The sequence below is a fragment of the Salmo trutta genome, chromosome 6 (genome assembly GCF_901001165.1).
Source record: "Salmo trutta chromosome 6, fSalTru1.1, whole genome shotgun sequence".
Classification (NCBI taxonomy): domain Eukaryota; kingdom Metazoa; phylum Chordata; class Actinopteri; order Salmoniformes; family Salmonidae; genus Salmo; species Salmo trutta.
The window spans coordinates 50,302,297-50,374,189 of NC_042962.1; the positions used below are offsets into that span (position 1 = coordinate 50,302,297).

At 42.4% G+C, this 71,893-nt stretch overlaps 3 protein-coding genes and 1 long non-coding RNA gene across 5 annotated transcripts; 1 reads left to right on the forward strand and 3 right to left on the reverse strand.

The window, feature by feature from the left end:
* Positions 1-11,482: 11,482 nt before the first annotated feature.
* Positions 11,483-19,281, reverse strand: LOC115196147 (transcription factor Sp3). Of its 2 annotated transcripts, none has more exons than XM_029756765.1 (9): positions 19,097-19,281; positions 18,734-18,831; positions 17,036-17,269; positions 15,259-15,825; positions 14,836-15,030; positions 14,541-14,742; positions 14,175-14,364; positions 13,756-13,952; positions 11,483-13,650 (listed from the first exon to the last, which is right to left on the reverse strand). In XM_029756765.1, exons 2-9 carry the CDS (start codon positions 18,800-18,802, stop codon positions 13,394-13,396), a joined length of 1,911 nt encoding a protein of 636 aa, XP_029612625.1. In that variant the 5' UTR covers positions 18,803-18,831; positions 19,097-19,281; the 3' UTR covers positions 11,483-13,393. The 2 variants fall into 2 exon arrangements, with proteins under 2 accessions (XP_029612625.1, XP_029612626.1); XM_029756766.1 differs by having other exon boundaries at positions 14,836-14,997; positions 19,097-19,277.
* A 652-nt stretch (positions 19,282-19,933) lies between these two features.
* LOC115196148 (obg-like ATPase 1) lies at positions 19,934-30,029 on the reverse strand. The gene is made up of 11 exons (XM_029756767.1): positions 29,919-30,029; positions 29,059-29,156; positions 24,855-24,998; positions 24,579-24,706; positions 24,144-24,319; positions 23,812-23,892; positions 23,604-23,701; positions 23,147-23,287; positions 22,960-23,056; positions 22,747-22,869; positions 19,934-21,132 (listed from the first exon to the last, which is right to left on the reverse strand). Exons 2-11 carry the CDS (start codon positions 29,154-29,156, stop codon positions 21,025-21,027), a joined length of 1,194 nt encoding a protein of 397 aa, XP_029612627.1. The 5' UTR covers positions 29,919-30,029; the 3' UTR covers positions 19,934-21,024.
* Positions 30,030-36,016: 5,987 nt separating this feature from the next.
* Positions 36,017-40,296, forward strand: LOC115195226 (uncharacterized). The gene is made up of 2 exons (XR_003878620.1): positions 36,017-36,464; positions 40,144-40,296. It is a non-coding gene; the product is annotated as an uncharacterized LOC115195226 (long non-coding RNA).
* Positions 40,297-42,381: 2,085 nt separating this feature from the next.
* On the reverse strand, positions 42,382-49,409 carry LOC115196155 (zinc finger protein 708). The gene is made up of 5 exons (XM_029756772.1): positions 49,004-49,409; positions 46,673-46,907; positions 46,389-46,495; positions 46,204-46,291; positions 42,382-44,461 (listed from the first exon to the last, which is right to left on the reverse strand). Exons 1-5 carry the CDS (start codon positions 49,151-49,153, stop codon positions 42,879-42,881), a joined length of 2,163 nt encoding a protein of 720 aa, XP_029612632.1. The 5' UTR covers positions 49,154-49,409; the 3' UTR covers positions 42,382-42,878.
* Positions 49,410-71,893: the final 22,484 nt, after the last annotated feature.

A 71,893-nucleotide genomic window follows, 5' to 3' on the forward strand; every position in this document is an offset into this window, starting at 1 on the left:
CCACTGGAAGGGTGGATTTAGAAAGATGAAAGGCACTGCCGTATAGATATATGGTCAGTTGTTACATTGAGAAATGTCAAATAAATCCATGTACTCACTTAAAGGTTATATGCAGGCTCTATTTTATTTTACTTCGGGATTTTGGCAATGAGGCCCCTTATCTACTTCCCCAAAGTCAGATGAACTCATGGATACCATTTTTTTTGTCTCTGTCCAGTATGAAGGAAGTTAGAGGTAGTTTCGTGAGCCAATGCTAACTAGTGTTAGCGCAATGACTGAAAGTCTATGTTACTATTATCATGCTAGCAGTTACCATAGACTTCCAGTCATTGTGCTAGCTAGAAACGTATTTCAAACTGCACGCAGAGACATAAAATGGTATCCACGAGTTAATCTGACTCTGGGGAAGTAGATAAAGGGTTTCTGCCAAAAACCTGAAGTATCCCTTAAGGCACGGACAGACCATTAGGATTGTCTGGTTGCTGGCTGTTTGTAAATTTGTAAAGCCAGTGCAAACCAATTCTGATCTACACTGAACAAAAATATAAACACAACATATAAAGCATTGGTCCCATATTTCATGAGCTGAAATAAAATATCCCAGAAATGTTCCATATGCACAAAAAGCTTATTTCTCTAAAATGTTGGGCACAAATGTGTTTACATCCCTGCATTTCTCCTTTGCCAAGATAATCCACCAGGTGTGGCACGTCAAGACGTTGATTAAACAGCATGATCATTACACAGGTGCACCTTGTGCTGGGGACAATAAAAGGCCATTCTAAAATGTGCACACAAGACAATCCCACAGATTGAGGGATTGTGCAATTGGCATGCTGACTGCAGGAATGTACACCAGAGTTATTGCCAGAGAACTGAATGTTCATTTCTCTACCAACATTGTTCAACCGACCGCACAACCGCAGACCACGTGTAACCAGGCTAGCCCAAAACCCACACATCCGGCTTCTTCACCTGCAGAATCGTCTGATACCAGCCACCTGGACAGCTGATGAAACTGGGTTTGTATAACCAAATAATTTCTGCACAAACTGTCAGAAACCGTCTCAGGGAAGTTCATCTGATGCTCGTCGTCCTCACCAGGGTCTTTACCTGACTGCCGTTCGTCATCGTAACCGACTTCAGTGGACAAATGTACATATTACCTCAACTAACCGGTGCCCCCGCATATTTACCCTGTACCGGTAGCCCCCTGTATATAGTATCGCTTTTGTTATTTCACTGCTGCTCTTTAATTACTTGTTACTTTTATTTGTTATTCTTATCTGTATTTTGTTTTAACTGCATTGTTGGTTAGGGGCTAAGCATGTGACTAATAAAATTTGATTTGATTTGAAATGCCCACCTTCAATGGCCACTGGCACACTGGAGAAGTGTGCTCTTCACGGATTAATCGCAGTTTCAATTGTACCGGGCAGATGGCAGACAGCGTGTATGGCGGCGTATGGGTGTGCGATTTGCTGATGTCAACGTTATGAACAGAGTGCCCCATGGTGGGGTTATGGTATGGGCATAAGCTATGGACAACGAACACAATTGTATTTTATCGATGGTAATTTGAATGCAAAGAGAGATACCGTGAAGAGATCCTGAGGCCCATTGTCGTGGGATTCATCCACCGCCATCACCCCATGTTTCAGCATGATAATGCACAGTCCCATGTCACAAGGACCTGTACACAATTCCTGGAAGATGAAAATGTCCCAATTCTTCCATGGCCTGCATACTCACCAGACATTGTTTCAGTATGATATGTTGGATAAAGGAATAAAGACAGACACCATTGTCAAGTTCAACAACCTTGTTGAAGCATTGTACAAATCCCTACACGTGGAGTCCGGGGAACAGTCCGGCTAGTCGATTACCTATCAACTAGACTCCGTAACATCATCCTTTTCAATAGAAAGTGCAAACATAACGACATAATATTAAGTTCTTAACAGTCAAGTCATAACAATTGAAAAAGCATGACATTTAATTTTTTACCTCAGTTGTCATCTTCCTCTTTTTTAATTTAATTTCAAGTTAACAGTCTTTTGCTTACAGAGTAAGCCTGTCCGGTGGCTTGCACAGCCGACCCACCCGTGAGTAAGTATTGGCTCTGACAGGGGTAGGATTAGGGCCATGAGCTGAAGAGCTTGGTGGGGTAGAAGCCTCACCTTCAGTTGGCTCATGTCTCAATTCTGCGCCCCCTTACCGTTAGGCCTGGACTGTGATCCAGCTCATCTAGGTGAGTGTATGGTGTGTTCTGGTTTGTCTGCTCTGCCACGTGCAGATCCACCTGATTGCGATAGAGGGAGCCACCAACATCCACCAGGTAAGAACATGGTGCAACTCTGTAGGCACGTGCCCAGCCTCCAAAGTTCTGTGTGGTCTCCCGGCAGCGGTTTCATCCTTATCGTTTCACCCACCTCCTGCTCTGGTAGGTCTCAAGCAGTCTGGTCGTAGAAGCACTTAACGAGCTGCTTTCTGTGACGCAGTTTGTCCGTGACGCCAACCATGATGCAGGGCTCAAGTAGCCTGTTAGCTACGGGGATGGTAGTCTTCAGACGTCGAGACAGAAGGCGTTGTGCTGGGCTGCTGTCCATGTATTCGGTGGGTGTGTTCCACCACTGTAAGATCGCTTTCCATGGGTCGTTGCTGTCACGTAAGGCCCTGCTTAACAGTATTTTTGCAATCTAGACAGCTGACTCTGCCTTGCCATTTGCTTTTGGGTGTCTTGGAGAGGAGGTCTCGTGATCAAACTCCCATTCTGAGGCGAAACGCTTGAACTGTGCAGTGAATTGTGGGCCATTGTCCGTGATGACCTTGTCAGGCTGACCTTGCCTTGCAAACTGCGCCTTGGAGTGCTTTATGACCGTCTCTGCAGACAAGTCAGGGAGCAATTCAATTTCCCAAAAGTCAGAGTAGTGATCAACAATTAGAAGATTGTCCTTTTATTTGTGGTTGAATAAGTCCATGCTGATAATTTGCCAGGCCCTTGTGGGCAGTTCGTGTGACATCATGGTTTATTTTTGCTGTTCATGAGCGTACTAGTTGCATGTGGTACAGCTGCTGACAAAGTCTTTAATTTCTGCTTGCATGTTTGGCCAGTATAATGTTTCACGAGCCTGGTGGTAGCATGCGTCACCTCCAACGTGACTGGAGTGTAAGCATCTCTGGATGTAGTGATTTGGGAATAATGACCTTCTGACCTCTGAACAAGACACAATTCTGCACGCTGATCTCATCTCGAAAGGTCCAGTATTCTCTCACTGTGAAAGGTGTCTCCTCTTTCAGGTACAGCCAACCTGCGAGAGCCATGGACTTCAGTGACTGTAAGTGTTCGTCCTTGTCAGTGTGTTGCCTGATCTGGGCTAGGCAGTGATCTGTGGCGTTTAAGTAGTCTGCCTGATTGATCTGTTGAACAACTTGTTGTTCCTGCTGTAGCGAACAGATGGCATTCCGCTGATAGGCAGTGCCTCTGCCTGTACATTGTGCTGTTGCCCTGCTCAGTGTGTCGCTGATGTATATCTCTGGTCCTGGCTTGTAGATGACCTTCAGGCTGTAGATTTGCAGAGTCAGGAGCATGCTTTGAAGCCACAAGGGTGCGTTGAGGAGAGGTTTACTGAATATGGCAATGGGTGGTTTGTGGTCAGTTTCAGTGGTGACCAGCTCTCGACCATATAAGTAGTGATGGAAGCGCTGGCAGGAGAAGACGATGCTGAGGCACTCTTTCTCAATTTGTGCATAGTTTAGTTCGGTGGGGGTGAGCGCTCTCGAAGCAAACGCAATGGGCTACATAAGGCAGCATCCAAGTCCCCTTTGGCTGGAGTCGTTCTGGATTGTGACAGGCTTCGTGACGTCGTAGTAGCGCAACACTGGCATGGACGAAGCCAGAGATTTCATCTCCACTGCGGCCTCGTGTTTGGGTAGCCAGTGCCATGGAGTGTCTTTGTCCAGCAACCGGCGCAGAGGCTCACAGACTGCTGATAGGTGTGGCATGAACTTTGCAAAATAGTTTGCAAAGACGATGAGATGCTGTAGTCCTTTTGCATCAGACGGGGTTGGCATGTCGAGGATCGTTGTGACCGTGTCTGGTTCCGGGTTCAGACCTTTGGCTGAGAGAATGTGGCCATGGAAGTGGACGTCTTTCACCTTGAACTGCAGCTTCTTCAGGCCAAGACGAAGCTTAACTGATCGGCAGCGCTCCATCAGTGCCAGGAGCGTTCTGCTTCTTCGTCTGTGTCACCATAGCCTACGATCAGGACATCATTGGAGATGGGTTCAATGCCCTTGAGCCCAGCCAGTAACTCGAGCTGCTTGCGTTGGTATACCTCAGGCGCCACTGAGACACCAAACGGGAGCTTGAGCCAGCGTTTCCGACCCCATGGGGTCCAGAAGGTAGTCATGAAGCTGCTTTCTTCGTCCAGCTTGCATTGAAGGAATGCATCTCGGGCATCCACCAAGATGAAAATCCTGGCCTTGGGAAGCTTGTAGAGGACATCCTCTAGTGTCGGCATTATGTAGTGGGATCGTTTCAGTGATTGGTTCAGATGCTTTGGGTCGATGCAGACCCTCAGCTACTCAGTTTTCTTTCACTATGACCATATTGCTGATCCAGTCAGTTGGTTCAGTCACAGATGTCATGTGGCCATCGGCCTCATACTTGCCCAGCTGGGCCTTCACAGCCACTTCATTGCAATGGGCACATTGCAAGGAGCACACTGGACTGGAGTGACGCCCTCATCCAATTCAAAGTGTACCTCCCCAGGCACTGATTCAATGGGCCTGTTGAATACATCGTCATATCTGCTGAGTAGTTATTCTTTGGACAGAGGTCCATGCTGGACATGCTCCACAATGTGCAGGTCATTTGGTAAGATGAACTGCATCAGTCCCAGGCGTTCGCATGTAGAGCCTGAGAGGAGAGGATGTTGACTAGTTTTCACAATCTCAAACTCCAGCTTGTGTTTGCGTCCCTGAATAACACATTCGGTCTCAGGTCAACAACCTATCCCTCAATGTGAACAAGACAAAGGAGCTGATCTTGGACTATAGGAAAAGGAGGGCCGAATAGGCCCCCATTAACATCTACGTGACTGAAGTGGAGCGTGTCGAGAGTTTCAAGTTCCTTGGATTCCACATCACCAACGAACTATCATGGTCCAAACACACAAAGACAGTTGTGAAGAGGGCACGACAACACCTTTTCCCCCACAGGAGACTGAAAAGATCCTCAAAAAGTTCTATAGCTGCAACATCGAGACGCATCCTGAGCGGTTGTATCACCACCTGGTATGGCAACTGCTCGACATCTGACCGTAAGGCACTACAGAGGGTGGCCACTGTTTACATTGACCCCCCCTTTGTTTTTACACTGCTGCTACTCGCTCTTAGTCACTTTACAAATTACCTCGACTAACCATATTGACTCGGTACCGGTACCCCCTGTATATAGCCTCGTTAGTGTTATGTCATTTTATTGTGTTACTTTTACAAAAAAAATTCTCGCTTTAGTTTATTTAGCAAATATTGTCTTAGCTCTATTTCTTGAACTGCATTGTTGGTTAAGGGCTTGTAAGTAAGCATTTCACGGTTAGGTTTACACCTGTTGTATTCGGCACATGTGACAAACAAATTGATTTGAGTTGAACAGGGCTTGAACCTCTAGACCAGGGGTATTCAAATCTTACCCTATGATGTCCGGATTAGAGGGAAGCAGTGGAACTGGCTTTGAGGTCCAGATTCGAATTTGAGGACCCTACACTTTGTGACTGTCAGTGTCAGCCCAACACCCCTAGCTACTCCATGGGGTCACAACTTCTTAATATGAAATATAATATTTGTTCAAAAAGACACAGGGCATGGTTTGACAGAATAAATACTCTTTTCATGCTACACTCTGAAATGGTAGCCTAGGTAGTGGTGGGGAATCGACTCCAAAATAATAGATTCCTCGACTTCTTGCCCGTAGACTCCTGGTGTGAAGCTTTGACTCCAGCTGGAATCGACTCCTCAACTCCTAAAAATCATTATTTTTCCAATGGAGGAAGGTAGTTGTCACAGTCTACTTTTTGAACAGAAACTATCGCATCTTTCACAACAAATAAAGAGAGAGAGAGAGATGAGAGGGAGAGAGAGACGGAGAGCGAGAGAGAGAGAGAGAGAGAGAGAGAGAGATGGAGAGAGAGAGGAGAGAGAGAGAGAGAGAGAGAGAGAGGGAGAGAGGAGAGAGAGAGAGAGAGAGAGAGAGAGAGAGAGAGAGAGAGAGAGAGAGAGAGAGAGGAGAGAGAGAGAGAGAGAGAGAGAGAGAGAGAGAGAGAGAGAGAGAGAGAGAGAGAGAGAGAGAGAGAGAGAGAGAGAGAGAGAGAGAGACAGAAATGGGAGGGGCCCAGCCAGGCACTAGACATGTTGGCCACCAGGCAGAGTCAGAACCGTGCATCGGTAATCAAAACATGTAGGCAATGTCTTGCGTAAATTCACTAAAGTAGGGGCTATCAATGAGTAGGCTGAGCTATTCTACATGCAACAGACCGAGACCAAACACACTAGCGTTTTTCATAGTGAAGAGAAAGAGCTGGCGAGCCACCGGCGGACAGAGAGGATCGGGGCAGACAGACAGACAGTCGGAACCGTGCGCATAGGCTAAATCTTGGTTATCTGTACCTCACAATGCCTCGTTAATTTACCAAACGTATATATTATATATATATATCAATGAGTATGGTTAAGCTATTCTCCATAGTGCCAGTGAATTGAAGTTGAACATCACCAAATGTTTCAATTTAATTAGGCCTAAATGTGGAGAATGCCCAGCAAAACCAACAGTGAAGCCACCGTCAGTAGGCTGAGTAACTGTTGGCACTCTAACACCGACATGGCTCATCCAACCCGGAAATGGTTGAGGTATGATAGGATTTTGTTACTCTCACCAGAGGGAGACGTGACCTCATGCGAGTCGAGTCTATGGACATCCCGAGGTAGATCACCTTCCGTGAGGGGGTCAGGTGAATCTTCTCCTTGTTTAGGGTAATGCCCAGAACTCAAATGTGGTTCAAGAGGGTCCTCGTGTCCGTTGGATGGGGCAGACTATCCAATCGTCCAGGCAGTTACTCCTCCAGTAGAATGTGCCACCACAGCAAAAGGCAAAGGCTGGCGGGCCAGCTGAAATGCTGCAGGAACAGTGTCCACCATCCAATGTGAGAGTCCAGTCATATAGACCCCAACACAGAACTTTCACCATAGTAAACAAAAACTGATAAAGCTTTCTTATTGCCTGCGACTGTGAAAAGAGTCCATTGCCCTAGCCGGGCACAACACACTGGGGAAAGCCCCTAGTTCATCCGCAACAGCAAGAGGGGCGTATGTGGACAACTATAATGGCCGGTTAACGTGTCTGTCAGACAGAACCCTTGGCCAGAATGAGGGGTTAGGATGTAGGTTGATGCTCCTTCATCTGAACTCATTCGGAAACAATCAGTCAACCAGGGCGTCAACACTAGACCCTGAGACATTTGAGGCGCCAGAACAATAGCGGTGGCCAGCATCGGAATTGGGGTTCGTAGCCTTCCATCACTGTATTCAGTGCCCATGGGGACTCCACTTGCCTCTCTCAGTTTGGCCTTTGGGCCTGTGAGAAGCTGCAAATGCCAGCGGCAAGCACCTCAGGATGACTGCAGAGTGCCACCCTTCTTAGATGCAGTCCGCTGCCTGTGGGCAGGGACACCTTGCATTTCACAAGGCGAAAAGCCATACTGGAAATGATAGTTTCTCTCTGTGGGAAGAAGAGATGGGTAGAGTTTACCCCTGCAGTGTAACAATAGAATATGGCAACCCCAGCTACGCACTGCATAAGACCAGCAGTGTAATGTAGCTGTTATGGGAGTTTCTAAGGGAAACTAGGATAGGAACTATAGGAAACCCAGCTATATACTTAACCCTCAGTGTAATATAGGAAACCCAGTTATATACTGAAACCCTCAGTGTAATATAGGAAACCCAGTTATATACTGAAACCCTCAGTGTAATATAGGAAACCCAGCTATATACTGAAACCCTCAGTGTAATATAGGAAACCCAGTTATATACTGAAACCCTCAGTGTAATATAGGAAACCCAGCTATATACTGAAACCATCAGTGTAATATAGGAAACCCAGTTATATACTGAAACCCTCAGTGTAATATAGGAAACCCAGCTATATACTGAAATCATCAGTGTAATTGAGTTGTGTTTCCAAGTGAAACTAGCTAGGATAGTTACTGTATGTACTGTAAAGTAGAGTAACAGAAACTATCATGCACCAAACCAGCTACGCACTGTGTGAAAAAAGCAGTGTAATATAGCTGTAATGTGAGTTTCAAGGGGAGACTAGGATAGTTACTGTCTTAACTGTAAGTACAACAGAAAACGAGTAACCTCAGCTACACACTGTGCAATACCGCAGTGTAATAGCTGAAAAATAAGTTTCCAAGGGAAACTAGGATAGTCACTGGAAACTAGCATAGTTACTGTATGTAGCCTACTGTAAGTAGTGCAACATAAAAACATAGTAAACCCAGCTACACAGTAGTGTAATAGAGCTGTCAGTGTCAAATTAAGGGATAGTTACTGTATGTACTGTAAAGTAGTGCAACAGAACTATAGTAAACACAGCTACAAACTGAACCCCTCAGTGTAATAGAGCTGAGATGTGTTTCCATGGGAAATTACATTGGACAAAAATATAAACACAAGTGTTGGTCCCTTGTTTTATGAGCTGATATAAAAGATCCCAGAAGAAATGCTCACTAACAGGGACACAACATTTGAGAGAAATTAGCTTTTTGTGCATATGGAAAATTCCTGGGATATTTTATTTCAGCACATGAAACATGGGACCAACACTGTACATGTCGCGTTTATATATTTTTTTCAGTATTATTAAGCCAACAGTGTTAACTGCCTGACGGTGAAGGGTATTCTACCTCACACACGTATATAACTTATTTCTTGCTTTATACATGTGGGTCGAATCTAACTCACGTCATGTTTATAGCTTATCTCGTTATATGAGTGGGAGTTCAAATTGGCAGGATTTAAGGGAATGTGCTTTGTCATGCAATGGTCCCCTCTCGTTAAACTAGCTACTTTGCATAGCTCGGTCACCGTTGAACACACAAGAGTTTAGGCAAGAAGGCTGCGCCCTGTGAGAGATGAACCCACAGAACAATGAGATTTCAATTTCATTGTATAAATGTGAAGCATCCGCTTGATATGGTTGTGAGAGGAAGCCCATTGGCGTGCAGTGGGAGAATATGGATTTTTGCTAACATTCTGCAAAATTTCTCATCGATGAAACATTTGATCTCATTTGAAACTAGACAATGTTATGAACAGAGTGGACTAAGATTTGTACACTTTACCCTTTGCAAAAGTTTCTAAATATCGCGTTGTTTAGGAGTGTAAAGGCGAAATGAGTTATTACACACGCGCACTTCATAGTCGTTCCCTAACGGAATATATGCAAATTAGGGTAGAATGTGCCAATAGGATTTCGCTAGCTCGTGCTTGGATCTGCCCACCGTGGCTCATATGTTGCCATTTGAAACGACAGGCTGTGGTCCATCTTGGTTTAGTTATAAAAATCTTTGACGAAAGGTGGTGCGCCTCGCAACACCTAGCTCACTCTCAGGGGGAACTGCAACCCCACGGTAGTAAAACATACAGTCTCCCGATCTGGCGTGGTAGACGCGGTCTACGAACCCGAAGGCTAAAACCGTGAGGGTTCCGGTGGACAGATAAGTAACAAACAATTAAGACAAACCCTCAACGCCGCAATACTGGTAGACCAGAGTATCGCCCAGGTTGGTACATTGTCACAAGTAATAAAAACAAAAAAGAACCCCAAACGAGATGTCACAAACAAAACCGAATGGGGTGACAACAGAGCACCCTGATGGAGAGGCTAGTTTGGATAATGATGACAAAACCAACGGTTCTAGTAATATCCATGCAAATAGGGTTATAGCATGGCAAATAATAGGCGTGGGGCTCTCGAGTGTCGCAGCGGTCTAAGGCATTGCATCTCAGTGCTACAGACACCCTGGTTCGGATCCAGGCTGTATCACAACCGGCCGTGATTGAGAGTCCCATAGAGCTGCGCAACGTTGTCCTGGTTTGGCCGTCATTGTAAATAATAAATTGTTCTTATCTAACTTGCATAGTTAAAATAAACAAATGTAAAACATCTGTAGAGTGCGCCGCATCATCACATCACACAACCTTCTATTTTCAAACAAAATAAGCCTTTTATAGGTTTAGTTGATCAGCATCATACTCATGTCAGTCCTCTAGAACGCAAATGTAGTCTTCCTAGTAGGACTCTGTAATAATGAAGCGGTATGTACGTATCTGACAGTAGGCTGTCATTGTAAATAATAATTTGTTCTTAACTGACTTGCCTAGTTAAATAAAGGTTAAATAAAATAAATAAAATACAATCTGTTTCAGTGTTTTGAGAGTCGAGTCGGAGTCGAGAGTCCGAAAGTTCAGATATAGCACCCAGATATAGCACCCATGCACTATCGTCTACCTAGACTATCGAAATGCGAACTGAGCGATTTTCAGCCCAGTTTTCACCAACTCGGGTAAATAATATGACTACACTACTACTAGCTAGCAACTTTTTATTTTTTTTATTTTTTTTACTTTAGTCAAATATTATGATAACTAAACCCCTTCCATCTGTTGTTGAGTCACAGACAGAACAATGAGACAGATATTTCACCGGATGTATAAAAGTGAAGCCCAAATGCCAGCAGTGGGAGAAGATGGAGCAAGACGGATTTTGACCGACATTCTGCCAATTATGTAATTGATCTCCATACAGTTTTCTGTTTCCAAAACTATAATCTCTAACAGAGTGGAGTTTTTGTAGCCTTTGCCCTTTGCCTACTTAAAACAAATGGCGTTGTTTAGAACAAAGGCAAATTGAGTTATTGCACACGCGCACTTCAGAGTAGTCGTTCTCTAACGGAAATATGCAAATATATGCGACAACATTTAGCATACTAGCTCGTTCTTGGCTCTGCCCCCTTCTTGCTTGTTCTGCCCACTGATTTGCTACCATTGGAAACGACAGGCTCTGGTCTATCTTGAGTTAGTTATAAAAAATGTTGTTTAGTCGTAAACATGGCTAGGATTCTTACTATTGCAATGAAGTGAGTCAGATGTTTCAGTTTTCTAAATTTACCGTCTTTGCCTCTTATTTCAATTTCCTATCAAGAACATAATGCAACCAACAGCTAAAGACACCAGAACATAATAATTACAACAAACCGTTCTTCTTCGTGGATGTCAATTGACGTAATCCTGCCACGCATATGGCTCTTTGCTGCCACCTACTGTTTTCAGAAGTACTGCAACCAAAGATTGCTGTAACCAGAGGAATGATCTTTGCTGTTATCATACAATAACTAGTATGACACACACAGGCACGCACGTTGGAAGGATTCAGACTTTAATTATGATCCATTTGAAAAAAGGTTTTACAAAAAGTAACATTCAAATTTGACACTTAAAAAAAAAAGCTTTTGATACAACAAAATGATTTATCTAAAGAAAATGGCTTCTATAAACAATGTGAATAGAAGATAATATACAGGTAAGTGGACGCTAAGACATGCACATACTGACAGGAAAGATTACAATAACATTTAGAAATAATAATGGCATGATTGTTTCCTTTACAATGAGTAGCAACTAGCAAGAGAGCAGTGGGAACATTACAGAATTAGAATGAGTAGAACTGAATATTGCAATTCAGATTCAACCCTTCACCCAGATGTGTGCATTGGATTGGTAGAAAAATGTCTGGAGGAAGATTCCACCATAATCCACTCCCAATAAATTCCATTTAAATCCATGAGGGTGAGTGAACGAGTACACACTTTGGGAGAAAGGTAGAAAATTGGACTCCACTAAATGTCTTGCAGTGGGTGCGTGCTCCGGCGGCCATATTTGATGTACCATTTGAAATGTTCAATGCACTGGTCAGTGAACCTCAACTGTTCCAGAAATGCAAAAATGGCAATTCAAAATGTTGCCACCATTTTGGGTGGGTAATTGAGAAATCAAGTTGATTTTCAGACCTGTGTCCTTTAACTCATTTTAATTCCATGAGTAAAAAACAATCTGAGATGCTTCCTTCTGACAAGTCCCAGACTAAGCTAGTCATAGAAAAAGAATATAAAATGTGACTATACAACACAAAAGTGAGAAAAAAATAACTTAAAAAAAAACGAGTTAACTGAAGACACATTTGACTTGAGCAAGCACTGCAAGTGTGCTCGTGTTGGCTAGACTGATGACTCAAACATTCTGTTGTGGGTCAAAGTTTCCTTCAGGCACAGATCTAGGATCAGCTTACCCTCTCCAAATCCTAACCTCAAACATTAAGGGGGGGGAATGCTAAACTGACCCTAGATCAGCATGTAAGGCCAACTTTTATCATCAAATCAATCCAACCACTAATAACACTTCACCTGAAACTACAGGGCATGTCACAAGCTTTAATAGCATGAGGTCACATCACTTTCATGGGGTACAGGGCTGGGGGAAAAAATCTACATGGAGAAGAAAAAAACAGTGTCCACACACAGACATAACTTTATCGGTTAGCAAAGTTTCAATCAATCCAAACATGAATTGATCAGAACATTGTTAACAAATAAAAGGTGTGTTGGAGAATCAGTGTGCAAGCCCAACTCTACCACTACATTACAAAGGTCTGACATTATGCAGATATTGGTTGTTATAAACTCTGTCATAGTGTTTTATAATAAAAAAAAGAAGAAAGTGTTAGATCATGGCTATGACAACGTTCACAAGGTCTTAAAAGGGTGTTATTCTTGTCGCTTCAGGTGAAGAGTTAATTAAGCCACATGTAGTCTCTCAATACACAGACACCCACACTCTAGAGAAAGCGATTGATGATTCAATATAGTCAATTAATCAATCAATCGCTCTAGAGAGAGGGCTACTACACCTTTCCTATTCCTTGCATCCTAACACAATTACATGATCTGCAAAAGCTTAAAAAACACATGCATCTCCAGCATTTTATACAACAGTATGATACAAAATAAGGCATTTCGTAGTGAGTATTCATGTTTGCGAGTGTGTGTGCGTCATTGTTTGTGTGTACATAGTGACAACATTGAATGTCATTGGTTTGCCTGCCTATAAAAAGACTGCAAATAAAAAACAAAGTCATGATAACTCTTACTTAAAATATATATATATATTTGTCATATATATTTACGTATATATATATTCATATATAAAAAAAAAAGGGGGGGAGAAAAGCCCATACGGTCCCTGTTTATTGGCCAGTCTATAAGCCACGCCCTCATTCCATGACCTCACCGGGCGCCACGGTGACCAGCTGCAGTGGGATCTCCTGATTGCCTAGGAGGTCATGGGCACCAGCAGCTGATTGAAGGATGAGGGTGGTTCCGTCTGCGGTGATGATGGTGTCGCTGGAGGGTGGAGACAATGAGGAGGAAGCCACACCTTTTTTGTTCTGGTGAGTCTTTATATGTTTGGCCAGATGGTCGCTACGCATGAACCTCTTTGAACACTGTGCGCACACAAATTTCTTCTCTCCTGGAAAGAAAGGGAGAAAAAGAGGTAGAGAGTGATGAAAGAATAAGTGTGGTGAGGGTTAAGGTTGTGTTATGTAGTGAAGATGGCGTTAGTGTGTATTCCTACCCGTGTGTGTCCGTCTGTGTCTCTGTAGCTCGTCACTCCTGGTAAACCGCTTGCCACAGAACATCCAGTTGCAGACGAAGGGCCGTTCTCCGCTGTGCCATCTGAGGTGAGCCCTGAGGTGAGAAGTCTTACCGTACACCTTCCCACAGCCCACGATGTGACAGATATGCTGCTTCTTCTTACCAAGACTCGACCCTCTGGGAGGAAGGGGTGACAAGAGAGAGGGTTGGGGTCACACACAAAGTCAACTTCTTGCAGTCATTTGAATTTCAATTGTCGTGGTAGAAACTGACCCTACTGAGTATAGAATGCGGTTCGACCACATTAACCCACAGCTAAAAGCTAGGATCCACCCTTTTTTATATACATTTGTGTTAATATATTGTGTGTGTGTGTGTGTGTGTGTCTTTCCAACCCACCTCCCTCCAGCCTCTTTACAGTTGGGACAGGTGCAGGCGACTCTCCTCAACCTCTTGCCGTCCCCGGTGGACATGTCCATGTCTTCGTCATCCATCTGGACACGCAGGTTGCTGAGGTCACTGGGGTTGAGGGTGGAGTCACCACTCAGCTGCCACTCTTCAGAGTCTGGCTCCTCCTTTATCTGGATGTCTGTGTGGAGAGATAGTTGTGTGTGTGTGTGTGTGAGAGAGAGAGACAAAGTAAGAAAGAAATAGAAAGATGGAGAGTTTGTTTGTGTGTGTGTGTGTGTGTGTGTGTGTGTGTGTGTGTGTGTGTGTGTGTGTGTGTGTGTGTGTGTGTGTGTGTATACATATGCATGTTCCTACCGGCAGGACTGCCAGCCTCCTCTCCCTGTGTGTATTGAATCCCTGGCTGTCCTATAGAGTTGACTGTAACAGTCTGGAGGTTAGGCAGGGTGATGGATCCTCCCTGACCCATAGAGAGGCCCTGGACTGGGGCTAGAGTCAGTTGCTGGCCCCCCTGGGCCTGAGGGAGCTGGAGGCCCTGCAGAGACTGGACCCCTTGGACCTGAGAGAGAGCGTTAGAAAGAGTTACACACATGTATGATCCCACACACCTACGTACGGTAGTCAAACAGATAAACACACTCACACAACCTACCTGGAAGGTCTGCCACTGTATCTGTCCTGAAGCAGTGACTGTCTGGGCCTGGATGAGGAAGGTTCCTGGGTTGACTAGCTGGACACTCTGGAGCGTCTGCCCAGACTGGGATAGATCCTGTCCCTGGGCCCCCTGGTTGTCTCCCGACAGCTGTAGGATGGGCTGGGAGAGGGACGAGGCATTAGAGGTGGACACCTGGATGAAAGACTTAATTCAGTCATGGTATTTTTCTTCAGCCATGCTCTTAGAACAGTGTCCCGAGGAGGACCTACAGCAACGTACATAGTAATATGATCTGCTGAAGACAAGTTAAACAAAACTAGTAACTTTTTTCCTGGATCATGGCTCACTGTAATATGACTGTTATATGTGGTATGGGGGGCTGGGAATAAAGCCTAGGGAATTCTATGTCATATGACTGACCTGTATTTGCTGCAGGTGGTTGTGGGAGTTGTAGTTCTCTGAGGATGGGTCTGAAACCCCGGCAGACACCGCAGTAGCTTGGGTCAGAACCCCCGTCCCGTCGATGGTCTCGGGCAGCTGGGATGATGAGGTTGTTGGCACATAGAGGTCTGGGTTACCGTTAGCTTCACTAACTAGGGTCGCTAGCTGTTTGGCTGCACCTTCCTGCCCCTCCAGCGCTTGGGAGCCCATGATCAGCTGACCGTCGGTTGTTGTTGCTATGGGAACCGTCTGAGCGCCAGCAAGCCCTAGTGATTCGAGGTCTATGCTGTTGATAGGGAGGAAAGTTATGTTACCCCCCGACAGCCCCATGGGAACCGCGCCGCTATAGGTTGTGCCCCCGGCCAATGACACGCCTTGAATCTGCTGCATATGCCCAGCCTGCGTTAGGAGGTCAGAGGTTGTCGTCGTGGCGATGCTGATTCCGATATTGCCGTGGCTACCGTCCTGGATGAGCTGGATTTGGCCCGAGCCATCGTCCAATCCCTGCGCAGAGAAGCCTGCCAGAGTTCCATCTGAGTTGTGGATCTGAGGGATGACATGGAAGAGAGAGTTCAGCATTTGTGTGTAGAGAAAAGTGTGTGTAAGGGCTAACATGATAATCGACCTGGTACTGGACATTCCGCTAACAGAGGTGCGTGTGTGCAAGTGCGTGTGTGTATACACACACTATATGGCCAAAGGTATGTGGATACCTGCTCGTCAAACATCTCATTCCAAAATCATGGGCATTAATATGGAGTGGGTTCCCCCTTGCTGCTACAACAGCCTCCACTCTTCTGGAAAGGCTTTCTACTAGATGTTGTAACTTTGCTGCAGTTTCAGCCATAAGAGCATTAGTGAGTTCGGGCACTGATGTTAGGCGATTAGGCCTGGCTTGCAGTCGCCGTTCCAATTCATCCCAAAGGTTTTCGTGGGCGGTTGAGGTCAGAGCTCTGTGCAGGCCAGTCAAGGTCTTCCACACCAATCTCGACAAACCATTTCTGTATGGACCTCGCTTTGTGCACGGGGGCTTTGTCATGCTGAAACAGGAAAGGGCCTTCCCCAAACTAACCACAAAGCTGGAAGCACAGAATCGTCTAGAATGTCATCATATGCTGCAGCGTTGATTTCCCTTCACTGGAACTAAGGGGCCTAGTCCAAACCATGAAAAACAGCCCCAGACCATTATTCCTCCTCCAAACTTTACAGTTGGCACTATGTATTCGGCAGGTAGCGCTCTCCTGGCATCAGTCAAACCCCGATTCGTCCGTCGGACTGCCAGATGGTGAAGCGTGATTCATCACTCCAGAGAACCCGTTTCCATTGTTCCAAGGTCCAACGGCGGCGAGCTTTACACCACTCCAGCAGACGCTTGGCATTGCGCATGGTGATCTTAGGCATGTGTGCGGCTGCTTTGCTTCCAAAGGTCGTTTGGAACTCGTTAGTGAGTGTTGCAACCGAGGACAGACGATTTTTACAGTTGACTGGGGCAACTCTAGCAGGGCAGAAATTTGACGAACTGACTTGTTGGAAAGATAGGATGCTATGACGGTGCCACGTTGAAAGTCACTGAGCTCATCAGTTCGGGCCATTCTACTGCCAATGTTTGTCTATGGAGATTACATGGCTGTGTGCTCGATTTTATACACCTGTCAGCAACAGGTGTGGCTGAAATAGCCAAATTCACTGATTTGAAGGTATGTCCACATACTTTTGGCCATGTAGTGTATATGCATGTGTGTGTACAGTACACTACCTGGTATTGTATGCTGGACACTCCGTTGGCTGAGCCGTCGTTGCCAGATGCTGTGACGTAGATGGGCTGACTGTCCATGTTCCCGATAGGGAGAACATACTGACCATTAGAGGTCATCATGCCAGAGTTAGGAATGTGGACGACTCCCTGCTGCGCATCCTTCCCGGTAGAGACCGGGGTTAACAACTCCCAACGGTCTGAACCTGTTAGCTGGATGGCGGTCATGTCTGTGGTCTGATAGAGAGAAGACACACATTCAGAAATTATTACTCAGAGTCACTGTTGTGGAATGCAAAAAGTTGATCTAGTTACAGACGGCATTGGTCATAAGTCTTACGCTGTTGCATTGTAGTTCACAAAGAACATGAAGCAAAAATGTTGATTTGGAAATGACATTTCTGTACTATCTGAGAGGAGAGCTAGAGGTACCGAGACAGATATCAGGGTGTAGGCTCCATGCTGTGAATAGGGCAAAATGACATGCAGTATGGTTTGATATCACAATACAGTGTCAGCAGACAAGACAATTATTCTGGATCTTGTTAAAATAGATATCCAATCCTATATTATAGGTATCTGCAACACTGGACTAGTAATAATACAGTAGTATCAAGACATTTCACTTAATAAGGGAAAAATGAGAAATCAACCATGAACCTAAATATTTCTGAATCCGCTGTACAGTCTATTGCTTAGCTAAGTGGTTTGATAAGAAAGGATCCAAACTTCCTCAAGCATGTAACGCACCTACCCAATTCAGCGCCTATTGACGAGTACAGTATATTCTGACAGGAGAGTTTTGTTAATAAGAGCTCCGACGATAGTCTAAACATTAACACGCATCGCTAGCGGTACGTTTTTTCATATCAGGAATACTTTTTTATTTATTTTTTTAAAACAAAAGGTTAAATTACTACACACCTTTTATAGGATTTGTGTTCTCACACGGCCATATCTCCATGTTACATCGCTTGTTTACAAAGACAGAAGAGACATTGGCGGCCACGAACACGTGTGTATGCATGACTGGAGATGAAGTGTAGTTCATCAACTGGAGGCACACAGCTTGTCGATCTGTGCAAAACTGCTACAGTTACTATATTTTTTATTTGAAAGACAATTTCCCGCTGATATTAAAGATAAGGCGGATATTAGCATATTTTTTGAAAACCACTTTGAAAGCAATGATTGGCGTTTCTAAATGTTAAAACACAGCTTCGGAATTGTAATTCACATGGAGCCAAACAGTCTACATAGGGATACGTTTTCGAGAGCTAGTCACCACAACTAGACAAAAAACATCTAAGAGTCCCTTCTACCATCCAACGAATAGAGCGGCTAGACAAAATACGTAATCGCTACAACATGGGCGTGGGGGAGATATTTTGTAGTCCGGTGCACAGATTCCCACGTTCTCTGTTCGGTTTCCCCACTCACCCCTCCTTTCCCCACTGTACCCCTTTAGCCCCAGGTAGACGAGCTAAATATCGGCGACCTGACGGGCTGTGTCCTACCCACTATGGGCGGGTTCTAGAGGGGTAAAGTGGGTGGCCGTTATAGCGGGGAACACAGCGGCGGAAGTATACTAGCTTTACACCCCCTGCAACATTTAAAACGTGTGAACTTCTAGCTAGCTAATAACATCACACAGTAGTAGCTCGGAGGAGTCGAAATACGAGATAGAAAATGTTGGGGTACCTGGTTTTCCGAGGCTCCGCCGTGCTGTAGGAATTCGCTTTGACTGCCTTCCACGTCCGCGGTAGCCATTTCCTCTTGTTTCAAACGTTGCTCTGGCGCTAGCATGGAGAGATAGGAAAATTGAGCAAAACAATACATTTCTCACAGCTTGCCGCTCCTAAAATGCTGCAAAGAGACAACAAACTTCAGTCGATGAAGAATAAACGGCAAACCCTAACTTTGCGACAATGTTTCAAGGCGGATTTCGACACAGATTGAATGTTTACTTTTGTTAACTAGCTAACTACCTAGCATAGGTCTCCTGCAAAAGATTAAAAGCCGTAGCTAGCCTGCTTTGCTATCGGTTGTAACGTACAAACTCACCGGTTGGTTGTATGCTTCGATGGGTTAAATGTTATGTACCAGTCATGTCGTGAATGGTAATAATCGAAAGATTATCTGATCAACTAAACTCCGAACATGATTATCTTTTATCAAAGGCGGGCTTGTGTTGATCGGTGAATTCGGGTCGATTTTTTTCTATTTTGATTGACAGTGAGGGAAACACAAAAAGGGGGGCGCTAACATGAACGTAACAGGAAGTCCCGCCGTTCTTCTCAAAATTGATTGGTTAGCGCTGGGGTTTGGTGAGACTTCTATGGCCAAGCGATATGTCCGTGAATTTCATGGGATATCGGTTTCCTGTTTGTTTTTAAAGAACCTCAAATATCTGGAATCTATGGTTGAAATTAGAGCAGGAAGTGTTGGGAAAATGGCCAAAATGTAATTGCAACACCGTTTAAGTTACAATATTTTTCGTATTAATGTATCCGCATATTCACCTTGGTACACTACTAGGTTAGCTGGCTAACATTGCAACTAAGTTCCGTTATCTTTAAGTGCAGTGATCGTGAACATCTTGGCTACATTCTGTGAGGCTGCCAGTCAGATGTTGCTCATTGCCTCTGCCTTTTGTAAGGAACTGCTTCAGTTTTGCTGAAAATGTTCCAAGAGTATGTGCTGGGAAATAGTCATTGCAACAAGGAATATTTTTTTGCATGAACCAAGACGCAGACTCGTATGCACAGAACCTGTCACTGTGCATGTCATCTATTTTGCAGTATCAACATGTTCCCCCAGCCTGTTACAAGCATCCCCATCCACTTCAAAATACAACACGCACCTGAACACCCATCAATTAAGACACATTTGAACACAAACTGAATCTGTTGTCTTGTTTTATTGTTGACCCATATTGTGGTTGCAGTACATGCGTTTCCATGAAAATGCTTGTGTCAGGCCCGGGCCCAGTTGCACAAAACATCTTATAATTTCCCCTTACCTAAGGGAATTGGAGTGTTGCATAGTCCCTCAAACGTTTTCCTTAGGTAAGGGCATACTTAAAAGGGGTTTTATGGTAGCTTGAAGGCATGTACTGTATGGCAGAAAGAGTGTCTGGTTACCATGGAGACAACCTGATTCACTGACAAAGTCTGAGATAGCTTTTTTGGGAGGGAGATCACAAACTAGAACTTCTACATTCAAGACAGGATAAACAAATTGATTCAGAAGATAAAACATTTATTTTAGTAACTTGTTTCTATTCATTTCTAGCACGTCAAGCTAACTTACAGAGTAGGTAGCTAGTTAGCCAGCTAGCTTTGTAGCCATGGATTGTGCACCTTCCATTGTTTAGCTTAGTAGCTAGCTAGCTTGTTGATGTTTTCCTTTCGGAACCAGAACAAATGAAAGCAAAATTCACCTCCACAAATATGAACATGGCCAGGGGTGTCAGAAGACTGATTTATATCTTCCTCTTATTCACAATGTTGCAGCAATGTCTTGTGAAGTGGGCAAAGATATATATTTCATATAATAGTGTATGGGTAGGTGTGATAATCAGGGTCCCAAGCAACAAAAAAAAAGGCACCAGGGCAGATTTTGTATGGTGGGGCAAATACGGAAGTCACGTCAGTGGTTTCTGGTCAGGCACGGTCAGCGATGCCTACTTTACTTAAAATAATAATAATGGTCCCTCCTTGTTCCAATCAGTCCTGACTAGGGCCAGGAGTTTTTCCTGACCAAATAAACTGACCAGGAAACACTTCAGGACCTGGTACTGACCTCAATGGTTGCAGTGTGCACATGATTTTCATCCTACCATACATAGAATTAGGATGATTGATTAATTCTATCCTCACATTCATAATATCAGGGAGAGGGGAGAAAATCAGCAGACACTGCTGCCCTCGAGGACAAAGTGAGACAGGACACAAGAACCCTGTGTTATTGTACTGGTCGCGTTGGTCCCATCACTTCTTCGCTGCCTTGGGTGCATTGGGTGTGTTGAATTTGAAAAATATAATGTCTCCATCCTCCACGATGTAGTTCCTGCCCAGCTGCCTGTACTTCCCAGCAGCCTATGGGACAAATCAAACCAGAAAAACTTTGACTATACAAAGTCATTTAGCAAGTTTCAAGTTAATGTCACGTGCACAAGTGCAGTGAAATGCCTTTCTTGCAAACTCTAAACCCAACAATGCAGTGATCAATATCAATGTAGTACTAAAAAATAACAAGGTAGAACAAACACACAAATAAAAATAAGAAGAACACAAGAAAGTAAGAAGCTATATACAGGATCAGTTCCAATACCATATTTACAATGTGCAGGGATACTGGAGCGATAGAGGTAGATATGTATATGGGTAAGGTGACTAGGCATCAGGATGTATGATAGAGTAGCAGCAGCATAAATTAAGATTGTATGTGAGTGTGTGTGTGGGTAGTCAGTATAAATGTTGTGTGTGTTTGAGTGTCAGTGTGCGTGAGTGTGTATAGAAAAAAATACAAGGGTCAACTCAGTCTGTGTAGCCATTTTGTTAGCTATTTAGCAGTCTTATGGCTTGGGGATAGAAGCTGTTCAGGAGCCTGTAGGTGTCAGACTTGATGCACCGGTACCACTTGCCATGCGGAAGCAGAGAGAACAGTCTATGGCTTGGGTGGTTAGAGTCAAACGATTTACCGGGCCTTCCTTTCACACCGTCTGATATAGAGGGCCTGGATGGCAGGGAGCTCAGCCCCAGTGATGTACTGGGCTGTCCGCACCCCCCCTCTGTAGAGCCATAGGATCGAGGGTGGTGTTGTTGCCATACCTACCAGTGATACAGCCAGTTAAGATGCTCTCAATGGTGCAGCTGTAGATCTTTGAGGATTTGAGGGCCCATGCCAAACTTTTCCAACCTCCTGGGGGGGCTTCTTCATGACTGCGCGTGTGTGTGGACCATTAAGTCCTTAGTAATTTGGAACTTGAAGCTCGACCCGCTACACTGCAGCCCTGTCGATGTGGATGGGGGCGTGCTTGCGCTCGAGTCAGAATACCATGTTGTTGTTGATATAGAGGCACACCCCTCACCCTCTCAATTTCCATGAATCTACTGTCCTATCTACTCGGTGAATGGAGAATTCATTGAGTTGGATAGCCATGTCCAAAAGCAATGTTTTAGAAAAGTAGACAATATTGCAGTTACAAGAGACTCGTTGGTAGCAAATCCACAATCAAAATCTCATTCATTTTATTATCAAGTGACTGGCAAAGAGAATGGAGGGAAATGGTGGCCGGTTTTCCCTTCGCCTTAATCTCACCAGGATTCCCCCTCTGTAAAGCCAACATTTCCCCTTGGGTACCCGGAAAATTGGGGTGGAATTACAGAAAGAGCCCACGGCAGATGAGTCAAAGTTGACGCTGGAATTAGGATAAGTAACTGCTGATATGATGTTATTGTTGGTTATAAGAAATGATAATGGATACACTTTGTGAAAATAAAGGAAAAATAAACGCCAATAGTCACAAAGTAGCAAAGTTGGGTCAGAGCTCGCAAAACAGAGATCATCCAGTACAGAGCCATCTTTATCAGATGGTCTTATCCAGATAAGATCAGACAAAATACTTTTGACAAGTACTTATGGCATGCCATCTACACCTATGACACAGTAAATCTTTCTCTCAGCCTCACACAAGTACACACACACACCTTGACAGCATTCTCAGTGCCCTCTTCTTTGAAGTCCTGGAACTTCATGACCTCTGCCATGATGAATCCTTTCTCAAAGTCAGTGTGGATCTTCCCTGCCGCCTGGGGCGCCTTGCTGCCTTTCTGTAGTACAGAGGAGTAATACATAACACTTTGATAGTCACACCCACACCTCATTATGGGAGAGAGGTAACCAAACGGTGTGTCTCTTACCCTGACAGTCCACGCTCTAACCTCGTCTGGTCCTGCTGTGAAGAAATATTCCAACTGCAGAGCTGCATAACCCGTCTTAATGATCTTAGTTAGTACACTGCAATACACACACGCACAGTTATTAAGTTAACTGTTTGCAATATCATAAAATGTGTTCATTGTGTGTTTGATCTGTCCGTGTGTGTACCTCTGAGTCTTCGCCTCCTCACAGTATTTGTCCTTCTCCTCGTCGGTCATGTCCTGTAGTTTGGCCTCAAGACCTCCACTCACTGGTATGACCATAGCTCCTGGGTCATGGGCATCGACCCACTCCTTAATCTTAATCAGCCTGGGAGAGAATGTATATTTAAGAGAAAACAATCCTATGTATATACATAGAGAAAAAAATCCTCTATATTAGAAAAACAAAGTTGATTTTTGATTGAAGTTGCTCTTTAATAAACCAAACATTATCAAGGTTTTTGGAGCATACAAAACTGTCAGTGTTTATTTTGCACAAAATAAACCCCTACTGCAAGCAAAGTTCAGACCCTCAACAAGTAGCATTTCAGCTCCTCAGATAATGGTTGCCAGGCATCACAACCCAAATAACGTAAGATTCAGAAAGACAGGAAATAAGGAATTAAGAAAGAGAACCCACTGACCACTTGTTCTTTTTCCTGATGTAGTCCTTCTCTGAGAGGTTGACCAGGTAGATCATGGGCTTGGACGTGAGGAACAGGTATTTGTTCAGCACATCGATCTGCATACACACACAACACACTGGGTTATATGTGTGTGCTGGTATACAGGCCCCTGCAACTAATGGTACTCTGCTCCCTCTCTTTTGTGAGCACACACACATAGTCATACCTCCTTCTCGTTCCAGTCATTGTAGAAGCGGACATGTTTCTTCTCCTCCGAAATCCAGTTCTTTACCTTCAACATGATGTCCTGAGTAAGGGATGAGGGAAGAAGGGAACGAGAGAAGGGAATGAAAGGAGAGAACATGAGTAAACAAATGCTGAGTTCTGATTTTATCCGTGGCCCCTTCTCCCTAGGCACGCCTGTGGGTCTCAAACAATCTATGAGAGGACATGGAAAAGTGTTTCAAGCGCTTGAATCAAGCACACACACACAGCTTCGGACCTCAGTCTCAGACCCAATAGGGCACTCATCAACCACCCCACACACACACTACTCACGTATTCAGGTTTGAGTTTCTTGTCTCCTCCTCTGACGGCGGTCTTCTCCAACTTATCTATGATTGGTCCAAGAGACTCCTCATCCTTCAGTCGTAGCTCCTCATGGATTATCTCAATGTCCCTCACTGGGTCCACATTACCCTCCACATGGATGATGTCCTCATCCTCAAACGCACCTACACACACAGAAACACACAATTATGTCCAGGTTACGCAATGGTGCTAGATGTCACAAAGCTGCTAAAATAGGAATTGAGTATATTGTTCATGCACATCTGAACTGTGCTTTCATCAAGTAGGTGTGAGTGCCCCATTGATTAGAATGGAAACTCCACATGCTTGCGGTTTTAATGCGGATTTGGCATTACAAATGTACACCAGGATTACAGTGAGCGTTTAAGTGTATGTGTTTCTGCAAGTGTGTGTTAAACTCACGTGTCATGTGGAAGATGCCGTCGCAGGCACTAATGTGAGAAAGGAAGGCGTTGCCCAGTCCTTGTCCAGCGTGAGCTCCTTTCACCAGCCCAGCTATGTCCACCACATTCAGAAATGCTGGGACTTTACTGTCCAATGAGAAAGAGAAGTTACACACACACAAACTTCATGTACAGAGCGTTTACTCATACACACATTGCCAAGGCTTGTGGAAGGTGCAGAAGTAGTTGTAACGTTCTACATGAATGTGCACTTTGCTCACAAACACAACCCTACCTGAGGGGCTTGTGGAAGGTACAGAGGTAGTCATAGCGTTCGTCAGGGATGGGTACTCTGCTCTCGTTGGGGTCGATAGTGCAGAAGGGAAAATTCTCTGCTGCGGCCTGGCTCTTGGTCAGCACATTGAAGAATGTTGACTTCCTGTAGACAAAAATGACAAGAAAGTTTGTCACTATTCTACAGCCCAAGACATCTGCATGGTAAGGTCTTCTGAACAACCGAAGCAGATACTGTTGTCTGATTCGCACTGTACTGACATGCAGCCAGCACAGTACAGGTTGGGTTGGCCCTAGGGTTGCAAAGGGTCAGAAACTTTCCATTGGAAGTTAAGCCCGGGAATTTTGCTTAAATTCATCAAAAAAAGTTAGCTTATAACAGTGAACCTTTTTTGTGGGATAAACTATCCCAAATTCAATGGATTTCCAACCCTCTGCATGCACAGTGCATTCTTCCATCACATGTACAGCTGATTCTCAAGATCTTGCACACTTATGAGATGCTATTGAGCCCACACTACTACACTGTCAGAGCCAAGGACTACATGCTTTTTGGTAAGTTTTGATTACAATACTGGGTGGGCTGAATATAATTTTATATGACATACATGATTTTTTGTTAACTAGTAAATAGTAGCCTACAGCAAAGTGTGTTTAAATCATTTCTTACAATTTATGCTAGTTATTTTTTGCTACCATGTGGGTTTTAGCTTGTTTGAGCCTGCTAACTGAGGAGTGTTAATTCACCGGTTTCCATACATGTTTAACTTTAAAACATTTATCTTAAAAAGGAGTTGCTTAATCTAACTGCTTAACTATTTATCTGTACATGGAACTGTATGTTTTTTTTAACAATTTATTTTATAATCTTTACAGGAAAATGCCACGGACACTATCTGATGTGTGGAGACATTTCACTGCAGCTAACGTAGAAGGAAAAGCTGTGTACATTTGCAAACACTGTGCTAAATCATATGTTAAGAAGAATGCAACAAAGATGCCAAGTGCATAAAGTTCCCTCAGCGCTCACAACAAGCAACCTCTGACAAAAGTCCCTCTACTTCTATTCGAGGTGAAAATGATGAATCAGACACCTTATTAATAGCAACAGCTCATGGTCCTCCGAATCAGAAGTGTTTTTGACTCAATGGAGGTAAGCAGTCAGAGAAATGCTGATGAACGTCTTGCTCGAGCTGTGTATGCAACTGGTACACATCTGAGAGATTTCTGAATGTTCTTCGCCCAGCATACACCCCTCCAACCAGACATGCTTTATCTACTCATTTGCTAGATGCAGAGTTCAACAGAGTTCAAGTGAAGGTCAAGCAAATCATAGAGAAAGCAGACTGTATTGCAATCATCTCTGATGGGTGGTCGAATGTTCGTGGGAAAGGAATAATTAACATAATTTCCATCCCTCAACCAGTATTCTACAAGAGTACAGACACAAGGGACAACAGACACACCGGTCTCTACATTGCAGATGAGATGAAGGCAGTCATCAATGACCTTGGACCACAGAAGGTATTTGCACTGGTGACAGACTATGCTACGAACATGAAGGCTGCTTGGTCTAAAGTGGAGGAGTCCTACCCTCACATCACACCCTTTGGCTGTGCTGCTCATGCATTGAATCTGCTCCTCAAGAACATCATGGCACTGAAAACAATGGATACACTCTACAAGAGAGCCAAGGAAATGGTTAGGTATGTGAAGGGTCATCAAGTTATAGCAGCAATCTACCTCACCAAGCAAAGTGAGAAGAATAAGAGCACCACATTGAAGCTGCCCAGCAACACCCGTTGAGGTGGTGTCGTCATCATGTTTGACAGTCTCCTAGAGGGGAAGGAGTCTCTCCAAGAAATGTCAATATCACAGTCTGCCGATATGGACAGCCCCATCAAGAGGATCTTCCTGGATGATGTATTTTGGGAGAGAGTGGTAAGCAGTCTGAAACCTATAGCAGTAGCCATTGCACAGATTGAGGGAGACAATGCCATCCTGTCTGATGTTCAGACTCTGCATGCTGAAATACATCAAAAAGTGTGAAGACTTCTGCCAAGTATGCTGGCAAGAGCATCCTGTCTGGTGCAGAGATAAACGAGGCCTATGGTGTCATCACTACCGTGCCTTGCCACCTTGGTCTGGATGAGAGCAAGGTTCTTGGCAGTCTGGCGAAGTACACTTCCAAGCAAGGGCTTTGGGATGAAAATGTAATATGGCAGTCGTACCAACATATCTCATCACCCACCTGGTGGAAGGGACTTTGTAGAGGCTCTTTCCCCTGTTGTCATCATCATCCTCAATCCCACCAACATCAGCCACCTCAGAGTGCAACTGGTCCTTGTTTGGGAACACACACACCAAAGCACGCAACAGGCTGACCGATACAAGGGTTGAAAAATTGGTGGCCATCCAGGCAAATTTGAGGCTTTTTGAGCCTGACAACAAACCATCCTCAACAAGGTTGGAAAGTGACAGTGAAGATGAGGCCTCAGAGTCTAATGTTCAAGAGGTGGACATTGAGGAGGTCCAGGGAAGCCTGGGAGGAAGACAACCAAAGCTTTAGTTTCTAGACTATCACTTTACAGATGTATGTTGAAAATGTTTTTGGGAGATGCGACGAACCATTGGGGATCATTCAATATTCCCTTCCTTTTGTTGTTTAGCGAAATCGTCCCATGTGAAGAGTCACCTCATTTAATTAAAGTTCAATTCGTAACTAAATTGTTTTTTTGTTTTTATTTCTATTGGAAGGATTTAATCATTTGCAATTAAGTATTTTTTTTTATTTTACCTTTATTTAACCATGTAGGCCGGTTGAGAACAAGTTCTCATTTACAACTGCGACCTGGCCAAGATAAAGCAAAGCAGTGCGACAAAAACCACAAAAAAACAAACATACAGTCAATAACACAATAGAAAAATATATGTACAGTGTGTGCAAATGTAGACGATTATGGCCTATTTATTGCCCCAGAGGCGACATAATTACAATTTAGCATTAACAATGGAGTGATAGATGTGCAGATGATGATGTGCAAGTAGACCCCCTTCAGCCCCCAGCTGTGCCCTGGACACCATATGATAGATGTGGTCAGATGTGGAAGTTGGTCAGGATGATATCTATGAGGGTGCCCATGGTTACGGATTTAGGGTTGTACCTGGTAGGTTCCTTGATAATTTGTGTGAGATTGAGGGCATCTAACTTAGATTGTAGGATGGCCAGGGTGTTAAGCATATCCCAGTTTAGGTCACCTAACAGTATGAACTCTGAAGATAGATGTGGGGCAATCAATTCACATTTGGTGTCCAGGGCACAGCTGGGGGCTGAGGGGGGTCTATAACAAGCGACAACGGTGAGAAACTTATTTCTGGAAAGGTGGATTTTTAAAAGTAGAAGCTCGAATTGTTTGGGCACAGACCTGGATAGTATGACAGAACTCTGCCGGCTAACTCCGCCCCCTTTGGCAGGTCTATCTTGTCGGAAAATGTTGTAGTTGGGGATGGAAATGTCAGAATTTTTGGTAGCCTTCCTAAACCAGGATTCAGACACGGCTAGGACATCATGGTTGGCGGAGTGTGCTAAAGCAGTGAATAAAACAAACTTATGGAGGTGGCTTCTGATGTTAACATGCATGAAACCAAGGCTTTTACGGTTACACAAGTCAACAAATGAGAGTGCCTGGGGAATGGGATTGGTGCTGGGAGCTGCAGGGACTGAATTAACCTCTACATCAAAAGGGGAACAGAGGAGGAGTAGGATAAGGGTACGGCTAAAGGCTATAAGAACTGGTCGTCTAGTGTGTTCGGAACAGAGAGTAAAAGGAGCAGATTTCTGGGCGTGGAAGAATAGATTCAAGGCATAATGTACAGACAAAGGTATGGTAGGATGTGAGTACAGTGGAGGTAAACCTAGGCATTGAGTGACGATATCTACTTATGAGAAGGTAAAATATTTATGTTTCTGTCTCCATATGATATGGTAAATATATCCAATGCAAAAAACATCTACATTTAAATGGTATTAATATTAATTTGCATATATTTCCATTAATTCCCATATGTTCCCACGTAGTTTCCTCCTCTGAATATTCCCCAAAATATGCAACCCTAGTTGGCCCTATAGTGTCAATCATGCTAATGATTCTGCAAACCCTAGTTTACAACCATGGGCAACTACTAAATTGTTGTCATGTCCATACCCAACATTCGGCAATCCCACAATCCCAATCTTCAAAGAAGTCCCGAAACGTCCAATCAGTGGTGGTTGTTTTGGTCCTTCTCCCTTCTTTGGAGGCATCTGCAACAGCAACAAAACATTTAGCAACAGAAATTAAACAAGTCACAGCTCTTGAACCAAACAACAAAATTATGGGGCATGCTTAATATTAACATTATATTTTTACATGGCAGACAATTTTACCAGGCTTAGCTCTTACACGCCATGGGTCAATTTCGGAAACCGTGTGCATACTGTTCTCTTTTACTCTGACATCGACCTGTCACTAGTTGTTGTACTTATTACAATGGCTTAGTACATTAGCAAGGCTGGGTTCGCATAACATTCAAGGCTGGGTTGGCAATGCCACACATTGCCTTGAATTAGACCCCAACCTGTGTAGTTGCGTCTGGAATACTGCTGGCAAATAATACAGACAGCAATCTATACCCTGCGATGACATGTCACATCGCTACCTAGCTAATAGTCATTTATCTTGGATAACTTCCCGGTTTCATATCGCTGGCTCAACACCTAGCTACTCAAGTTGACACAAACGTCAACCTAATTTGAAAAGACAGACGTGCCAGTTGGCGCAGCTCTGCATAGATAGCTGACAGCTAACTAGCAAACAGGCTAAAACACATGTGGAGAAGCTAGCTTGCTAGTACGGAATGGTCCTAAGTCCCATTCATTCTGCTTGTCAGCATGCTAACTTACCTAGCCAACTAGCTAGCTATGTCAAGTAACGTTGCTGTTTATTAAAATACAACGAACCATTTTCGCAAGGTCGAATATATAACCAAACAAGCATGTATTTAAGGAGCTATATGTTTATATTACCTTGATTTCGGTCTCTTTTTGGGCGGCTATCTACGAAAATAGATTTGTTCGGAATTTGTTCGCACTGCTCCACAGCTAGCGAAACTAGAAAGGGGTCATCACTAGTTAAAACAGCCACAAAGTTAAAAACCCATTAATTTAACTTAATTAAAATGTGATTTTCAAACTAACCTCAGCAGTGTGGTTAACCTTATGCATAAACTTAAATTAAAACCCAAAATATTTTTTTTTGTTTTGACAATTTTTTTACGATATGGTCAATTTTGACTTTGTGGCTGTGCTATATAGTGGAAACCCTAGAAAATAGACAGCATATCGGAAGTGTTTTGCGTCTCCGCATTCTCAATGGACGAAACCCTATAACACGTCAAGCGAAAAACGGAGAGAAACGTTTGCAGTATGACGTAATTGATTCAACATCGATCAGCCCGCGCGGTGGCGGTAATGCAATATAATATTGGATGCCAACAGCCGTTAAACCCCAACGAAGAAGATCAGCCCGAGCGGTTTCCTTCATTGACACCTAAACGAGGCCAGATATACCTAACCTGTTACACTTGCTTTGGCATCGTAAACATGTTTCCCATGCCAATAAAGCCCGTTGAATTGAGTTGATCCCTTTGAGGAGATGGGGAAATGGTAGTGAATGACGCTAGCTCAGAAACCCAACATTGGGTGACGTAGCGTGACAACGTGAACGCGATTGGTCAACAGTCTGCTGGGTGGGGCGTTACACGTTCCCTCATGCATTGACCAATGGCATTCCTATATCTTCCTTTCTCTAATATCATTTTCAATTAAATTCTAATGGCTTATTGGCATAGGAAACATATGTTTACATTGCCAAAGCAAGTGAAATAGATAAACAAAAGTGAAATAAACAATACAAAATGAACAGTAAAAACAGTCACAAAAGTTTAAAAGGAATATAGACCTTTCAAATGTCATATTATGGCTGTGTACAGTGTTCTAACGATGTGCAAATAGTTACATTACAAAAGGGAAAATAAATAAACTTATCTCTGACAAGGCTTTCTGAAGGTTTCGGCGCCTAAAAACGGTTCATTCATCGGAGCTTCATTATCTGTTCACAATGAACATAAGGGACATCTGCAACGATAAAAAGCAGCGTGTGACTATCAGATTTACATTTTCGATCTCCACTGCTTTATCAAAACTCCGTTGCGCACGGTAAATTTTGGGCTTTAGTAGCCTAAAAACAGTTGGAATACCAGGTTCGCATTTTACATCATGCTTCCCTTTTTGTCTTCAAGTTTACTATACTGAACAAAAATATAAATACAACATGCAACAATTTCAAATATTCTACTGAGTTACAGTTCATATAAGAAAATCAGTCAATTGAAATAAATGAATTGTGCCCTAATCTATGGATTTCACGACTGGGAATACAGATATGCATATGTTGGTCACAGATACCTTAAAAAAAAGGCAGGGGTGGGGGATCAGAAAACCAGTCTGGTGTGACCTCATGCAGCGTGACACATTTCCTTTGCATAGATTTGATCAGGCTGTTGACTGTGGCCTGTGGAATGTTGTCCCACTCCACTTCAATTTCTTTGCGAAGTTGCTGGATATTGGCGGGAACTTGAACATGCTGTTGTACCCGTAGATCCAGAGCATCCCAAACATGCACACTTGGTGACATGTCTGCTGAGTATGCAGGCCAGGAATTGTGTACAGATAGATCCTTGGGAAATGGGGCCGTGTATTATCATGCTGAAACATGAGGTGATGGTGATGAATGGCACGACAATGGGCCTCAGAATCCCATCAGGATATCTCTGTGCATGCAAATTGCCATTGATAAAGTGAAATTGTGTTTGTTGTCCATAGCTTATGCCTGCTCATACCATAACCCCACCGCCACCATGGTGCACTCTATTCACAACTTTCACATACACATGGTCTACGTTTGTGAGGCCTGTTGGAGGTTCTGCCAAATTCTCTAAAACAACATTGGAGGCAGCTTAGGATAGATAAATTAACATTCAATTATCTGGCAACAGCTCTGGTGGACATTTCTGCAGTCAGCATGACAATTACATGTTCCCTCAAAACTTGAGACATCTGTGGCATTGTGTTGTGTGACAAAACTGCACATTTTAGAGTGGCCTTTTATTGCCCCCAGCAGAAGGTGCACCTGTGTAATGATCATGCTGATTAAAATCAGCTTATTGATATGCCACACATGTCAGGTGGATGGATTATTTTGGCAAAGGAGAAATGCTCACTAACAGGGATGTAAACAAATTCGTGAACAAAATGAGAGAAACCCTTTTTTTTCATATGGAACATTTCTGGGATCTTTTATTTCAGCTCATGAAGCATGGGACCAACACTTTACATGTTGCGTTTATATTTTTGTTCAGTATAATTAAAATGAGTAAAACAGACATTCCCATTCGAAACAGTGTTGGTTTGGGTGAACAGCAAGTATTCTCTTTTCACAACGCCTGTTATCCTTGCATGTGCATTCTGAGATGAAGACCCCCGAAAAATGGCTCAATGATTTTCTTCGAACTTGGAGACAAAATTATATTGAGCCTGAGAAATCTCTCCCCTCACCCCCTAAGCTGTGCCCCTTTTATAGCCATAGTTAAGGGCCTAGGTCCCTTCCAGTAATTGTAATTCAACGGTCTATGCAATATCTGTACATACCTTTCACATTGTTAAAAAGCAACAATTCTTGAAAAGCAACAATGAGTCAACATCAAAAGCACCCAACCGCAGCACTCTTGCAATCGCAGAGAAACTGTTTGCCTGATTGCATGGCCGCCTTCCAGACGTTCTTTGGGACCATAACATTTGAGCCTGGGTGAATTTAAAATCTTCAAAACCTGAAAAATACAGCCAGAAAAGACCAGAAAGTACTCAAAATACATCCTCTGTATTTCAAATATTCATACTAGCTAATACAATACCTTGTATTTAAACCTTCTCAGTATTTTATCTTAACCTCAGATGAGATAGAAGTTAACATCCATGCACTGTTTAAATAAAAATAAACACAAATATAAGGAAGCTTGTTTTAAACTTTAAAATGGCAAAATTAGCCAGTACAGCTGAATCAGTATCTGAGATGTTGACCGAGTATGACTTGTCTCCTATCCAAGGCCCAGGAAGCTCCGATTCAAACTCACATTTGGGATGGATCGAAATGTACATAATTGGTATCTGGAGGAAAATGGGAAGGGTCATGCTTTTTCAATTTCAGTCAAGGGGAGGGTTTAGCATATATTTACTTTTTAAATCTAGTCCAGGGGATGGTCATGTAATTTGTAATGGATGACATTTTCATATTTCTCAGTGTTTTGGAATGAGTTGCTTATTAGGCTATGTATTGATGGTGTAAATAAAACTAGGCTGCATTACACACTGGAATGGATATTCCAACCCTGAGCCCCAGCCTGCTCAGCTCTGCTGATCAAAAACTTTTTTGTGTGCTGCCGAGACAATAGCTGTGTTGTGTAGGCCTACGGTGGCAGTTTAGGAGGGGAGTCAAAGGCTTCTTCCCGAAAATAAGCCTATGTTCTGTTCAGTTTGAGAAGGAGAGAGCAAAGATCAGGAGGACCAGAGGTTGATAGCATGATATTACTATAATTTATTTTATTAAAAACTGTTTTCTTGCTCATCTTGTAGTTCAGAGTTATTGACCTCACAATAAGCCAGATTTTAGTAACTTGCATTGTGGTGCTGAAATTTGAAGCAGCAGCCGCAGCACAATCAATTGGAAATGGACAGATCATGGTGCTGAAAGTAGGCAAATTCAAATGGGCATAATTAATTTAACCTCTACAGGATCCCCGCGGGACGGTTGAGCTAACGCAGGCTAATGTGATTAGCATGAGGTTGTTAGTAACAAGAAAATTTCCCAGGAGATATACATATCTGATATTGGCAGAAAGATTAACAATAATTTAAGCTAACTGCATTGTCCAATTTACAGTAGCTATTACAGTTAAAGAATACCATGCTATTGTTTGAGAGCGCACAATTATGAACATGAAAATGTATTAATAAAACAATTATGCACATTTGGGCAGTCTTGATACAACATTTTGAATAGATATGCAATAGTTCATTGGATCAGACTAAAACTTTGCACATACCCTGCTGCCATCTAGTGGCCAAAATCGAAATTGCGCTTGGGCTGGAATAATACATTATGGCCTTTCTCTTGCATTTCAAAGATGATGGTACAAACAAAAAAAAAAGGCATGTTTTTTTTCCTTTGTATTATCTTTTACCTGATCTAATGTGTTATTCTACTACATTAATTTCACATTTCCACAAACTTCAGTGTTTCCTTTCAAATGGTGTCAAGAATATATCCTTGTGTAACCGATGTGAAATGGCTAGTTAGTTAGCGGTGGTGCGCGCTAATAGCATTTCAATCAGTGACGTCACTCGCTCTGAGACTTGAAGTAGGGTTTCCCCTTGCGTTGCAAGGGCCGCGGCTTTTGTGGCGCGATGGGTAACGATGCTTCGGTGGGTGTCAGTTGTTGATGTGTGCAAGGGTCCCGGGTTGCGTTGCAAGGGCCGCGGCTTTTGTGGCGCGATGGGTAACGATGCTTCGTGGGGTGTCAGTTGTTGATGTGTGCAAGGGTCCCTGGTTCGAGCCCGGGTTGGGGCGAAGAGAGGGACGGAACCTACACTGTTACACTTGCTTCAGGTCCCGAGCTACAGGCAGTTAGATTTGGGTGTCATTTCAGGCGAAAATTGAAAGGAAAAAAAAGGGGGAGGATCCTTAAGTCTTAATTTTAATTAGACTTTACTAATATCAAGAGAGCTTTGTGTTGAAGCTTATTTCTTCCTATTTAAGAAATAAGAGGTAGGCTTACCTGTTTGACAGACGAAATTAGGCTATAGGCTGCTATATCCATAGACTTGTAGGTCAATTCCTCCACCCACCATGCTCCCTTTAAAAACAGTCCACTGACACAGAGGTAGGCTAAATTAAAACCAAGACTCGAATTGAGGGGGTATACCGTTGGCCTACCTTGTATTAATAAAAATATCATAAAGCACAGGCCTACCCCTTGTTCGCTTAAGATTTAAGAAAATACAACGGATCCGATTATATACAGTGATCTGTAAGAGCACTTTGGTCCTCAATGCTTTATGCTAGAATCAAGCTTACACAGGAAAGACGTGACTCGATGCATATGTTGTGTATCAGAGACATTCAGAGGCTGAGTTACAGCCTTCTATAGTCACAAAAAATACTTTGCTTTGGGAGTAATCAATTGATTAAGCTATTCGCTTTCTGTACAATAGAAGATGTTTGAACCCAGAGAGCTTTAATGAAACACTTGTGACCTTTCTCGTTGGGTTAAGCCACGGAAGAAGAGTAGCCAGCAGTCAAAGTTTACATTTTTCTGCGTAGATAGGACTACCTTTCCACCCTGGACAGAGTAGACCTAACTTTTGAAAGTACCATGCTCAGATTCCTAATGACGTCACAGATTGATTTGCAAACAGGGACAGTTTAATTGCAAACAACACATACTGATTCGGCATTGGAAAAACATGATACGATGAATACATATGTCCATCTTTCTGTCCATTCTTACCTTGACATTTCTGCAATTTGTGTGGTATTAAAATAGGATTCTGCTAATATGTAAAATGAAGTACAATTGCATGAAATGTTTATAAAAGGCTATTTTTTTTACTCGGCCCAGCAAATACGACGATAGATTAATTCCACACCTACTCTTGTCCACGTTAGTCTGCAAACACACAACCTTCAGTATTCCTGCGTTGCCATATAATGTTTACAGGATGAAGAACAGTTTTTAAAACTGCATATCTAAGGCTCTGGTCTGTCCAAGAAGTGAGGGTAAACGGTAGACATGTTCTCTGCTATCCACTTCGTTTTTAATTATTATTTGGGGTATGGGGAGGGTTTAGGTAAAATATATTTTTCCGAAGGGAGAGCCAGCATTTTCCATGAAATTCTAATTCTAAATAACGTTCACTCCCTTAGACAGCTCTGAAAGCGTTATCAAAATACATTTGTTACTGACAAAATTTGGATTTGCTCAGCGAAACTCTTACTTTTACTCCCGTTACGGCCATAACTATGAGTTTACACAAATATTAGCCTCTTATCTTTTATTGCAAAGCTTTGACTGTGGGGTAATCACTGAGTTGGCTGATAACCCATTTCATGGGTGCACATTACATACCTTAGGGTGCACAGTGCATATATGTATGCCCCCAAAGCAATTCTGAATTCAAATACATCGAATACAGCAATTTCACCTCATTCTAATTAACCAATTAAATGTGTTTTGAGAATTTATATAACATTTCAAACTTGTTTAGCATTATGTAGTCCAATTGTGGCATGTTTTCAAAATGTTTATCAGTTTGCATCGGTTTCAATGAAGGACTGATATTTTGACAGCGAACCGCAGATGACACTATCGTTGCTCACGCAAATGTTGTTCACGACACACACGTGGAGAAAGGATTAGCTAACACGACAGCGGATACACGTGCAGCAGCAATGAACTTGTGAGATATGCTTTTTATTTTATTTCACTTTGAATACAAATCTAACCAAAAGCTTAAATTACTACCAGCAAAAACTATTTTGTATAGATTAGCATAGCAGACTTCGGTGGTTTGCAGCCTCTGGTTTTACCCGAACCCCTTCTGTTGTCATTCAAAATACGTCAGAGAAAATGGCGGAACTTGAAAAAGACACAGGACTACCCCAATCAATGCAGGAGAACCGAGATGAAGAGTAGTCTGGCAATTCTATGGTAACAGACTGACGCGGAGATCCTATTTTTCACTTTAAAAGTATACCAAACAATAACTGTTGACTGCAAAGTTAAACAAACCACACAGCTCTATGCACAAGGCCTGCTTTAAATAATTTCAACAACAAAAAAATGTACAAAAGCACATTTACTCGAAGAACAGTGCAGATGTAAATGTTGGTAACAAAATGGTAAAATCTCCCAGCGTTTTTTTTATGTAACAACATTTTCCAAAAACTGAAATATCTACTCCAAAGATGTCTGCAGAAAGAATACGTGTCAGCAATGATATAACACCTTGAGTTTGAAAAAAATCTATTTTGGTATTTGAACAACAGTAAGTGAAGTGGATTAACACCCAGTAACATAATGATATCATGGCTCCCTGTCCCTGATCTGTACTATACAGAAATGCTGAATAGACACAAAGGTAGACAAATGTAATATCCTCCTTTGCATGTTTGGGTATTATTTTACAGACTGGCTATTATTCTAATGAGCTCGCAAACAAAAGGACATTTGGTAGGTCCAAACCAAATCAATCAATTGTATTTTATAAAGTGCTTTAAAAAACATCTGTACCAATCATAGACATCTATGTTTCACAAGTTTGGACATCAAAGTATAGCACAGAAGAGTAAAATACAGTACATTTTAAATGTACTCTACTCTAGTGTACGCTACTGTACATAATTATTGTAGAGCACCATACTGTACTATACTCTACTTTTATTTACTGTACTGTGCTGTCCAAACTTCTGAAACAGAAGTCTATGATTGGTTCAGATTTGGACTGACCAAATTTCAACTACTTTTCAAATGTCCATGGACGTCCGGTGTTGGTAGGTGCTCAGTGGGTGAGAGGGCTGGTTACAGTCAATTGAAAGAGGGGGCTCATGGGTAGGTGTCATTAAGAACCGGGAGCGGTGACATTAACTGGAGAGAGAAGAGAGAGGTCCAGATTCTGACACTCTTGCTTTGACCACCAGGTGACAGAAAGAGAAAGTAAACAGTTATGAGCTGAACATAACAGTATGCCAGCAGAAGAGAGGACAGTTTGTGACTACTATGAATTCCCATTGTAGCTATTTCAGTTGCAGTCATTCTGTTACAGATTTTTTTTGGTCATTCTTTTACCAATTTGGCAACAGAATGATGCACTTTAAATCACTTAATAAATTGTAAAAAAAATTTTTTTTAAAAGGTGGGTTTTTGGTAACAGAATGCCAAGACACTAGGCAATATTTCTTAAACTTACAGAAGGGAAATAGTTTCTGCAAGTCTAAATGTTGATATTAGTTGGCAGGGGTCTTTACTTTAACATTATTGTTTGGATGTACAGTACCACACCTACTCATTCAAGGTTTTTATTTATTTGTACTATTTTCTACATTGTAGAATAATAGCGAAGACATCAAAACTATGAAATAACACATATGGAATCATGTAGTAACCAAAAAAAGTGTTAAACAAATATATATTTTAGATTCTTCAAAGTAGCCACCCTTTGCCTTGATGACAGCATTGCACACTCTTGGCATTCTCTTAACCAGCTTAATGAGGTAGTCACCTGGAATGCATTTCAATTAACAGGTGTGCCTTGTTAAAAGTTAATTTGTGTAATTTCTTTCCTTCTTAATGCATTGAGTCAATCAGTTGTGTTGTGACAAGGTAGGGGTCGTATACAGAAGATAGCCCTATTTGTTAAAAGACCATGTCCATATTATGGCAAGAACAGCTCAAATAAGAAAAGAGAAACGATAGTCCATCATTACTTAAAAAATATGACGGTCAGTATATCCGGAAAATGTAAAAAACTTTGAAAGCTTCTTCAGGGGCAGTCGCAAAAACCATCAAGCATTATGATGAAACTGGCTCTCATGAGGACCACCACAGGAAAGGAAGATCCACATTTACCTCTGCTGCAGAGGATAAGTTCATTAGAGTTAACAGCCTCAGAAATTGCAGCCCAAATAAATGCTTCACAGAGTTCAAGTAACAGACACATCTCACCAACTTTTCATAGGAGACTGCATGAAATCAGGCCTTCATGGTTGAATTGCTGCAAAGAAACCACTACTAAAAGGACACCAATAAGAAGACACTTGCTTGGGCCAAGAAACACAAGCAATGGACATTAGATTGGTGGAAATCTGTCCTTTGGTCTGATGAGTCCAAATTGGAAAGTTTTGGTTCCAACTGCCGTGTCTTTGTGAGACGCAGAGTAGGTGAACTGATGATCTCCGCATGTGTGGTTCCAACCGTAAAGCATGGAGGAGGAGGTGTGATGGTACTTTGCTAGTTACACTGTGTGATTTATTTAGAATTCAAGGCACACTTAACCAGCATGGCTACAACAGCATTCTGCAGCGATACCCCATCCCATCTGGTTTGTGCTTAGTGGGACTATCATTTGTTTTTCAACAGGACAATGATCCCAGGCTGTGTAAGGGCTATTTGACCAAGAAGGAGAATGATGGAGGGCTGCATCAGATGACTTGGCCTCTACAATCACCCGACCTCAACCAATTGAGATGGTTTGGGATGAGTTGGACCGCAGAGTGAAGGAAAAGCAGCCAACAAGTGCTCAGCATTTGTGGGAACTCCTTCAAGACTGTTGAAAAAGCATTCCAGGTGAAGCTGATTGAGAGAATGCCAAGAGTGTGCAAAGCTGTCATCAAGGCAAAGGGTGGCTACTTTGAAGAATCTCAAATATATTTTGATTTGTTTTACACTATTTTTGTTACGACATGATTCCATGTGTTATTTCATAGTTTATGTCTTCACTATTATTCTACAATGTAGAAAATAGTAAAAATAAAGAAAAACCCTTGAATGAGTAAGTGTGTCCAAACTTTTGACTGGTACTGTATTTCTAATACCTTTTAAGACTTGTTCGGCTAGATGTTTTCTAAAGACCCCTTTTTCTTCTGTTTGACCAGAAATCAAAGCCTTGGCTTATTCCAAATTTTAGGATGGAAAAATTGTCAAAAAATGTATATATAGCCTAACTAAAAAAAAAAACATCTTTCATTGGCACCAAATTTGATGTGCTCCCATGATTTTCACGTGCTAGTGATCATGGGGCTTTTTACATGGGAATGTCCACTACTGTCAATGAACCTTCTCTAGCCTAGATCACTAGCCTATGCAATCAATATGCTATATCATGTGATCTTTAGACCTAATGACAAATCATCATTATCATGTTGATACTGCTAGGTATTTCAAATGATTAGACTTAGGGTCTTCACATCTTTACAGTAGTAGCTAAGTTATTTGTTTAGCTATTTATTGTATATGCTATCTATTCTAATTTGGACTTGAACCGTAATGAAAAGTAGGCTATATTATCTATTGCAAAATTGTTTTAGAGAACAGAGATGATAGGCCTACTAGTAATTATGCTAATTTAAATGTATTTCCAGGCAGAGGAGATGGACACCTCAGAAGACCTGCAAGATGACAACCTGATGGAGCGGGAACACTTCCACAGTTCTAATAATGAGCAGCAAGATGGACATTTGGTAGTTAGGAGGAATGTAATATTAGAACGAACAAAATTCAACCAAAGACAACAAGAAGCAGGAGAGACAGCTGATGATTTTTATCACTGCACTTCATTGTTTGTCAGAACATTGTGGTTATGGAGCTCTGCTCAGTGAGATGATGAGACAGACTAGTCATGGGCTTACGTGACAGAAGACTGTCCAAGCAATTACAAACGGACCCAGAACTAACACTGGATAAAGCTGTCACACGCATTAGTCAAATTAAACTTGTGAAAAAGCAACAGGACCTGCCAGAGCATTCCTTCAAAGTTTCCAGCAACACTGCAAATATAAACAGTGTCCTGTCACATAGGCACTGGTAAATTACTGTTTGCTATCAGAGAAGAAGAATCAAAACTCAGAAAGACCACAACAACGCAGGAGAATGAAGCGGAGCCCCTAGATACTGATGACTTCATTGAGGATTTCAGTCCTGGAGGAGAGAAGCCTCAATACTGCACCTACTGTGGTAGTTTTCAAAAAGTGAGGGATCTACAAGACACCAGCGAACGCATACTGGAGAGAAGCCTCACAACTGCTCTGATTGCAACAGAAGTTTTGCTCGATTAGATTATCTCAAGTCACACCAAAAAAATATACATGAAAGACAAACATAATTTTCACTCCACTAAATGTGTGGACAACTTTGTCATATTGGAGAAGCTTGAAAAACACCAGCTGGAGAATACCTTCAAAGCTACCAGCAGTGCAGCAAATGTAGAAGCCTCATCATGATACTTCCGATGACCCTATTGTGAGTTCTAATGGAGGTGAGGGGCGTCATCCCTGCTCCAACTTTGGGAAGAGCTTTACACAAGTTTTTCATCTTAAAAGACACCAACGAACACATATGGGAGAGAAGCCTGATCGCTGCTCTGATTGTGGCAAAAGTTATTCTCAGTCTGAAAATACACCACCAGTGAAAGCATATGAAAGGGAAATACTTTCACTGCAATCATTGTGAAGAACGTTTCTCCAAACCAGAGGATCTGAACACACACATGCATGTACATGCTGGAGAAAAGCCATACCTTTGTCCAGATTGTGGGAAGAGATTCCAGTTGTTAAATGCATTTGAAATGCACCAACAAAAACATACTTTGGGGGTTCTTGAGTGCTCTTATTGTGGTAAAAGTTTTTCTAAAGTGGATAAACCAGCGAACACATACGGGAGAGAAACATTTTCGCTGCCCTGATTGTGGGAAAAGTTTTACCCGCTCGGATCTTCTGAAAAGTCACCAGAGGACACATAAGAAAGAGGGTGACTGTCCTTACTTTACTGTGATAAAAGTTTTTCTGAACCGGGAGAACTAAAAATACACATGGAAGTACATAGTCAAGAAAGGCCATACCTTTGCCCCGACTGTGGGAAGAGATTCAAACTGTTATGGTCGTTGAAAAAGCACCAGCAAAAACACACAGAAGATCTCACCAAGGGAAAAGCGTCACCACTGTTCCGACTGCAATAAGAGTTTTACTCACGGATATCATCTTAAAAGACATCAGGAAACACACACAGGAGAAAAGCCTTACAACTGCTCTAATTGTGACAAAAGCTTTGCAGGAAAGGAGAGGCTTAAACAACATCAACTAACACACAAGGAAAAGAAACGTTACAGCTGTTCAAGGTGTGATAAGATTTCCTGACATGGCAAAACTAAGATCACACCTTCCAGTACATTCCATAGAACTGGCACTCCACTGTTCTGACTGTGGAAAGTGTTTCTTAAAAAAGGCAAAGTTTGAAAGACACCAAAAAATACACACTGGAAGTGGAAAAATACCATTCCTCTGCACTGACTGCGGGGAGGGTTTTACAAATTTGCGACAGTTGGAAGAGCACCAGCGAATACACACTGTAGAGAAACCGTACTACTGCATTGATTGCGGGAAGAGTTTTGCTCTTGAAAAAACATTTAAGTGTCACAAGCAAGCACACAAGTTCAAACACTCTGGAGAAAGAGCAGCCTATCCCTGCTCGGAATGTGGAGATACTTTTTCTCGTTCATGTGATGAGTCATTTGAGAAGGGTGCATAATAAAGAGAGACCCTTCCAGTGGTCCTGCTGTGGAAAAAGATTTCACACTCAATAAGAAAGGACTACAACAAAATACAATATTGTAATATTGTCTTTATTCTAGGTTTATTTTTGTCAAATCCTTGAAATATCTTGTATCAACAGTAAAGTTAATTTCACAAATGACTGCAGTTTTCTTTGTTGTCATCTCATCACCCTCCTAGTTTCTACCCTGCATAAATGGTATTTGTTAATCCTCCCCTGCACCTAAAGAATCCCATAAGGCCATCCAACCTAATAGTTAAGGCTATTTCAAAGAACAAAAAGTGTAGTTAATATATGGACTTGTCTATTAGAATAAAAGTCTCACTGGACAATTAATATTAGGGATGTGTTCATCACAGTAAAGAAATAATTTACATGCCAAGATTATGGAATCTTTTGGGAAATCCACACAACAAAACCCAATGTCTTTCAGTATTCAGACTCATACACATTTGACTCAAGTTATTACATATCCAAGTTATTGAGATCGCAACATCATGGCATGTAATCCTCATTTCTTACTTCTGAAAGTGCAATCAGAAGATTTGCGTTAGCTACTGACGCAGTTGTGCTTTTTGAAGTGTCTTGAATCAGAAAAGCCTTTTCCACATTTCTTGCAGGAGTATGGCCTGACTCCTGTGTGCACTTGCATGTGGGTTTTGACATGATTGGCTTGTCTGAATCGTGTCCCACAGACATCACAGCTGAAAGGCTTCTCTCCCGTGTGGACTCGCTCATGCCTTTTGAGATTACCGATAAATCCAAAAGTCTTCCCACAATCACTGCACTTGTGTGGTTTCTCACCTGTATGGATCAGCTCATGTATCTTAAGAGATTGTTTTGTAATAAATCTCTTTCCACAACAACCACAAGCGTTGGGCTTCTCTCCAGTGTGTAATTTCTGGTGATAGTCAAAAGTAACTTTATGGAGAAAAGTCTTTCCGCATGTGGAACAAGTGTATATGTTTTCTCCTGTGTGAATTCTTCCATGAGTTTTCAGAGAACCAATGGAGCTGAAGCCCTTCAAACATATCTCACAGCTGAAGGGTTTTGGTTGGTCAGTTTGTTTTTGTTGGTTGGCCTTGTTCTTTCTGGTTCTTGAGTGCCCCTCTCCATCAGCCACGTGTGATAGCTTGTGAATTCTCAGTTGATAATTGTAAAGGTAAGTCTTTCCACAAACGTCACACATAAATGGCTTTAATGCCCCATGAACTAGCATGTGAGCTTTTAAGTTGGTGGACTGAATGAATGTCTTTCCACACGCCTCACATGTGTGCGGCCTCTTCTTCGTGTGAATTCGATGGTGTCTCGTAAGGTTCTCCTTAAAGCTGAAAGTAGCTTCACATATTTCACATCTAAATGGCTTCTCCCCTGTGTGAACTACCTGGTGCTCCTGCAATTCGACAGGACGCCAAAAGGTCTTGTCACACTGGGAGCATGGGTGTGGGCGTTCTGTACGTTCTGTATGTACAGATCTAATATGCGTTTTCAGGTTTTGAGATATACTGAAATTCTTTCCACACGTAGTACAGCTGTATGGTTTTTCACCTGTGTGAACTCGCTGGTGTACGTCAAGCATGTACTTTGATGCGAAACCTCGTCCACAAGTGAGGCAAGTGAACGGTTTCACCTCTGCATGAACAAACTCATGCGATTTCAGATTTGTCTTACTACGGAATTTCTTTCCGCAAACTTTGCAACTGAAAGGTTTCTCTTTTGAGTGAGTTTGCATGTGTTGAGTCAGCATACAGTTCAGGCGGAAGGTTTTCGCACAAATGTCACACTTAAAGGGCCCCTTCGGTTTATTGTGAACTGCTATATGGCGTTTCAACAGACAGTTCGCGTGGAAGGTCTTCTCACATATGTCACACTTGAAGGGTTTCCTCAGCTTGGAAATGCTCTGCTGTATTCCGTGGCTGTTTTCTGTAGATTCTGTGCCATTAGCAGTACAGCTGCTTGTTTCTTTTGCATGACTGCCTCTCCCGCTGCCTGTTTCGTCTGGAACAACAGCTCTCATAGGTTCACCCTTGGATTCAGTGTCTCTAAATGAGGGCTTTGTATTCAGTTCACGTGAGTCTCCCACAGAGAGAAGAGAAGAAGTCTCTGTCGGTTTACTGTAAGCCTCTGCAGCACCTACAGATGAAAGGAAAATACAGGCATTATGCTACAGTAAATGACTGGTTTGACAGCCATCTTTCAATACAACACAAAATTGTACCAGCAACAACTGTATGGCTGTGTCCCAAATGGCACCCCTATATAGTAAATAGGGTGAAGGGCTCGACTTACAGGGCTGCCCACTGGTCCCGGGAGGTTTTGGAAACCCTCCGGGCCAGTTAATTATCTATGTCATTGGCCCACTTGGGCCAGTGGAAAAAATATTATATAATGCCAAAAATTTTCAATCTAGGCTAATTGATAATAAATAAATAAATATGAAAAAGAGTCAAATTCCTGAAGCTGTTAGTTCATTATGTAGATTATTTAGCACACTGTGCCACACACTGCCTACTTTGAGCGGAATATCACCGGGCAGCGAGAGCGTGCAGCTTTCAAACAACTGGTTGTGGAGCAGTGCGAAGCAGCTCACAGAAGAGCGGTAGGCACAGGAAAGCAGTAGAAAATACATTTCAAGTTATGATATCTAGCTTACCAGTGAATGTGAAGGCAAGAATCAGTGGATATGCAAACCTGGTATTTAAAAAAAGTTTGGTCTGAAGTCTTGATTGAATGGTCCGAAGTGGACAGAATTTTTTTTTTTTATTGTATTGAATTTATTCAAAAATGTGTTTAATTGCACTAGTTTCTCATAATTCATGAATAGAAAAGAATGCATCAGCTATTTGTATTTCCTGGAACTTTCTGAAAAAGTAATGCCTGTATGTTCTTTTGCCAGTTAGCATGCCGAAACTGTCCTTTAAAGGCTTTCCCAAAATACCTTCCCAATTAAATGTTACCTACAACGTAGGGCTACCTGGCAGAATGATATCATGATGATTTGTATCAATCAGGTGGGCATTTGTTTAGCAAACTTTGCAATCACATGCACACCGCAAGAGGCTGGTGAGCAGAGGAACGGCTCATAATCATGGCCAGAACAGAGTGAATGAAATGGCATCAAACACATGAAAACCACGTATTTGATATCATTCCACTCCAGCCATTACCACAAGCCCGTCCTCCCCAATTAAGGTGCCACCAACCTCCTGTGATGCACACTATACATTATACAGTAGGCTACAGAAACACCGCTAGCCAAACACAAAGGTCTCTTGCCAGGGTGCACAATTGAATTAAAGGGAAACTACACCCTCCCACAATAAAAGATCAAATAAAAAATAAATCCCAGACCTCAAAAGTGGTCTATTGTTGTGGTTTAAGCATAGTTGTGTACTAGGAACACCCAATTTGGTTGCCCCCACCCAAACAAAGTGTGATTTTGAGAGTGAAAACATGAAGAAAAAAACCCCTCAGAAACCAGAAAACAAAACCTGGAAAACTGAATGACAAAAATGTAGGATTTTACAGGGCCCTACAACTGTAGCCTGCTGACTGTTAAAACATAATTAAGAATAACACCCCTTTTTTTTTTTTTAGATTGTGCCAAGGTTTTATTTTTCCTCTCCAAACGATCAATGTAAATATGACATTGTCAAGTTCAAATTTAATTGTTTGGATATGGAGGGTAGGTTATAATAAGCTCAGCCCGCAAATGAAAAATAAAATCACCTGCTATTGAAATTATGCGTGCATCATCCGCTTTCCTGTAAGATCTTGACCCGGGCCATTAGCTTTCAGTTGGCACTGACAAATACCTGAATGTCAAGCCCTGGGGTGCCATTTAGGACTGAACCCATGTTTCTTTGGGATATTACCTTCAATGACTGACGTTTTAGTTCCTGATTTCACCTCACTCCTCTCCTTCACAGTGTCAGTGCTAGAGCCTGTATTTCTCGCAGTAGTCTGGAATGGAGGAAAGTCATTATTTTAATATAAACAGACATTTGTCTGATTTACTAAAATCATACACAGAAGATGAACATAAGTTACAAGAACATACCTCTTCCCGTACGATGACAGTGTTTACTTGACTGACATCTCCAATGCTGAGCAATGCTGAGGCCACTGTGTTTGTCTTCACATTGTTAACAGGCATCATTGGGAGATCTTAAATAACAAGCAGATAAAACTTTACAACATTTCCTTTGAACAACATTGTGCTGTTGTGCATCACATCTCTTTACAAACAGGTGGAAGACAAACTATCAGTACAAGCAAACCATACAAACAGCTTTCCTTTGCTATATTCAATAGACAGTGATGAGTTGCTGGGCCCACACTCACCAACTGGCTTAATTTTAAAGATCTTTCCATTGTGCAGAATATGGGTTGGTCTTTTCGGTTCTTCTCGCCCCTCACCCTTCTCAACCATCGCCTTCAGATCTTTATCCATCTGCTCCACCTTGATCTTCAGTTTCTCATTTTCACTTTGTAAAGCCGCAGAGACCTCTAGGAATAGTCTACATATTTTACGAACAGCCTCCTTTGTCATCAGGTGCATAATGTTGCCAACCTGTTTCTAGAGAGAGATTTAAGTATATTAGAATGAAGCTAACAAAGTTACTCCCAATTTGTATTTTATTTTGCTACTTTCTTTAGCCAGTTATACTTCACTGGCCCAGATACTAGACTTTAAATACGACAAACATGTGTGAAACAGACAGGTGCATGTGCAAAGCGAGAACATAACATGTAATACATTTTTGATTTTGGGAGGGGTTAGCAACTAACAACTGGATTTAATACTTTATTGTGCACTGTTCGTCACTACAGACCCTGGTTCGATCCTGGGCTGTATCACAACCGACCATGATTGGGAGTCCCATAGGGTGGCGCGCGTCGTCCGGGTTAGGGTTTGACCGGGGTAGGCCATCATTGTAAATAAGAATTTGTTCTTAACTGACTGGCCTAGTTAAATAAAGGTTAATTAAAAAATGTGTTATTTCATAGTTTTGATTTCTTCACTATTATCCTACAATGTATAAAATAGTACAAATAAAGAAAAACCCTGGAATGAGTAGGTGTGTCCAAACTTTTGACTGGTACTGTATGTTCGTTACAACTAGGAGAGAATTCCTTCTAAACGTAATGTTATGGCTAGGTTGATGGCTGACCCATTGGTCTGACCAGGTAATGCCAAGGGGTGTATTCATTAGTCGCAGACCGTAGCAACAAACGGTTTGCAATGGAAATGGTTTACCACCAACAGTCTTGCAACGAAAACAACAGTTTCGATTGATCAAATTTGGGTAGGTCCCTCCCCGTTTGGTTATATTTGCTTCGGTTTGGCTCCTAGAGTAAACGGTTTCCGTTTGCAACAGGCCAAATGTTTTGCTATGGTCTGCGACCAATGAATACCTCCCTAGGGTGTATTTACTAGAGATCAAACAAACTAAAATGGGAGCCAACAGAAGGAAATAGTACAAAACGGGACCAATTACGTATTTAAACCCTGGATAGCTGATGCTATGTCTTGGCCAATAAGAGCGTTTGAAGTGAATCAGGGAAAAACAATATCCCCACATTAAAATATCCAATTTGTCAACAATGCCACGATGTGTGGATATGGATATAGCCAGCACCAATTCAAGGGATGTGGGAAGACATTTCATAAGTAGTATCTAAATTATTTGTGTAGAAAAATGTACTTTTTGGTCTATTTTCACAGCTTGTGGTACTGTGCAACCACAGCAATGCATGTACGCAAATGTCTGCTTATGCTAGCTGGCTTACAAAATGATAACCTATTGTTGTTGATGTTATTAAGCATGGATGAAGTGGTGATACACGTGTACAATTTAACTGCTGTTCTTATGGATTTTGCAATAGTCCTTTCACAACTGTTGAGCAAATATTGTGCATTGACAATGAATGTAGTTTACATTAGCAGCCACCTAGTACTACATGACAAATACAAAAAGGCCACCACTGAACCCAGAGTTTTTAACAGTCCGAGTGAACCCACTCCTAGGTTTATTGTACTAAGATACATTTATTAATCTTGACTATTGCAATTTCTTTGTACTGGCTTAATGGGGGAGTAACTTTACATCAGATTTAACTTAAATTGGCTAGTAATATTGAAAACATTATGGGATCATGCATTAACTTCTCCAGCTTTACATTATAGTCATCAACACCGTGTTGTTTTGTCCTGTAGAGAGGTGAGGTACATGTTTTCAAATACGTTTTTTTTCTCTTCATTACAGACACTGTAATACATACTTCTGAAGAGAAGCCAATCATTTCTCAATAAAAATTGAAAATATAAAACATTTGTTTTTTTAAATAGTTATTATGTTGCACTCCCCACTAAGTAAATAGTTCAATGAATGTATATTTGTCCTTGAAACATTACATTGAAATACTGTATCATAATGGCGGACGGTGACGTCAGAACAGCACACACTATAATATATTATTGGGCGGGACTAACCTGAATTTGTCCAATAAAAACTAGTTTTAGTCGCAAAACGTTTTACGTTTGGAGAAATTGTAACCCCGGTTATAAGAAGGATGATGATATTTTGCCACGGTCTTGGTATAATGACCCACAAGATCCAAACTAACGCTTGCTTATTAAACAATGACAATCTTTGTACCATTGCTACTCACCTTTTTTCCCAGGTTACTTTGTATTGGCGCCACGATTGAGTCGTTGTCCAAAAACAGTTGGCTAATTTCTGCTACTGCCGTCTCAACGATAAAAGCCATAATCGATGTCGTTTCTGTCTCAAAAATATTGCGACTGTTAAGACTAGACATGTTGTCCCTGTTAAGTAACTTTATGCAGATATTTGGCTTCGTAACCTAGCTAACGCTAGCTACTAGCTATAATGGTACACAATCGTCGCGCGACCTTTTTTCGTTAAGCCTTAACAAATAACCGTCTTCTGTGTGGATTCAACGGATAAACACGGTATAATTTGTCCTGTGTAAAGTTGTTTAAGCTTTAGCGTTTTGTAGGACTGCTCTCTGACGTGGCCATGATAACAACGTGTGTGTTGTGAACTACATTAGCGTGAGCAACAATAGTGGAATCGGCGGTTCGCCTTCAAAATAAAAGCCCTCCATTGAAAATGATAAGAAATTGTGAAAACATGCCACAATTGGACTAGATAATGCTTAACAAGGTTGGAATGTTGTCATATAAATTCATCGAAAGACTATTATTGATTCATTTTAATACATTTAAATCGCACTGTGAGTGTATTTTAATTCAGAATTGCATTGGGGGCATACTTATATGCACTGTACAGCCTAGCCTATGGATTGTATACACATGAAATGGGGTACCAGCCTACTCTCATTGACGAGAGTAAATAACTATGTAACGTTTACACAAATATTAGCGTCGTAGCTTTAGCCAAACAGCCTTGTGTTCACTTGTCCGCCTGAGCCATGAAGCAAATAAAAATAAAGGGTGCAAATGTATGTTTTTGCACCTCCACTTTTTTTTTTACCAAAAAGGTTTCATAATCCATTGGATCATTTTCAAATGTTCACTTATTTTTTTAGCTAGTCTGTAGAAAAAATATATTATAAATAGTATAATTGCGTGATATGATAGCATTTTGCAAACCCGCTTCCCTGTCGAACCAAGATAAATGGTTTTGACCACAAAAGTTTTGCTTCACTACATGCTCCACTGCTTTGATTTGTGTAATGTTAGCTAGAAACCACAAGTGCCAATCCAGATCATGTGTAAACTCCACATAGTTGTGTTCTGTAGGTGTCATTGAGTAGGTTGATACCCCATGTCATGGGTGCACAATCCATAGGTAGCTAGGCAGTACAATATGAATGTCCAAAACACACAATAGACCGACTGGGAAGGGGATTTCACAGTCAAAGTCCTGCAATAGGCTAATCTCAGTCATGAAGAATAATTTTGCAGCTGTTTCTAATCGAATGGGCTGCTCTAGCATTAGCTAGCCTAGCATGAGGATAAAAATGGCAGTTTAATTTAGCCTAGTGGTTAGAGCGTTGGACTAGTAACCGAAAGGTTGCAAGATTGAATCCCCAAGCTGACAAGGTACAAATCTGTCGTTCTGCCCCTGAACAAGGCAGTTAACCCACTGTTCCTAGGCCGTCATTGAAAATAAGAATTTGTTCTTAACTGACTTGCCTAGTTAAATAAAGGTAAAATAAAAATTAAGAAATTCCTCCATACAGAATCTTTCCATATCCTTTGTCTGAGCTTATGGACTGCCCTCTTCAATTCAAACCATACGTTTTCAATGGTGTTCAATTCCGGAGACTGATTTTGTGGTCAATTAACAATTTCTTTGTGGATTTTGATGTGTGCTTGGGGTATTTGTATTTTGCCTCCCGAGTGGTGCAGCGGTCTAAGGCACTGCATCTCAGTGCAAGAGGCATTACTACAGTCCCTGGTTCAAATCCAGGCTGTATCACATCCAGCCGTGATTGGGAGTCCCATAGGGTGGTGCACAATTGGCCCAGTATCGTCTGGGTTTGGCTGGGGTAGGCCGTCATTGTAAATAAAAATGTGTTCTTAACTGACTTGCCTAGTTTTTTTTGGTCTTGCTGGAAGGAAGATACACTTTCGAGCAGGTTTCAGCCTCCTGGCAGAGGTAACCAGGTTTTTGGCTAAAATGTCCTGGTACTTGGTAACCTTAACAAGGGCCCCAGGAAAAGTGGAGGCAAAAATAGCTCCATAACATCAAAGATCCACCACCATATTTACAGTAGGGATAAAGTATTTTCTGCATATGCATTGTTCTTTTGAAGGCCAAACCCACTGCTGGTGTGCATGGCCAAAGAGCTCTATTTTCATTTCATATGACTATAGCATGCACCGGTTCCAAAACATTTACATAAGTATTCACATTCTTGAGTCAATACTTTGTAGAAGCACCTTTGGCAGCGATTAAAGCTGTGAGTCTTTCTGGGGAAATCTCTAAGAGCTTTCCACTCATCTGCCTGTTATTCTTTTCAAAATTCTTCAAGTTCTGTTAAATTGGTTGTTCATAAAAACCTGGTTACTATGTTTTGTATTCTGTACAGGCTTCCCTCTTTTCACTCTGCCAATTATGTTAGTATTGTGGAGTAACTACAATGTTGCTGATCCATCCTCAGTTTTCTCCTATCACAGCCATTAAACTCTGTAACTGTTTCAAAGTCACCATTGGCCTCATCCCTGAGCAGTTTCCTTCCTCTCCTGCAACTGAGTTAGAAAGGACGCCTGTATCTTTATAGTGACTGGGTGTATTGATACACCAACCAAAGTGTAATTAATAACTTCACCATGCTCAAAGGGATATTTAATGTCTGCTTTTTTAAATGTATACCCATCTACCAATAGGTGCCCTTCTTTGCGAGGCATTGGAAAACCTTCCTGGTCTTTGTGGTTGAATCTGTGTTTGAAATTCACTGCTGAACTGAATGGCCTTACAGACAATTGTATGTGTGGGGGTACAGACATGATGTAGTCATTCAAAAATCATGTTAAACACTATTATTGCACACAGAGTGAGTCCATGCAAGTTATTATGTGACTTATTATGCAAATTTTTACTCTTGAACTTATTTAGGCTTGCCATAATACAGGTTTAATACTTATTGACTCAAGACATTTCAGCTTTTCATTTTTAATTAATTTGTAAACATTTCGAAAAGCATAATTCCACTTTGACATTATGGGGTATTGTGTGCAGAACAGTGACAACAAAATCTCATTGTAATCCATTTTAAATTCAGTCTGTAACACAACAAAATGTGGACAAAGTCAAGGGGAGTGAATACTTTCTGAAGGCTCCCAGTTGATTATTGGGTAAACCACCAACGTCTCAGCCTCGCTGTGCCTTCTTCAGGGTGATGTCATGAATGCATGAACCAGGTTATGTAGACAAACTGTGCAATTAGTGCAACCAATGACAATAGTGAGGTGTGTGTCATAGTAATTACAGTGATGAGGATGAAAAAGGGAAACTGTTAAAGCAAAACGTTAACAGCATGTTGAATATATTAAGCTATTGTTTTATTTATCATATTGCAACATGATTAGATATTGTACATAGTATTAACATCAATATTCCTTATTTCATTTTATATACTTATTTCATTGTTTCCATTTTTTAATTTTTTTTTATTTCACCTTTATTTAACCAGGTAGGCTAGTTGTGAACACGTTCTCATTTACATCTGTGACCTGGCCAAGATAACGCAAAGCAGTGCGACACAAACAACAACACCGAGTTACACATGGGATACATAAACATACAGTCAATAATACAATAGAAAAGGTCTATATACAGTGTGTGCAAATGAGGTAGGATAAGGGAGGTAAGGCAACAAATAGGCCATAGTGGCAAAATAATTACAATATAGCAATTAAACACTGGAGTGATAGATGTGCAGAAGATGAGTGTGCAAATAGAGATACTGGGGTGCAAAGGAGCAAAAATAAATGTGGTTGGATGGGCTATTTACAGATGGGCTATGTACAGTCGTGGCCAAAAGTTGTGAGAATGACACAAATATTAATTTTCACAAAGTCTGCTGCCTCAGTTTGTATGATGGCAATTTGCATATACTCCAGAATGTTATGAAGAGTGATCAGATGAATTGCAATTAATTGCAAAGTCCCTCTTTGCAATGCGAATGAACTGAATCCCCAAAAAGCATTTCCACTGCATTTCAGCCCTTCCACAAAAGGACCAGCTGACATCATGTCAGTGATTCTCTCGTTAACAGAGGTGTGAGTGTTGACGAGGACAAGGCTGGAGATCACTCTGTCATGCTGATTGAGTTCGAATAACAGACTGGAAGCTTCAAAAGGAGGGTGGTGCTTGGAATCATTGTTCTTCCTCTGTCAACCATGGTTACCTGCAAGGAAACACGTGCCGTCATCATTGCTTTGCACAAAAAGGGCTTCACAGGCAAGGATATTGCTGCCAGTAAGATTGCACCTAAATCAACCATTTATCGGATCATCAAGAACTTCAAGGAGAGCGGTTCAATTGTTGTGAAGAAGGCTTCAGGGCGCCCAAGAAAGTCCAGCAAGCGCCAGGACCGTCTCCTAAAGTTGATTCAGCTGCGGGATCGGGGCACCACCAGTACAGAGCTTGCTCAGGAATGGCAGCAGGCAGGTGTGAGTGCATCTGCACGCACAGTGAGGCGAAGACTTTTGGAGGATGGCCTGATGTCAAGAAGGGCAGCAAAGAAGACACTTCTCTCCAGGAAAAAACATCAGGGACAGACTGGTATTCTGCAAAAGGTACAGGGATTGGACTGCTGAGGACTGGGGTAAAGTCATTTTTTCTCATGAATCCCCTTTTCCGATTGTTTGGGGCATCCGGAAAAAAGCTTGTCCGGAAAAGACAAGGTGAGTGCTCCAATCAGTCCTGTGTCATGCCAACAGTAAAGCATCCTGAGACCATTCATGTGTGGGGTTGCTTCTCAGCCAAGGGAGTGGGCTCACTCACAATTTTGCCTAAGAACACAGCCATGAATAAAGAATGGTACCAACACATGCTCCGAGAGCAACTTCTCCCAACCATCCAGGAACAGTTTGATGATGAACAATGCCTTTTCCAGTACGATGGAGCACCTTGCCATAAGGCAAAAGTGATAACTAAGTGGCTCGAAGAACAAAACATCGATATTTTGGGTCCATAGCCAGGAAACTCCCCAGACCTTAATCCCATTGAGAACTTGTGGTCAATCCTCAAGAGGCGGGTGGACAAACAAAAACCCACAAATTCTGACAAACTCCAAGCATTGATTATGCAAGAATAGACTGCCATCAGTCAGGATGTTCTCAGAAGTTAATTGACAGCGTGCCAGGGCGGATTGCAGAGGTCTTGAAAAAAAAGGGTCAACACTGCAAATATTGACTCTTTGCATCAACTTCATGTAATTGTCAATAAAAGTCTTTGACACTTATGAAATTCTTGTAATTATACTTCAGTTTTCCATAGTAACATCTGACAAAAATATCTAAAGACACTGAAGCAGCAAACTTTGTGGAAATTAATATTTGTGTCATTCTCAAAACTTTTGGTCACGACTGTACAGGTGCAGTGATCTGTGAGCTGCTCTGACAGCTGGTCCTTAAATCTAGTGAAGGACATATAAGTCTCCAGCTTCAGTGATTTTTGCAGTTCGTTCCAGTCATTAGCAGCAGAGAACTGGACAAAAGGCGGCAAAAGGAGGAATTGGCTTTGGGGGTGACCAGTGAAATATACCTGCTTGAGCGTGTGCTAAGGGTCGGTGCTGTTATGGTGACCAGTGAGCTGAGATAAGGTGGGGCTTTACCTAGCAAAGACTTATAGATGACCTGGAGCCAGTGGGTTTGGCAACGAATATGAAGCGAGGGCCAGCCAACGAGAGCATACAGGTCGCAGTGGTGGGTAGTATATAGGGCTTTGGTGACAAAACGGATGCACTGTGATAGACTGCATCCAATTTGCTGAGTAGAGTGTTGGAGGCTATTTTGTAAATGACATCGCCGAAGTCAAGGATCAGTAGGACAGTCAGTTTTACGAGGGTATGTTTGGCAGCATGAGTGAAGGATGCTTTGTTGTGAAATAGGAAGCCGATTCTAGATTTAACTTTGGATTGGAGATGCTTAATGTGAGTCTGGAAGGAGAGTTTACAGTCTAACCAGACACCTAGGTATTTGTAGTTGTCCACATATTCTAAGTCAGAACCGTACAGCTTAGTAATGCTGGACGGGCGGGCAGGTGTGGGCAGCGATCGGTTGAAGAGCATGCATTTAGTTTTACTTGCATTTAAGAGCAGTTGGAGGCCACGGAATGAGAGTTGTATGGCATTGATGCTCGTCTGGAGGTTTGTTAACACAGTGTCCAAAGAAGGGCCGGAAGTATACAGAATTGTGTCGTCTGCATAGAGGTGGATCAAAGAATCACTGATGTATACAGAGAAAAGAGTTGGCCCGAGGTTTGAACCCTGTGGCACCCCCATAGAGACTGCCAGAGGTCCAGACAACAGGCCCTCCGATTTGACACACTGAACTCTGTCTGAGAAGTAGTTGGTGAACCAGGTGAGGCAGTCATTTGAGAAAATAGTGCCAATAAGAATGTGGTGATTGACAGAGTCGAAAACCTTGGCCAGGTCGATGAATACAGCTGCACAGTATTGTCTCTTATTAATGGCGGTTATGATATCGTTTAGGACCTTGTGCGTGGCTGAGGTGCACCCATGGCCAGCTCGGAAACCAGATTGCATAGCGGAGAAGGTACGGTGGGATTCGAATTGGCCAGTGATCTGTTTGTTAACTTGGCTTTCGAAGACCGTAGAAAGACAGAGTAGGATGGATATAGGTCTGTAGCAGTTTGGGTCTAGAATGTCCCCCCGTTGAAGAGTGAGATGACAGCAGCTGCTTTCCAATCTTTGGGAATCTCAGACGATACAAAAGAGAGATTGAACAGGCTAGTAATAGGGGTTGCAACAATTTCGGCGGATAATTTTAGAAAGAGAGGGTCCAGATTGTCTAGCCCAGCTGATTTGTAGCGGTCCAGATTTTGCAGCTCTTTCAGAACATCAGCTATCTGGATTTGGGTGAAGGGGAAATGGAGGAGGCTTGGGCAAGTTTCTGTGGGGGGTGCAGGGCTGGTGACTGGGGTAGGGGTAGCCAGGTGGAAAGCATGGCCAGCCGTAGAAAAATGCTTATTGAAATTCTCAATTATTGCGGATTTATCAGTGGTGACAGTGTTTCCTAGCCTCAGTGCAGTGGGCAGCTGGGAGGAGGTGCTCTTATTCTCCATGGACTTTACAGTGTCCCAGAACGATTTTGAGTTTGTGCTACTGGATGCAAATTTCTGTTTGAAAAAGCTAGCCTTAGCTTTCCTAACTGCCTGTGTATATTGGTTTCTAACTTCCCTGAAAAGTTGCATATCGCGGGGGCTATTCGATGCTAATGCAGTATGCCACAGGATGATTTTGTGCTGATCAAGGGCAGCCAGGTCTGGAGGGAACCAAGGACTATATCTGTTCCTGGTAAAAAAAAAATGAATGGGGCATGTTTATTTAAGATGGAAAGGAAGGCACTTTTAAAGAATAACCAGGCATCCTCTACTGACGGAATGAGGTCAACATCCTTCAAGTATACCCGGGCCAGGTCGATTAGAAAGGCCTGCTCGCTGAAGTATTTTAGGGAGCGTTTGACAGAGATGAGGGGTGGTTGTTTGACCGCAGACCCATTACGGACGCAGGCAATGAGGCAGTGATCGCTGAGATCCTGGTTGAGGACAGCAGAGGTATATTTGGAAGGCAGGTTGTTTAGGATGATATCTATGAGGGTGCCCGTGTTTATGGATTTGGGGTTGTACCTGGTAGGTTCATTGATAATTTGTGTGAGATTGAGGGCATCAAGCTTAGATTGTAGGATGGCCGGGGTGTTAAACATGTCCCAGTTTAGGTCACCTAACAGCACAAGCTCTGAAGATAGATGGGGGGCAATCAATTCACATATGGTGTCCAGGGCACAGTGTCACGAGCGTCGTAAGGAGTGGACCAAAATTCAGCGGGTATATTGGTCATCTTCTTATTTATTAAAGGAAAAAGGAAAGGAGAAGGGCCTTAGAGGGACGTCTCAACGGAAGAAGTTTGTTGTAGCCCCCTCGTGCTGTTACGTTGGCAGACCAGTCGTCATGGATCAGCAGGGCTCTGTGTGGTAAAGGCTCCAGGCCAATTGGCAAAATAGATATAGTTGCTAAAGAATTTGTCCGATGGGCCTCTTCAGCTAACAGTCCGATATGCTCTAGACAGCTAGTGGGCCGCGGCTAGCAGGCTAGCAGATTGGAATTCAGGGGACATCGCGACGGAGGAGCCAGTTGAAAAACCCCCTCGGGCAATTACGTCAATACTCCCGTCGTGATGGGTCAGCGGGGCTCCGTGTCGGCAGTAAAAGGGCTCCAGGCCAATTGGCAAAATAGGTATTGTAGCCCAAGGAGTGGCTGATGGACCTCTTCGGCTATCCGGGAGATGGGCCTAGCAAAGGCTAGCTCCAGGCTAATTGGTTCTTGCTTCGGGACAGAGACGTTAGCCAAGAGAGGCCACTCGGATAGCAGCTAGCTAGCTGCGTGGATCCAGGTGAAAGTGTTCAGAGCTTGCGGTAGGAATCCGGAGGTATGAAGAAAAATAAGTCCGATTTGCTCTGGTTTGAGTCGTGCTGTACAGACTAGCGAGAGTTGTCCGGGCTAAAGGTAGCTGATGACCGCTAGCAGTGGCTAGCTGACTACTAGCTAGTAGCTATTTAGCTGGCTAGCTGCTGTTGGGGTTACCGGTTCAAAAGTAAAGAAAATAGCAGATTCATACCACATTGTGTGAGGCGGATTGCAGGAGAGTATGTTGAAGTTGAGGTTAAGATTAATATAGAAAAATATATGCAGGGAAAAAAGATATACAAATATATATACACGGGACACGACAAGACGAGGACAAAAGACGTCTGACTGCTACAGCATCTTGGATGCTCTGATTTAATCTTTGTTACATGTAATTTTTTGGTTCTAACGTAATGCATAATAAGCATAATCAACAAAGGGAACATCTTGGGTGCACTCTGATAAGCTCTGGAAAGAATATGTTCATTTGGCAGACTTGTTCATAAAAAGGGGACTTGTTCAAAAAAAGGGCCTGAGAACAAAGTCAATAGTCAGGCCACTAGGGGTCAGTGTTTCTAGATAAGAAATTCAGTAGGTCTCCCTCAATAGTAGGATCTCCTCTCCTTGGCAGAGTAATATGCTCGATAACAGTGCATTTCAAAGAGGAGATAGGATGGTTAGCTTCAACAAAGTGAGCTGCTACCTGGTAGTCAGTGTTCTTACACCTGATTGCGCAGCGGTGTTCAGCTATGTATTGTTTTAATTGTCTTTTCAATTGTCCTACGTAAACTATTCCACAGGTGATGAGATAGATTACTCCTTTTGTCTTACATGGAATGACATCGCTAACAGGGATTTTTCGACCTGTGTGTGGGTGTCTGAAGAAGGATGTTTTTCGTAGTACTGTTGCACTGTGCACATGAGCCACATTTGTAATTCCCATTTTGAATGGGTGCCAAGAGTGTCTGAGTGGGCTCAAGGGGCAGGTCAGATCTCACTAGGCTGTCCCCAATATTGCAGCCACGCTTGTTGACCACTTAAAGAGGTGTGCAATTTTTTGGTCTGATTGCAGAATATGCCAGTCACAGGAGGTTGGTGGCACCTTAACTGGGGAGAACAGGCTTGTGGTAATTGCTGGAGCAGAATAAGTGGAATGGTATCAAATACATCAAACATGGTTTCCATGTGTTTGATGCCATTCCATTAGTTCGTTCCAGCCATTATTATGAGCGTTCTTCCCCACAGCAGCCTCCCCTGATGCCAGCGCTTTTTCAGGATTGCTCTCATTTTCTCTGAACACTTGGTATACTTCATGCAGAAGGCTGTTGCGTTGTTTTTCTTCTTTGGTTTAGTTTGAGCAGTTCCTCTCTTAGTGTTTGGGATATTTTCATCACTGCATCATCAAGAGTTCGTTTTGAATTTGTCTGTAATTTTCTTAGCATTGGTGTCAAAATATGACCATTGGGCACAGATGCATTTAATCCTCCACAACTGGCCATATGATAAACCATTCTTGAGGGGAAGGGGATGCATACTGTCCGCACGTAGCAGGCTGTTGCGGTCTCTGGGTTTTGTGTATAAGTCTGTGTGTAATGCATCATTCTCTTTAATGATTCAAATCTCTTGGCTAAGACTTGAGGAGAGGACTGCATTTCTGCATTACTTCTTACATTTTATAAGAAATATTCATGTGTTGAAAATTGTTTGAGTAGTCAATTTACACACAGCTCTGACACACACACTTACCCCACCAGACATGCCACCAGGGGTCTTTTCACAGTCCCCAAATCCAGAACAAATTCAAGAAAGTGTATAGTATTATGTAGAGCCATTATTGCATGAAACTCCGTTCAATCTCATATTGCTCAAATGAACAGCAAACCTTGATAATTTGTGTGTATGCACTGATCTGTAGGCTATGTGTGCCTTTTAAAACATTGATGTAGTTCTGTCCTTGAGCTGTTCTAGTCTATTAATGTTTTGTATTATGTCATGTTTCATGTTCTGAGTGGACCCCTGGAAGAGTAGCTGCTGCTTTCGCAACAGTTAATGGGGATCCAAATAAAAATAAATAAAAAACTTCCTTCCCAGAGCACAAAGACGTCATCTTTGTACCTCTTCCATAGGAGGATTTTAGACAGGAGGGGGTGTGTCTCTGTTTTGTAAATGAGAGCTTCCTCAAATTGTCCCACATACAGATTCACATAGTTAGGAGCAAGGGGTGAGTCCATGGCCACACCCAAAATTTGGATGAAAAAGTCCTTGGATGGAGCAGGGGTAGGGTCTCTCTGCTGGAGAGGTGTTGCCCGCAAGCCTTCCATGTGAGGGATGTTAGTGTACAAACTCTCCACATCAAAAGTGGCCAGTAGGGTGCCTTCTGGTATCCTACCTAGGCCCTCTATCAATGAGATCGTGTGACCGGTGTCTTTGTCATAAGATGGGAGATTCTCAACCATTGGTTTGATGTGGTGGTCCACAAAAATGCAATTCCTTCTCCTTTGTCACATTTTTTTTCATGATAATTGAGCGATCTGATTCTAAATCTGATTCTAAGTCTTCTCAGGTTATCATAGGATTTGTGATTCTAGTTGTCTTTCAGGTCACCAACATCACTTTCAACAATCCTGCAGAAGGTTTCTATAATACTAAGTGATGGTGTAGGGGTTTACTAACATCTGTCTGAATTTACTGAACTAAAATCCACAAATAGCAGTTGAGCATAGGCGTTAGGGTTCTCCAGATGTTGCGGGATGAGATGCACTATAATGAGGATTGCATCGTCAGTGCCACATCGGAGCTCGTTTTTTCACCAAGTTCCCAGTTGACTTGAAAGCCCTGAAGTCAAACATCTGAGATTTTAGAGTTCTGATGAGGTTTCAAGAGAACTCGGAAACTCGGAACCTCTGAATTAAAAATTGCATATGTTTTTTGCATAGAACTTCCTACTGGTTGATTTTGATTCATTCCAATTCGGAAACTGGAGCTCATCTTTCTGAGTTTCCATGTCAAAAATGTCTGTGTTTCCGAGTTCCGAGTTGTCTTGAACACGGCACAACTTCCGAGTTGTCTTGAATACATCATATACGCTATGCAAGTGACACATCATTTTCCAGGAAGAAGCCTTGTAGGCTTTATTCTATTTTGGGCTTTTTGAATGGTCTTCAGCGCAAAAACTTAATAAAAGGCATCTAGCAGAAGTAATTTCATTCACAAACACAAATACAATTTTATATATACACTATATATACAAAAGTATGTGGACCCTACTTCAAATTCGTGGATTTGGCTATTTCAGCCACACCTGTCGCTGACAGGTGTATAAAATCGAGCACACAGCCATGCAATCTCCATAGACAAACATGGCCTTACTGAAGAGCTCAGTGACTTTCAACGTGGCACCGTCATAGGATGCCACCTTTCCAAGAAGTCAGTTTGTCAAATTTCTGCCCTGTTAGCGCTGCCCCTGTTAACTGTAAGTGCTGTTATTGTGGTTTGTCGAGATCGGTGTGGAAGAACTTGACTGGCCTGCACAGAGCCCTGACCTCAACCCCATCGAACACCTTTGGGATGAATTGGAACACCGACTGCGAGCCAGGCCTAATCGCCCAACATCAGTGTTCGACCTCACTAATGCTCTTGTGGCTGAGTGGAAGCAAGTCCCCGCAGCAATGTTCCAACATCTAGTGTAAAGCCTTCCCAGAAGAGTGGAGGCTGTTATAGCAGCAAAGGGGGGACCAACTCCATATGAATGCCCGTGATTTTGGAATGAGATGTTCGACGAGCAGGTATCCACATACTTTTGGTGATGTAGTGTACACACCATATACACACTCACACACACTACATTGACACGCCCACACGAAACCCACATACATTGACTACATACATACACACACACATAACACACACACACACATACCGACACAACATAAACACACACACACACACACATACACAATTCACACACAAACACACACACTTTTACAGTCATTGTTTGCTGCTGCTACTCTGTTCTTTATTTTATTCTTATTATCTATCCTGATGCCTTTAAACTTTACCCTGCCTTCATATACATATCTATCTCAAATATCTCATACCACTGCACATTGATCTGGTACTGGTACTCCAATTATATAGCTCCACATTGATCTGGTACTGGTACACCTGTATATAGCTCCATATTGATCTGGTACTCCCTGTATGTAGCTCCACGTTGTTCTGGTACTGGTACTCCCTGTATATAGCTCCACATTGATCTGGTACTGGTACACCTGTATGTAGCTCCACGTTGATCTGGTACTCCCTGTATGTAGCTCCACATTGTTCTGGTACTGGTACTCCCTGTATATAGCTCCACGTTGATCTGGTACTTCCTGTATATAGCTCCACATTGATCTGGTACTGGTACTTCCTGTATATAGCTCCACATTGATCTGGTACTGGTACTTCCTGTATATAGCTTGATTCTTGTGTATTTTATTTAATTCCTCTTGTATTACTATTTGTATTTTATTTTTTATTTTATTTTTTCTCTGCTTCATTGGGAAGGGCTCATAAGCAAGAATTTCACAGTAAAGTGGCCTAACCAAACGGAGCGCTGATGTTACACCAGTTGTATTCGGCACATGTGACAAATAAGATTTGATTTGGGTGAATGGAAAGCGAACCAGCTAATTGGGCAGATTTGTTGCCACTCAAGATCGTTTTGCGTGGCTCATTAGGCTGCACGATGAGTCGATTGTTGACAACTAGCATTTTAGCTAGAGTTTTTTAGACTGCATATGTCAAGGTGTAGGGCATTCAAGGAGTTGGTATGATGGGAATCCGTGATGTCATCAGCTTCTCCCCTTGCTTGAGGAACAATAGAGGAGCAATAGAGAAGAAAAGAGGAAAGGCCCACCCCTCCCACTTGTGCCATGTCATGACATACCTGGACCACCTATTGAGATGTGCCTTTTGTTAAGTAAATTAGGTGTTAAATGAGGTAAAAAGGATAATGGGGTGACACTTTAAGCTGACCCATGGTGCACTGGGCTATGGCCAATCTAATGCCTGAGAAAAGCCTTTTTTATATGGAGGCAGGGCCAGCTTGAGCGTTTTGGGGGCCAAAAGCGAGATTTGGTTAGAGGGCCCCCCACCTCATGGCAAAACATTTTAGTGGACACCCTCTTGATGGTGGAGATACATTTTATAAGTTAATTTTCTGCAATTCAAATTTTGCAATTTTATAAAAAATATGTATTAAATTATATTAATTTTGCCATGGGCAGAGATTTTTTTGTTTTGCAGGTTTACACCTAATTTCCTGCAACTCTACCCATTTATCCATGGGGGGAGAGACATTTTTTCAGTTTAAAGTTAATTTCCTACAATTCTACACATTTTGCCATCACTTATGCCATGTTGATATCACAAATGAGTGAGAATGAGTAACAAAATCAATTGGGAACCATTGGAGGTCAGGGCCCCTGGGCACGTGCTCGGTCGGTATTTGCGCATGATCACCACAAGATAGCTGGCTAGACTAACTACCAATCAAGACATTTCGCAACAAAGCCTCCTTCACTCATGCTGCCAAACATACCCTCGTAGAACTGACTATCCTACTGATCCTTGACTCGACAATGTCATTTACAAAATAGCCTTCAACACTCTACTCAGCAAATTGGATGTAGTCTATCACAGTGCCATCCGTTTTGTCACCAAAGCCCCATATACTACCCACCACTGCGACCTGTATGCTCTCGTTGGCTGGCCCTCGCTACATATTCGTTGCCAAACCCACTGGCTCCAGGTCATCTATAATTCTTTGCTAGGTAAAGCCCCGCCTTATCTCAGCTCACTGGTCACCATAGCAACACCCACCCGTAGCACGCACTTCAGCAGGTATATTTCACTGGTCATCCCCAAAGCCAACATTTCCTTTGGCCGCCTTTCCTTCCAGTTCTCTGCTGCCAATGACTGTGTTGGGGTAGGTTCCTTGTTTCTTGTCAATCATTGGCTTATTGGTGAAATCAGCAATCAGACAATATCTTCTTCAAGTAAGTAACTCAATCAAACCTTGCAATTGCAGACAGAAATTGACAACGGAAACACAGCACGCATGTTTCAGAGTAAGTTCTGCAAAATAAAAAAGGTCAAAGTTGCTTTAATATGCTTGCAATCAACCCCTAGTGATGTAACTGCCTAGGTCAACACCTTCTACTCATGAGACCAAGCCCATGCATATACAGTTATACAAACTTGCAGGAGAAAACAATAGGCCAGTGTTTTCTAAGGGCTCAGCAGTAATGTTCCATTCCCGTGTGGCTTACAGTGGTGTGTCTGACTTGTCTCTTATCTATTTACTCCCCTGCAGTGTTCTGTGTCTATGTATCTCTTTTAGCCTTGAGGCGCTTTCTCACAGACACTCTGTTTTGACTGCAATAGCTCACACATCTCTCAGACTGTTTCTTATAAGAGGCAGAGACTAGAAAATAACTGTGGAACAGTATTAAGCCTTATAATGCATATATTGCTAATCTGTGGTCCAGGACCCTATAAATGTAGTGGGGGATGGCCTTATTGCCATTCCCCTTCTATTAATTCAACATAAGCATAATACATTATTATAATACATCAATCATTTGGTGCAGCCCCTATTATGACCCCAAGGTGAACCCCATCAACTGGAACAAATTGCAAAAATCACTGATGCTGGAGACGTATATCTCCCTCACTAACTTTAAGCATCAGCTGTTAGAGCAGCTTACCGATCACTGCACCTGTACACAGCCCATCTGTAAATAGCCCACCCAACTCCCTCATCCCCATATTATTTATTTTTGCTATTTTGCACCTCAGTATCTCTACTTGCACATCATAATCTGCACATCTATCACTCCAGTGTTAATGCTAAATTGGAATTATTTCGCCACTATGGCTTATTTATTGCCTTATCTCCCCAATCTTACTACATTTGCACACATTGTATATAGATTTTTCTATTGTGTTATTGACTGTATGTCTGTTTATTCCATGTGTAACTCTGTGTTGTTGTTTTTAATCGCACTGCTTTGCTTTATCTTTGCCAGGTCGATGTTGTAAATGAGAACTTGTTCTCAACTGGCCTACCTGGTTAAATAAAGGTGAAATAAAATAAAATAAATAAAACATAGGCCTACATGTGATCCAAATTTCTAACATAAAAAATGCAATATCCTACTTGCGACAATATAGCTATTGTATTTATCCAGATGTTACTGTAATGTTGTGTCCCATGTTATAGCCTACAATTTGTCTTGTCTGTAATATTGTTGTTACCAAACAAATTCAAATTTGTTGATTGTCTATTACTTTTGAAGAAAACTGAATACATATCGCAGGCTACACATGGGTTATTGCAGTGGATTTCTACACTGGCAATTTTAAAGGCTTAATCTGTGTCCGGGAAACAGTCCATTAATAAGTAAGTACCCTAGACACCAGTTGTGGGGTCAATACCAAGTGCATTTGACGGCTTGGCATATTGATTGGCATATTGTTTACCCAATAACTTATGTGTACTGATGTACATGTATAGTCAGTTTAAAGTGAGTGTTTTGTCCTTCCTGCAGTGCTTGACTTGGACAGGAGCTCACCGGAGCTGAGTACCGGCACCTCAAATGTTCTACTGCTTGAGCTCCTCTTCCTCTTATGGAATATTAGCATAAAAGTATTGTGTTGCTCCTGTAACTAAATATAAACAAAATGAGTACCGGAACCTATTTTAGTCCAAGTCAAGCCCTGACTTCATGTAATTGAATCAAATGAAAGTTCTTTGCATGCTTACTGACAAAAGCGACATAAAGGTTGAGAAGTAAAGAAATACATTCCAGACATGCAATCAATTATCATACACTAAGAATCTTTGTGGACTCCATTTAATCACATCTGTTATAATTCCATGTTGCACAATCACAAATAATAATGAGGATGGTACAAGGACAAGGGGCAGCAGGTAGCCTAGTGGTTAGAGGGTTGGGCCAGTAACTGAAAGGTTGCTAGATCGAATCCCCGAGCTGACAAGGTAAGAAACTGTTGTTCTGCCCCTGACCAAGGCAGTTAACCCATTGTTCCTAGGCCGTCATTGTAAATAAGAATTTGTTCTTAACTGACTTGCCTAGTTAAATAAATAAAACCTAAACTAATGGCTAACAGAATATATCCCATATGCTGCAAAAACACCTATACGTTCTCATTCTAGTAGCCCATTTATTTACTTATTTAACCAAGTAGGCAAGTTGAGAACAAGTTCTCATTTACAATTGCGACCTGGCCAAGATAAAGCAAAGCAGTTTGACACATACAACAACACAGAGTTACACATGGAGTAAAACAAACCTACAGTCAATAATATAGTAGAAAAATAAGTCTATATACAAAGTGAGCAAATGAGGTGAGATAAGGGAGGTAACGGCAAAAAAGGCCATGGTGGCGAAGTAAATACAATGTAGCAAGTAAAACACTGGAATGGTAGATTTGCAGTGGAAGAAAGTGCAAAGTAGAAATAAGAATAATGGGGTGCAAATGAGCAAAATAAATAAATAAATAAATACAGTAGGGGAAGAGGTAGTTGTTTGGGGTAAATTATAGATGGGCTATGTACAGGTGCAGTAATCTGTGAGCTGCTCTGACAGCTGGGAGGGAGATACAGTGGGGGAAAAAAGTATTTGATCCCCTGCTGATTTTGTACGTTTGCCCACTTACAAAGAAATGATCAGTCTATAATTTTAATGGTAGGTTTATTTCAACAGTGAGAGACAGAATAACAACTAAAAAATCCAGAAAAACGCATGTCAAAAATGTTATAAAATGGATTTGCATTTTAATGAGGGAAATAAGTATTTGACCCCTCTGCAAAACATGACTTAGTACTTGGTGGCAAAACACTTGTTGGCAATCACAGAGGTCAGACGTTTCTTGTAGTTGGTCACCAGGTTTGCACACATCTCAGGAATGATTTTGTCCCACTCCTCTTTGCAGATCTTCTCCAAGTCATTAAGGTTTCGAGGCTGACGTTTGGCAACTCGAACCTTCAGCTCCCTCCACAGATTTTCTATGGGATTAAGGTCTGAAGACTGGCTAGGCCACTCCAGGACCTTAATGTGCTTCTTCTTGAGCCACTCCTTTGTTGCCTTGGCCGTGTGTTTTGGGCCATTGTCATGCTGGAATACCCATCCACGACCCATTTTCAATGCCCTGGCTGAGGGAAGGATGTTCTCACCCAAGATGTGAGAAAGCATAATGTTTCCACCTCCATGTTTGACGGTGGAGATGGTGTTCTTGGGGTCATAGGCAGCATTCCTCTTCCTCCAAACACGGCGAGTTGAGTTGATGCCAAAGAGCTCTATTTTGGTCTCATCTGACCACAACACTTTCACCAGTTGTCCTCTGAATCATTCAGATGTTCATTATCAAACTTCAGACGGGCATGTATATGTATTCTTGAGCAGGGGGACCTTGCGGGCGCTGCAGGATTTCAGTCCTTCACGGCGTAGTGTGTTACCAATTGTTTTCTTGGTGACTATGGTCCCAGCTGCCTTGAGATCATTGAGAAGATCCTCCCGTGTAGTTCTGGGCTGATTCCTCACCGTTCTCATGATCATTGCAACCCCACGAGGTGAGATCTTGCATGGAGCCCCAGGCCGAGGGATATTGACAGTTCTTTTGTGTTTCTTCCATTTGCGAATAATCACACCAAATGTTGTCACCTTCTCACCAGGCTGCTTGGCGATGGTCTTGTAGCCCATTCCAGCCTTGTGTAGGTCTAAAATCTTGTCCCTGACATCTTTGGTCTTTTCCACGGTGAAGAGTTTGGAATCTGATTGATTGATTGCTTCTGTGGACAGGTGTCTTTTTTACAGGTAACAAGCTGCGGTTAGGAGCACTCCCTTTAAGAGTGTGCTCCTAATCTCAGCTCGTTAGCTGTATAAAAGACACATGGGAGCCAGAAGTCTTTCTGATTGAGAGGGGGTCAAATACTTATTTCCCTCATTAAAATGCAAATCAATTGCTAACATTTTTGACATGCGTTTTTCTGGATATTTTTGTTGTTATTCTGTCTCTCACTGTTGAAATAAACCTACCGTTAAAATTATAGACTGATCCTTTCTTTATCACTGGGCAAACATACAAAATCAGCAGGGGATCAAATACTTTTTTACCCCACTGTAAGTGTTTCCAGTTTTAGAGATTTTTGTTCGTTCCAGTCACTGGCAGCAGAGAACAGGAAGGAGAGGCGGCCGAATGAGGAATTGGCTTTGGGGGTGACCAAAGAGATATACCTGCTGGAGCGCGTGCTACAGGTGGGTGCTGCTATGGTGACCAGCGAGCTGAGATAAGGGGGATCTTTACCTAGCAGGGTCTTGTAGATGACCTGGAGCCAGTGGGTTTGGCGACGAGTATGAAGCGAGGGCCAGCCAAGGAGAGCGTACAGGTCACAGTGGTGGGTAGTATATGGGGCTTTGGTGACAAAACGGATGGCACTGTGATAGACTGCATCCAATTTATTGAGTAGGGTATTGGAGGCTATTTTGTAAATGACGTCGCTGAAGTCGGGGATCGGTAGGATGGTCAGTTTTACGAGGGTATGTTTGGCAGCATGAGTGAAAGATGCTTTGTTGCGAAACAGGAAGCCAATTCTAGATTTAACTTTGGATTGGAGATGTTTGATGTGAGTCTGGAAGGAGAGTTTACAGTCTAACCAGACACCTAGGTATTTGTAGTTGTCCACATATTCTAAGTCAGAACCGTCCAGAGTAGTGATGCTGGACGGGCGGGCAGGAGCATGCATTTTGTTTTACTTGTATTTAAGAGCAGTTGGAGGCCACGGAAGGAGAATTGTATGCCATTGAAGCTCGTCTGGAGGGTAGTTAACACAGTGTCCAAAGAAGGGCCAGAAGTATAGAGAATGGTGTCGTCTGCGTAGAGGTGGATCAGAGACTCACCAGCAGCAAGAGCGACATCATTGATGTATACAGAGAAAAGAGTCGGCCCAAGAATTTAACCCTGTAGAACCCCATAGAGACTGCCAGAGGCCCGGACAACAGGCCCTCCAATTTGACACACTGAACTCTATCAGAGAAGTAGTTGGTGAACCAGGCGAGGCAATCATTTGAGAAACCAAGGCTATTGAGTCTGTCGATGAGGATGTGGTGATTGACAAAGTCGAAAGCCTTGGCCAGGTCAATGAATACGGCTACACAGTATTGTTTCTTATCGATGGTGATTAAGATATCGTTTAGGACCTTGAGTGTGGCTGAGGTGCACCCATGACCAGCTCTGAAACCAGATTGCATAGCGGAGAAGGTGCGGTGGAATTCGAAATGGCCGGTAATCTGTTTGTTGACTTGACTTTCGAAGACTTTAGAAAGGCAGGGTAGGATGGATATAGGTCTGTAGCAGTTTGGCTCAAGAGTGTGTCCCCCCTTTGAAGAGGGGGATGACCGCAGCTGCTTTCCAATCTTTGGGAATCTCAGACGACACGAAAGAGAGGTTGAACAGGCTAGTAATAGGGGTTGCAACAATTTCGGCAGATAATTTTAGAAAGAAAGGGTCCAGATTGTCTAGCCCGGCTGATTTGTAGGGGTCCAGATTTTGCAGCTCTTTCAGAACATCAGCTGACTGGATTTGGGAGAAGGAGAAATGGGGAAGGCTTGGGCGAGTTGCTGTGGGGGGTGCAGTGCTGTTGACCGGGGTAAGGGTAGCCAGCTGGAAAGCATGGCCAGCCGTAGAAAAATGCTTATTGAAATTCTCAATTATAGTGGATTTATCGGTGGTGACAGAGTTTTTTATCCTCAGTGCAGTGGGCAGCTGGGAGGAGGTGCTCTTATTCTCCATGGACTTTACAGTGTCCCAGAACTTTTTTGAGTTTGTGTTGCAGGAAGTAAATTTCTGCTTGAAAAAGCTAGCCTTTGCTTTTCTAACTACCTGTGTATATTGGTTTCTAACTTCCCTGAAAAGTTGCATATCACGGGGGCTGTTCGATGCTAATGCAGAACACCACAGGATGTTTTTGTGTTGGTTAAGGGCAGTCAGGTCTGGAGAGAACCAAGGGCTATATCTGTTCCTGGTTTTAAATTTCTTGAATGGGGCATGCTTATTTAAGATAGTGAGGAAGGCATTTAAAACAAATAACCAGGCATCCTCTACTGAAGGGATGAGGTCAATATCCTTCCAGGATACCCGGGCCAGGTCGATTAGAAAGGCCTGTTCGCTGAAGTGTTGACCCATTACGGATGCAGGCAATGAGGCAGTGATCGCTGAGATCTTGGTTGAAAACAGCAGAGGTGTATTTAGAGGGCAAGTTGGTTAGGATGATATCTATGAGGGTGCCCATGTTTACGGCTTTGGGGTGGTACCTGGTAGGTTCATTGATAATTTGTGTGAGATTGAGGGCATCAAGTTTAGATTGTAGGATGGCTGGGGTGTTAAGCATGTCCCAGTTTAGCTCACCTAGCAGCACGAGCTCAGAAGATAGATGGGGGGCAATCAGTTCACATATGGTGTCCAGAGCATAGCTGGGGGCAGAGGGTGGTCTATAGTGTCATGACGTTGGCCTGTGGGTAAGGTTTATGACCCCCCCATAAATACCTTTCTCCCTTCCCCTCTCTTACTGACCCTACTGAAGGACTGCTGTCCTGTTAAATATAGAGAGTCTGGGAACACCAACCAAATGGGGAAAGGAACCATATTTTGGTAATAAAACCAGTTGGAAATATGCTTGATAACGTAATGAGTATGGAGGTCAGTTCATTGTTATCTGGGACATTATGATTGATGACAGGACGACATAAACTGTACCTGAGAAAGTATACACCCTCTAGTTATCAGAGTCACATGGAATTGTTATGCAATTGAAATGTTTGATATTGAACTTGTTTGTTAGGAGATTAAATGTAATTTTAGCTTCCAAATGAGAGAATTGGGTTTTCATAAGGAAAGTGCCCTGCTCGATCAGTGGCCCAACCCTGTGAAGAGACAGGGGTTATAAACGATGAAACACCTCCTTTCCCCCTCTCCACTATATAAGCCTTTGACGAAAAGACATTAGGAGTTCCAGTACGGGAGGTCTGCAGCCTCTACGTTAGAAGGACACACATATCAAGGACAGAACTAAGCCAACCTCGGCGTGAGCTATGGTATGAACTGGTATGAACTTTGAGCTTATTCACTACAGAAGTGATACTTCCTAGCCGTTGAGTTAGCCGCTGCTAACGTGGGCTAGGAAAGGACGGACGACGGATCCAGTCTAACAACCAGACGAAGGTACCACCACGTATCCAATTTACCACCATTGACATTCTTCCACTACAGGAAGATCTGTTGGCCAACCCGGCCAGCATCTACGACCAATCTACCGAAGCGCAGCTCAGAGTAAATATTTATTGCATTTTCCTTTTCCAAATGGGCGGTAATTTAGAATGCATAAGATAATGTATTTACGATAGCATAGCTGCTGTTTCTCTGTTCCTAAATCTTCCCGCTCTTTCATTCAAGCCCAACCCCCTTTCCTTTGTGTAACCAGGTTCCGTCCACCGGGACGTTTTCTGTATGACATCATTGGTATTCTGTGTATTTGTAATTCTGTGTGATTAGTTAGGTATTTAGTAAATAAATAATTAAACCCCATTTTGTATTGCTGATTCAACTTGTTAGCCAGGGTTCGTGAAGATAACCAAGAATTTACAACTTTCATTATGAGACTGAAAATAAGATGAGGGTTAATATTGACTGCTATCGATGTAAAATATTACTAAGTATTTTAAGAGTTTATTCGGAAGATAACAGCTCTATAAACGTTCTTCCGTGGTGCCCCGACTTTCTAGTTAATTACATTTACATGATTAGCTTAATCAGGTAATATTAATTACAGAGAAATCATTTTATAAGTTAGCATGTCATTTCACTTAATCCGGCATAGCCAAAGACACGACAATAGCATGCGGCAACGGTGAGAGACTTGTTTTTAGAGAGGTGGATTTTTAAAAGTAGAAGTTCAAATCGTTCAAATTGCCCATGACTCACTACCTGGTTAAATTTTGAGAAAAATATCACAAAAATACAAAAAGTCATATGAATGTTAGAAGGACCTTGGGCTGGTATCTAATGTCCTTATCATCAGGATATTCATTCCTTGGAACATGTTAATCATGTTCAGCTTTGTGTAGGAGAAGTGGAATTTCAATAGCATCCACTTCATCAGCAATAACAAAGGCGAATGCCATGTCTGACATTGTCGTGTTTCGACTTCCTGATGGTGCACACGTACCTCGTCGACTTCTGGCTACAGTCGGCTACTTTCGCCTTCGCCTCAAACGCACCCATTACCAAACCAGTCAGGTGGTTGTTCAGTTAAACGAGGCTTCCGATGTCATTGATCACGTGCTTCTGA

Coding starts and splice junctions, on each gene's coding strand:
- LOC115196147 (XM_029756765.1), bottom strand. CDS start 18,802: ATGGCTACCGCGGACGTGGAAGGCAGTCAAAGCGAATTCCTACAGCAC. Junction 14,743..14,835: donor TACAGTGGCAGACCTTCCAG/GTAGGTTGTGTG, acceptor GCTCTCTCTCAG/GTCCAAGGGGTCCAGTCTCT. Junction 13,651..13,755: donor ACACAGACGGACACACACGG/GTAGGAATACAC, acceptor CTTTCTTTCCAG/GAGAGAAGAAATTTGTGTGC.
- LOC115196148 (XM_029756767.1), bottom strand. CDS start 29,156: ATGCCTCCAAAGAAGGGAGAAGGACCAAAACAACCACCACTGATTGGA. Junction 22,870..22,959: donor TTAGAGCGTGGACTGTCAGG/GTAAGAGACACA, acceptor TCTGTACTACAG/AAAGGCAGCAAGGCGCCCCA. Junction 21,133..22,746: donor GCACTGAGAATGCTGTCAAG/GTGTGTGTGTGT, acceptor TTTGTCCCATAG/GCTGCTGGGAAGTACAGGCA.
- LOC115196155 (XM_029756772.1), bottom strand. CDS start 49,153: ATGTCTAGTCTTAACAGTCGCAATATTTTTGAGACAGAAACGACATCG. Junction 46,496..46,672: donor CTTTAAAATTAAGCCAGTTG/GTGAGTGTGGGC, acceptor TTGTTATTTAAG/ATCTCCCAATGATGCCTGTT. Junction 46,292..46,388: donor CTGTCATCGTACGGGAAGAG/GTATGTTCTTGT, acceptor CCTCCATTCCAG/ACTACTGCGAGAAATACAGG.